Source organism: Moschus berezovskii, chromosome X, assembly GCF_049115385.1.
Source record: "Moschus berezovskii isolate FMDL1 chromosome X, NW_MosBer_1.0, whole genome shotgun sequence".
Taxonomy (NCBI): Eukaryota; Metazoa; Chordata; class Mammalia; order Artiodactyla; family Moschidae; genus Moschus; species Moschus berezovskii.
In genome coordinates, this window is record NC_142488.1 from 55,276,358 (window position 1) to 55,347,039 (window position 70,682).

General features: G+C 45.4%; 3 protein-coding genes across 9 annotated transcripts; 1 reads left to right on the forward strand and 2 right to left on the reverse strand.

Annotated features, from left to right (window-relative positions):
- Positions 1-236: 236 nt before the first annotated feature.
- Positions 237-10,283, reverse strand: FTSJ1 (FtsJ RNA 2'-O-methyltransferase 1). 5 transcript variants are annotated; one of them, XM_088833705.1, is made up of 13 exons: positions 10,013-10,283; positions 7,694-7,838; positions 7,349-7,418; positions 7,160-7,250; positions 6,754-6,832; positions 5,309-5,361; positions 5,170-5,223; positions 4,981-5,083; positions 4,795-4,878; positions 4,055-4,158; positions 3,768-3,899; positions 3,523-3,564; positions 237-1,894 (listed from the first exon to the last, which is right to left on the reverse strand). In XM_088833705.1, exons 2-12 carry the CDS (start codon positions 7,812-7,814, stop codon positions 3,532-3,534), a joined length of 924 nt encoding a protein of 307 aa, XP_088689831.1. In that variant the 5' UTR covers positions 7,815-7,838; positions 10,013-10,283; the 3' UTR covers positions 237-1,894; positions 3,523-3,531. The 5 variants fall into 5 exon arrangements, with proteins under 5 accessions (XP_088689831.1, XP_088689830.1, XP_088689829.1 ...); XM_088833704.1 differs by having other exon boundaries at positions 3,768-3,965; positions 4,055-4,152; positions 10,013-10,282; XM_088833703.1 differs by having other exon boundaries at positions 3,768-3,965; positions 7,694-7,852; positions 10,013-10,280.
- Positions 10,284-16,947: 6,664 nt separating this feature from the next.
- Positions 16,948-26,821, forward strand: SLC38A5 (solute carrier family 38 member 5). 3 transcript variants are annotated; one of them, XM_055438327.2, is made up of 16 exons: positions 16,948-17,044; positions 18,477-18,530; positions 18,618-18,687; positions 19,044-19,162; positions 19,255-19,328; positions 19,954-20,046; positions 20,173-20,251; positions 22,450-22,532; positions 22,826-22,884; positions 22,986-23,123; positions 23,332-23,411; positions 24,063-24,163; positions 24,404-24,519; positions 25,589-25,733; positions 25,827-25,930; positions 26,406-26,821. In XM_055438327.2, exons 2-16 carry the CDS (start codon positions 18,478-18,480, stop codon positions 26,505-26,507), a joined length of 1,416 nt encoding a protein of 471 aa, XP_055294302.1. In that variant the 5' UTR covers positions 16,948-17,044; position 18,477; the 3' UTR covers positions 26,508-26,821. The 3 variants fall into 3 exon arrangements, with proteins under 3 accessions (XP_055294302.1, XP_088690402.1, XP_055294303.1); XM_088834276.1 differs by having other exon boundaries at positions 19,047-19,162; XM_055438328.2 differs by lacking the exons at positions 24,404-24,519; positions 25,589-25,733.
- Positions 26,822-56,890: 30,069 nt separating this feature from the next.
- LOC129535214 (protein SSX1-like) lies at positions 56,891-62,464 on the reverse strand. Its single transcript, XM_055393865.2, has 6 exons — positions 62,399-62,464; positions 61,836-61,950; positions 61,388-61,483; positions 59,856-59,905; positions 57,858-57,978; positions 56,891-56,988 (listed from the first exon to the last, which is right to left on the reverse strand). Exons 1-6 carry the CDS (start codon positions 62,462-62,464, stop codon positions 56,891-56,893), a joined length of 546 nt encoding a protein of 181 aa, XP_055249840.2.
- Positions 62,465-70,682: the final 8,218 nt, after the last annotated feature.

Consider the following 70,682-nt stretch of genomic DNA (forward strand, 5'->3'; position numbering starts at 1 on the left):
ATCACTGGACCTCCAGGGAAGTCCAAGAGCAAATCTTAAAAGCTCATATCACAAGGAAAAAACTCTAACTATGTGTTGTGATAGATGTTAACTAAACTTGTGGTAGTCATTTTGTAATATATAAATATATTAAGTCATTATGTTATATACTTTCAAATTACACATATTATATCAATATATCAATTACAGTTCCAATAAAAGAAAAAGTATAGTATTAAAATGAAACAACACTGGGATGCTACAATAAATGAACTTTAATTAGTACATCAAATTATAAGATCTTATTCACTACAAACAAGGTGAAAAGACAACCCTTAGAATGGGAGAAAATAACAGCAAATGAAACAACTGACAAATAATTAATTTCCAAAATATACAAGCAGGTCATACAACTCAAAATCAGAAAAATAGCCCAATCAAAAAGTGGGAAAAAGACCTAAACAGACATTTCCCCAAAGAAGACATACAGATGGCTAACAAACACATGAAAAGATGCTCAACATCACTCATTATTAGAGAAATGCAAATCAAAACTATAATGAGATACCACCTCACACCAGTCAGAATGGCCATCATTAAAAAGTCTATAAACAATAAATGCTGGAGAGGATTTGGAGAAAAGGGAACCCTCTTGCATTGTTGGTGGGAACATAAACTGATATAGCCACTATGGAAGATGGTATGGAGATTCCTTAAAAAGCTAGGAATAAAACCACCATATGACCCAGCAATCCTACTCATAAGCATGTACCCTGAGGAAACCAAGACCGAAAAAGACACATGTACCCCCAATGTTCACTGCAGCACTATTTATAATAGCTAGAACATGGAAGCAACCTAGATGTCCACTGACAGACAAATGGATAAAGAAGTTGTGGTACATATATACAATGGAATACTACTCAGCCATAAAAAGGAGCACATTTGAGTCAGTTCTAATGAGGTGGACAAACCTAGAGCCAATTAGACACAATGAAGTAAGTCAGAAAGAGAAAATATAAATATTATGTACTGATGCATATATATGGAATCTAGAATGATGGTACTAATGAATTAATTTTCAGGGCAGTAATGGAGAAACACACAAAGAGAACAGACCTAAGGACATGGTTGGGGAGGAGGGAAGGGAGAGGGTGAGATGTATGGAAACTTACAATACCATATATAAAATAGACAGCCAATGGGAAATTGCTGTATGACTCAAACAGGGGCTCTGTGACAATCTAGAAGGGTGGGATGAGAAGGGAGTTGGGAGGGAGGGGACGTGGGTGTTCCTATGGTTGATTCTTGTTGATTTGTGACAGAAAACCACAAAATTCTGTAAAGAAACTATCCTTCAATTAAAAAAATAAATTAAAAAAGATCTTATTCAAAGTAGTGACCAATGTTTTAAGATGCCCATGACAACTGTAACATAACATAAACAAGTAATTGTGACATGTATTGGTGGGAAAGTTGCAGGCACTGCTTTTACTATTGTAAAAGTAATTTTACAATACTGATTTGCTGCCAGCATTCAGAGTCCTGAGTAAAGCTAAAATTTTAGTTAGTAAAACTGAACTGATTTCCCTCCATCAAGTTCACAAATACCCCTGACTTCTACCCAGGGTTAAGAAGCCCTGCTTTCAGGGTGAGTTCTGGACATATTCAGGGCACACAACTGGAAAGATTTAGAGAAAGGCAAGACCCTATTCAAGAATCCCCACTACAGTGCAGACGGACACGCCAGGATGTTTCTTTCCTTGTTGTGTTCGTGGTGGTTGCTGGAAGTTCCTACTCAGAGCCTGTATGTTTAGGATGGGTTGACGAGGTATTTGAAAACAAGTTCATCAACTCAAGTTCTGGTTTTCCTGACAGCAAACAGCTTCCGATTCCTTATCAGACTGCCAGCTAACTAAAAGGTCAAAGTAAAAGCAGTTTTAAACCAATATGTTTCCCACTGTCTTCTACTATAATCGTTGTTTTCTCAGCTACATTTTTGTGCAGTTTTTCCCTCTACTTTCACTGTGAACCATAACACACAGAAAATGCATAAAGCATACAATGTTCATTCTTTTTGATATGTAGTTCTCCACTGCGAATAAATCAGGATTTAACGATCCATCCTATAGCTAATGGGTGTTTGGGCTGTATTTAGTCTGGGGGTACTACAAACAGGCTGGTTAGGAACATTCAAGTACTCCTTTCTTAGTGGAACTAAACACACATGCAGCTTTACCAGATAATCCCTAACAATTATCTAGCAGTTACACCATTATATGCTGCCCTTGGTATATACAAGGGTTCCAATGCTGCATGTCCTTTCAGATATTTAGTGTTGTTAATCTTTTTAGTTTTAGCTTGCATTTTTCTGAAGAGCAGCTTTTCATGTACTTATTGGGCATTCTCATATTTTTCTTATTGATTTATAGCAGCTTTTTAAATATCATGGATACTATACATGTATGGATTATAAATATCTTTTCCCATTGTGATCTGCCATTTCATTTTTTTAAGGTATCTTTTTTACTTCTTATTTTAATGGTAGACTTGGTCTGAATAAACTGCAAAGCCATTGTCAGACGGGGATGTCCTCTAAAGTGGTGTCCTGAGGATGGGAAGCCCTCTAGCACTGACAGGTTTAGCCCAGACTGTTCCAGGCAAACTGGCTCCTCATTGCTCCCCAACCATTCCACCTCAGGGCCTCTGCATTTGCTATTTCCTCTCCCTAGAATGTTCTTACCCTAGGTTAATACATGGATTCCCTCCCTCATCTCCTTCAGGTCTCTGCTCAAACATCACCTCAGTGAGACCTTCCACGATAACCTTCTTAAAAACCACAAACTGCCAGACCCTAGAATTCTTGATCTCTTGTGTGCTATGTGCTAAGTCTCTTCATTTGTGTCTGACTTGTTATGATCCTATGGACTGTAGACCACTGGGCTCCTCTGTCCATGGGATTCTCCAGGCAAGAATAATGGAGTGGGTTGCCATGCCCTTCTCCAGGGGATCTTCCTGACCCAGGATCAAACCTGTGTCTCTTATGTCTTCTGAATCAGCAAGTGGGTTCTCTTTACCTCAAGTACCATTTGGGAAGCCCTTATCTCTTTACCTTGCTTTAAAATTTTTTATATCCCAGGTTGCTTTTACATATTATATACATATGGGTGGACACAGAGAGAGAAAGATAAATAGTACGTGTATGTGTGGGTGGAAAATCCTGCATTCAGATTGTGAATTATTACCTCTTACCTAAACCAGAAGCTCTGAGGGCCAGGGTATCTGCCTGTTTTGTTCCCTGCTCCATTCTCAAATCTACAGCAATGCCCAGCACACAGCATGTGTTCAAAAAATGTTTACTGAGAACCTCAATGTGTAAAATCATTAAGGCAGTTCCTGGCACATAACATCATGAGTTTTAGTAAAGGTCTGCTGACTGAAATCTTACCAACTGATGTAAAAATTTCAAAAAGTAGAATTTTACTCAGTTTTTTCTTAAAGGTGCTGTTTACTCAAATTCTTAGATTAAAAAGGCAAATTTACCTTAACATGTTAAGACGAGCAATTCATTCCACTGTCTTCCACCTACCCAAGAAAAAGAAGAGAGACTCAGATATTTGGTTAAGCTTTTCCGCTCACTATACTTGGTTTTACCAATTGATTTTTATAGTTATTGGGAGTTAGGAAACAGAAGTTTGTCCCAGATACCACATGATTTAGGGCAGAAAGAAGCCCACGAGGAGGGGGTCACTGTGGGCATTGAGGGCGCTGGGTCCATGTTTTCAGACCTCAGAGGTCTGCAGGGTGTAGCGCTGTGGAGTGGCCAGGGACTGGGGCAACATGTCCACTGTGCTCATGGGGCAGTCCTGGGGTGAGATCTCCTTGGCCAGCTGCCCCTTCTTCTTCAATGCGCAGGCCTCCTGGTAGGGTGGTGAGATGGGGGGCTGTGTGGGTGGAGTGTACTTGTATTCTGAGCCATCCTCTAGCTGCAGGGACACACGTAGGGAGGGATGGTGAGGACCTGGGAACAGAGGACAGCACCCCCCATCCAACCCACTGTTGGCAGGGCACTTACGTCCAGTGGGTAACTGCGGTCTGAATCATAGGCGCTCAGGTCCCCACAGGTCACAAATGGCACAATGATGCGGGTGGGGCCATCCAACTGGTTGAAATCTGGATCTGACAAGCAGGGAGAGATGAGACAAGACAGGGCCAGGGTGTCTGGGGTCAGCTGTGACTCAGGCTGCACCCAAGATGGGTACGGAGGCCTCCCTCACATATCCACCAGCTACTCTTTACACTCCTGCACCAGAAATCCTTCATTTGGTTCAGATCACCTCCTCAGGGAAGCCCTCCATGATCACCCATTCTAAAACAGCCCTCCCCAACCTGCTTTTCTCCCACTGCACTTATGGCCACCTGCCATACGCTGCCTGGACTTTGTCTTACTCAAGCATGCTTGACACAAGAGCAGCCCTGTGCGTTTTCCCTCCAGGGGCCAGGCTGAAGGCCCTCACAGGACAAAATTCCTACACAGAGGTGGGGTTTCTACCTGGGGGTATGACTGAGTCTTCCTAGGCTAGAAGCTCCTTAGGCAGGTGGAGTGTCCCTTGGGATAGAACTTTCACCAGGTCTCCTAGACCAAAATATCCCTACAGGGGTGGAATTTCCAGAGGGTGGGGCTGAGGATCCTTTTGGGACAGCATTCCCTTAAGGGGCAGGGTTTCAGCCCGGTGTGGGGCTAAGGGCCCTCCTGGGACATAAAATTTCACTGGCAGACAGACTCTCCCCAGGTGTGGGGCCCAGGGCTCTCACCATAAGAGTGGTCCAGCAGGGGTTTGGTCAGGTCCGGCAGGAAGCCATCAGGGGGGTCATAACCCTTACAGACAGCAAAGGCCTCTATGGGGAGAAGGTGGAGTGAGGGGCAACTGCTGCCTTCATTCCATGTGGCATGGGCCCCTGAGATTCGAAACCCCTGCCCAGCCCCTCCACCCCACTGACCAATGCTGGAGTTCCGGCTGCTTCTGGGCTTGGCACAGAGCACGCTGGAGAAGAAGACACGCAGCTGGCTATAGATCAATGTCACATCCCGGCCTCGGAAGATCTGCAGGGTGGGGAGGCAGAGATGGAGGCATGAGGATGACCTTTGGGGACTCCTCTCTACCCCCTACCAGGTTCCCTGAGACTTACCTTAGCCACAAAGCAGCCCCCTGGCTTCAAGACGTGTGTAGCAATGTTCAGAGCCTATGGGCAGGACAGATGGCTAAGGCTGAGGTAGAGACAGCCAGGAGGGGGCCAAACTGAGGTAGGGACAGCCAGGGTTACTCACAGCTAGGAGGAGCTGGGCCTGCATATACTCATCAACATCATGGAGGCCGGTTACTGTGGCAAGAGGAACAGCATTAGGGGGCCATACAGTCTAGCTATCTTCCTGTCCCAGAGAGGTTAGAGCGCTAAAAACATTTACCAAGCTCTCTTACTGCTAAGGTTCTGCATGCAAATGACTACATCTGCCAACTGGATGCATATTCTGAGCTCCTAACCCTAAGACACTCATTTTCAATCTCAAAACAATCTTAGGCATGAGTATTATTTCTTCTATTTCCAGTCCAGATTCAGATCAGAACGAACGTCTCAGATGCAACACATCCAAAAACAAACTCTTGACGTTCTTGCTGGAACGTGCTCCTCCCATCATTTTCCCCATCTCACCTGATCCTTCCAGTTATTCAAGCCAAAACCTTCAAGGTTTGATACACACACACCCCCTCCACTCTCTTCTCACACCCACATTTAAGCCATTAGCAAACTTTGTCAACACTACTTTCAAAAGATCTCCTCAACTCATCTCCACCACCATCACCACTCACCTGGATGACTACAGTGGCCTCCCCTCCCCAGGTCTCAGCCCTCACACTGCTCACAGCAGCCAGAGGGATCCTGTCATGACACACATCAGGCATGGCCTTCCTCTGCTCACAACCATCCCATGGCTTTCTCCATGCTCTTGTCTAAGTGAAGGAGTCAAAGTCACCACTGAGGCCCAGAAAGAGCCACCTGAGGATCTGATTCCCACTACCTCACTGACCTTACGTCCTACCACTCTCACGCTTGCTTACTCTGATCCAGCCACAGTGATCTCGCTCTTCACCCTCCTGCCTCAAGTCCTTTGTATGTGCCAATCACTTTACCTGGACTGCTCTTTCTTCAGATGTGCTCTAGCCCACTCCCTTGCCTGCTTTAGGTCTTTATGCTAAAGGCAGTGAGGCCTTCTCCACTTTACTTAAAATTCCTCCAGGTATTCCCTCCCTTTCTCTCATTTTCATTATTTCCCCATGGTGCCTATCACCTTCTGACATGCTATATAGTTCAATCATTTGTTTCTTTTCTGTCTGCTCCCTCTAGAACACCAGCTCTATGAGGTCAGAGAATAGTAGAATTTTATTCACGTTATCCTCCCAACATGTATAACAGTGCCGGACACACAACAGACGCTCAGTAAATGTACTGAATGGATGGATAGATGGCTGACTTAAAAAATAAAGAAGTGAACAGTAACGGAACAGTTGCAGAGAGATGACAAAAGGGTGGACAAAACCAAAACAGGAGAAGACAGAGGCAGAGAACAGGAAACAGAGGTAGGGAGAAGTTGCCAGATGCGGGAACAGCTGATGGTGCAGGGGAGAGGCAATAAAAGAAGCTAACAGAGGTGGGACATACAGAGAGGAACATGCAAAGGACCCCCCGCCTGGCCTCCCAAGCCCTGCTGTTTACCATCAGGAGCCCCGTCACACACCACCAGGTCTGCGGGGCAGCCGTCAAAGTGCTGGATGATCTCTGTGGCAGTGGACAGCTGTGCAAGAGAGGGATGAGTGAGTGGCCCCATAGCACCCCCACCACAGCCCTCTCAGTCCACCTGTCGTTGGCCCCGGCCCGCAGCATCAGGTCAGCCGAATCCTCAGGCTTTGCCTGAGACTGGGCTCCATCTCTGGGAATATTTTGTGCTGTCTCTGTGATGACAACTCGCTGGCTCTGTTCCTCTGCTGTTACCCTCTCTTGGTTTCTCTCAGTTACTCTACCTCTGTCTCTTTGTCTTCTTCTTTTTTCCACTTGCCGCAAATCCCAGATTGTGGGGGCCTTTGTCCAGGATACACCCCAACAGCCCCAGCCATGCTCTCACCTGGGTGATATCCCCCTGGATCTGTAACACACCTGGTAGTGGTGCCATAGCCTGAAGGTCCACAGCCACCACGTGGCCAGACCCTTGGCCCCTGTGGACAACACGGTCCATGTCAGCCCAGTTTTTACACCCGGTCCACCCTCTACCTAGTCTGCCCTCCCAGCCTCCCATTTGGGACTCCACACTCACCCAATCTTCTGGCTCAGTACCTGGCTCCAGCTGCCTGGGGCTGCACACAGGTCAACTGCCCGCGTCACACCTGAGCACACACAGGAAGGTGCACTGGTCAGTTGCACCCACCTCTCCAACCCGGGACCCCGCGAAGTTTACCCCTTGCCACCAGGAAGCACCCAAACACCCATTTCTACCTGCTGCCCAGATGCCCAGCTCCTTTTGAGTACCTGCCATCTTCCTGACTGCCCCACGGACCCTCCAAGTCAGCCCACCTACCACACGGAGCTCTGCAGACCTAGCCCACTTGTCTATTCCCTTCGCCCGCCCCATCCCCCAGTGAACTGCCCGCCAAATGGGGACCTTGGAAGAGCTGGAATTCCTCGTCAAGTTGTAGCAGCTTGAAGGCACTGCGGGCGCGCCAGCCATTCTCCTTGGCTAGGCGGTAGTAGACATCTCGCTTGTCTTTTGACGTCCGTCCCATCTCCCACACTGTTTGGCCAGGGACCTGCCAACAGTAAGCTGATGCTGCCCCATATCAGTAAGTGGATGACTGGGCCATTACCTATCTCGGCAGGGCTGTGAGAACCACATGAACTAAACCAGGCTCATCTGATCTATGTGACAGGTGGCGAGGCTGGAGCCCAGTCACTAACCCACTGAGCTCACCAAGCCTGAAGGATCCCATTACTGAGGTCTCAGTCTCTACTGCTCGCCCTACAGATTCCATCACTAAGACAACAGATCCCCCAAAGTCCCACAAACCCAACACTTATCACATAGATGATGTTACTGACCCTGTCCACCTCCCACTGCTGTCACTTACACTCCACATATTAAACCCTGCAAGTCTCACTATCAACCCTTCTCTGCCCACCTTATCCCCAATAACATCTCACCACCACCCCCAGCTCTCCTCGCTACCACTAGTCATAAAGCCCTGCTGCTGCTGCTAAGTAGCTTCAGTCGTGTCCGACTCTGTGCGACCCCATAGACGGCAGCCCACCAGGCTCCCCCGTCCCTGGGATTCTCCAGGCAAGAACACTGGAGTGGGTTGCCATTTCCTTCTCCAATGTGAAAGTGAAAAGTGAAAGTGAAGTCGCTCAGTCATCTGACTTGTAGCGACCCCATGGACTGCAGCCCACCAGGCTCCTCCGTCCATGGGATTTTCTAGGCAAGAGTACTGGAGTGGCTTGCCATTGCCTTCTCCGTAAAGCCCTACTAGGCCCCATTAATCCCCTGCTTTCACTCCATTACTCTCACACTACCTCACTGCATTCCCCACCTCCTTTATCTCTCTCTCCTGAAATGATTAGGCCCCCAATTATTCCTTTTGTTGTTGTTTAGTCGCTAAGTCGGGCCGACTCTTTTGTGACCGCATGGACTGTAGCCCGCCAGGCTCCTCTGTCCATGGGATTTTTCAGGCAAGAATACTGGAGTGGGTAACCAATTCCTTCTCTAGGGGATCTTCCTGACCCAGGGATCGAACCCACATCTCCTGCACTGCAGGCAGATTCCTTACTACTGAGCCACTTGGGAAGCCCGATAATTCTTTTATCATCCTCCACTAATACCTGGAGGATCATGGTCTATTAGTAAGTAAGTAAGTTAAGTCACTCAGTCGTGTCTGACTCATTGCGACCCCATGGACGGTAGCCTACCAGGCTCCTCTGTCCATGGGATGTTCCAGGCAAGAGTACTGGAGTGGGCTGCCATTGCCTTCTCCATGGTCTATTAGTTCCCCATTAAACTCTCAGTTACTATGATTTATCAGCCCCCATTAGCTCGGCCCTCCAACTGATCCTTCACAGATCACTAGACCCTGGAAACTCTTCTTACCACACTCACCTTAATCCCTGATAATCATACATCAGATCTCCGTTCTCCCCTCACTGCCCACGGGTCTCCCCACCCAACAATCACTTTATGATCACAGACAGCAGCTTACTATTACCCTATCTTTGCTCACTCTGTTCTCATTACTTCTTCAATGATCATGGCATTAAAATCCTTTGATCACAATACCCCTTGAGCTTCCCCATTCTCTCTTCTTTGATCACTACTCCATTAGTTCCTTGATCACGACCCCTCACTTCTATTATTCCTTCCACAGCCTCACCATTATCCTTTGAATCCCTATGCTCCATCACTATTTATTAACCCCTTGAATGTCATAACTCCATCCGTCCCCCTGGGATCACACTGCTACTTGCCTCCCATTATCTTCCAGTTGCCCATTCTATCATCCCATTTATTAACGAACACATCCCCACTGGCCCCCACATCGACTAAGGCACACCTATTAGCCAGACCTCTATTATAACCACGCAGCCCACCAAACCTCCACACCTACCCATTAACAGCCCTCTGGCTACACCACCGGTCCCTCCTCATCATTACCTCAAAGCCCAAGTCCCCACTGGGACCACGAGACCTCCTTCAAGGCAGCTCCGCCGGTATCTGGACCCCTGCGCCCCCGTCCCCCACCCCTAGCCCATCCTGCAGGAGCGGTCCTATTCTCCAAACCAACCTTGGGTCTGGAGCGTACACAATGCCAGCTGCCCGAACTACACAGTTGCAGCACCAAGGGCGAACTTCCCTCCTTCCCTCACTGGCGGGACAGTGCAGGCATGCCTTAACTGTCTCAGTAGGGACCCAAGTCCTCCGCGCCCCAGGGCCTACCTCCAACTTTTGGAGTGGGGAGAAATGGAACGAAGGAGGCCGGTCCGTGAGCAGCACAAGCCTCGGCGAGAGCGCAAACCGGTGAGAAGTCGTAGGTTTTCAGTTTGGGTTCTTCGTTACTCCGAAAGTCTGTCGCGCATGCCTAACGGCGACCAGAGTGTGCCACGCCTGTCATCGTGGAATGCGGTGGCTCGCGCGAAGCCGGGACCGGACCTGAACTCACCACGTGAGTTCCGGCAACCCGTGCCGACGTAGCGGGTCTGGCGAATTGCCATTCCCAGCATGCAACGGGCGCTAGTATAGCCGCCGAAGTCTCGCACGGCGAGGCCGAAATGTCGCGAGGCTTAAGAACTGACTGTGCTCTTTTGTTATTAGGCTAAAAAATCGCCTTTTTCTCCGCCCCTCCCTTCTTGGACAACTGTATATCTTGAGCCTGTGAACTACATTTCCCAAGATACTACGCACACGCCGGCACTTACTTATTTTTCGCGTACCGTGAAGTGCAGTTACCTTTGGGGTGGTGAACTCGAGAGGAAGGAGAGTGCGTTAGTTAAGTGCGCGGGCGCGCGAAAGTTACTGGTCTGCGATTTCAAATCTCACTTCCGCTAATTGATAGCTCATTCTGATTGTTACCTTCTCAGAACTTCGGTTTCTCTATCTGTAGAAAGAAGATAATAAATAGTACAGACTCCACCTAGAGTTACTGGAAAGATTAAATAGGTGCAGTTCAGCACACTAATTCTTTGTAATGCTGTGTTCTTCAAACACTTTTAGCTCGGACCTAGAAAAAAAAGACTGCGTCTGGACTCAGTGCACAAGCAAATATAGTAATGGAAACATTATAGCATTTACCATGTGCCAGGCACTCTTCTGAGTGCTCTCAGTGATGTGCTGGTAAATGGTTAACAAGCATTTATTTAGGTGGAGAGGGAAGGGAAGCCCTGATTTCTAACATTTGCCAGTTTCCATGGTTTACACACTGTTATCTTGTCAGATTTCAGCTTACCAAGGTGTAGTCAGGGAACACAGTCGAAGAGATGCAGTAGTGCACCTTGTGTACTATCTTCATTGTACAAATAAAATAAGGATAAATGATCTCTCAGGAGCATAGAAATAATGAAATGTAGTAAAACAATAAGTGATGAATTTTGAGTATCGCCTTTCAGAATTTAAATTAGTTGTAAGTTCATATAATTTCATGTTTAGTAATAGCTGTGTTTCCCCCGTTTACAGATGAGGAAAAGGAAGATATGTATATATGCATATAATATTAGATATGTAAACACATGCCATTTACTATGTATATGGTGACATAGAATTATATGGTGATGTCTAATTTTTACTGGTATATAAATTATATATTAGTAAACAATACAATAAATATACGTATGCCATTATATGGAAATATAGAATATATTTTTGCATTTTGTATAGTATATGTACAATATATATCATCTTATATAAATTTATATGCTGATATATATATATATATATAAATCTGCTATATATATATCTACTTACTAAAGTAACTGCACTAAATATAAATAAATAATGTTATGTCAGGTGGTGATAAAAGCTATAAAGAATAATAAAGGATGAAAGGAATGGAGAGTAACAGGGATTGAATTGCTATTTTAGTGTGGTCATCTAAGGCTTTCAGAGGAGGTGACATTTGAGCTGAGCCGGAAGGGGAACACAACGCTACGAATATTTGGAGGAAGAGCATTTTAGGCAGAGGGAACACCAAGTGCAAAGGCCCTGAGGTGGGAATGAGCTTGGCGAGTATCCAAAGAACTGAACAACCAATTCATCATTCCTTAGAAATGTGAGCATTGCTAGGCAGGGGTTTCTTTTGTTTTGTTTACTGTTGCCTCCCTGGCGCCTAGAATAGGGCTCGGCACACAGTTGGTATTCAGTAGATGTTTGCTGAATTCACCCTTTTATTGCTTTGTTCCTTCACTCTTTCCCTAGTGGTGTGCTCTGCATTTATGTGGGGCCCTGGCGGAGGTGTAGACAGCCAGACACAGACCCTGGAGAGCCAGGGAGGAAGCCAGAGCTTGTCACTGGAGTTCAGGGGCATTGTGGGGGGCAGTGGGAACATGGCCCCCCCTTTAGAGGTTAGCATGTGTGAGAAAGCAAGAGTTCAGGCCACCAGGCGCTGCTCCGCAGAGAGGAGGAGGTGCCCGGCATTGGGGGCCCAGGTTCACCCAGTGGGACGCTTCCCACGTCCTGTTTTCTTGCCTCTCACAAAGAGGATGTTTAACTTTTTGCAAAGAAACTTGCTTCCTCCAGCAGGGCTGGGGGGATTGGGGAACAGGAGCCAAGCTCTGAACTCTCCAGGCTCTTCCCGAAGTGAAGTGTCCGCCTGCAACTCCCACCCAGCACCCCACTGAGTGTAAAGTTGTCCTCCCCTCAGCTTCCAGAAAAGGTCAAAGAGAGGGGAGCTGCCAGGCCGGCCCTGTGCTGGAGGGCATCTTACCACCTGAGGGAAACGCGGGGGCGGGGGGGGGGGGTGTCCAGGCGGGGAGGGGCGGGGTGGGTGTCCAGGCACAGGGGACCAGACACTGCCTCAAGAAGTCTTGCCGTCCAGAGGCTGCTTTGAGGGACAGAAAAGTTGTCCATGGGGATCCTGCCTGAAAGGAGAGATTAGAATCCTAAATCCAGCTCAGTGGGGGACTGCTTTCACTGGAGGAGAAGAGTTCATTGATTCCTTTCACAAAGATGTTATTGAGCAATTACTGTATGTCAAGCATTGTTCTTAGCGCTTTACCTATACTAATTCCTTCAGTCTTCCCCATGGCCCTGAGTTCAGTTCAGTTCAGTTCAGTCGCTCAGTCGTGTCCGACTCTCTGTGACCCCATGAATCACAGCACGCCAGGCCTCCCTGTCCATCACCAACTCCCGGGTTCACTCAAACTCATGTCCACAGAGTCGGTGATGCCATCCAGCCATATCACTCTCTGTCGTCCCCTTCTCCTCCCGCCCCCAACCTTTCCCAGAATCAGAGTCTTTTCCAGTGAGTCGTCAGTAGTTAATCCCGTGGAAAGCTTGACAGTGAGATTTTGAGACTTGCTCCTGGCCACTCAGCTCCTAAGTGGCAGAGCTGGGAAAACTCGAGCTTTGCTCCATGGTTCCCTCCCCTGAAGGCTGCTGTGCAGTGATTTAATGAAAAGCAGGGGTCTGCTTAGAAGAACTGACAAGAACTTAAACCAACTCTTAATAGATTGCTAGCAATCCCAAATGTCACATGAGGGTTTGCTTTACTGAACCAACAAAAGCCTTAAATGACCCCTAGAAACGGCCCTACTTTGATGAACGAATACCACGTTCTTATCCCTGGCACAGCCTCAAGGCCTCAGTCAAGCTTAAAGACATCTGTTCCTTCTAAAGCAGGCTGCCTCTGCAGCCAGATTTCACTTTCCCTTTGTTTTTCCTCCTACCAACATGTGTGGAACACCCGCTATTTGCAGTGCCCTGAAACTGGCTGAGCGATGGGGCGTGGAGCCGGATGAAGGCTTGCTCCCCCCTAGAAGAGTTCACTGGGCAGAAATGAAAATAATAGTGGTGATAGTATGACCCTTTATAAGCAGCATTTATTGGCCTTCTGCCATGTGCCAGGTGGCCCTGTGCTGGGCAATGTTTAAAGGCTGGGGTGGCCCTGGAAGGGGAGGATGATGATCAGAGTAGGAAGCTGCTGCTGGGTGATAATGGGTGAGGGCATCTGTGTTTTTGTTCGAGTTTCACCAGTTCTTTGGATGGGATACTTCAGACTTTTCTTGAAATCTAGACACCGGCCTAGCCAGTCCCCATCCCCCCGCCCCCTAGTCATTTGGGCCAAGGTCTCGGCTGACAGGTGTCTCTTTCCCTGGCTGACCTGGGGCACAGGTGTGTAATGGCTCTTGGGGAGAAGAGGAGAGAGACTAGAGACACAGTAGGCCCGGGTAGCAGGGGAGTAGTGTGTGTGTGCACGTGCACGCATGCATGCATGTGAATACCCTGAGGGTGTCTCAGCTGCCTATACCTGGTCCCAGCTACAAACACATGTATGTGAGCTCCACATGTGTCTTAGTATGTTACTTGCCTGGTTGTGTCTTGTGTCCACGGTTGCCTATCCAACTTGTGTTTCCTTTTTGGCAACTGTCTGTTGGTCCCGTCTGCTCGTGCAGTTCATCTCTGTGGGGCTATGTGTGTGTTCTCAGAGTGCTTCTGTGTCTCCTTTGTAATGCTCATGGGTAAGAAGTCTGTCTCTTCTCTGTGTGTCTCTCTCTGATGTCTGTGTGTCTTTCTTCTCTATCACCATGCTTGTGTCTCTACTCGTGAGTGGCTGTAGGTGTGTGTGTCCTATGTGTGCTGTCAGTCAGCCGTGTCCAACTCTTTGCAACCCCATGGACTGTAGCTCTTCAGGCTCCTCTGTCCATGAGGATTCTCCAGGCCAGAATACTGGAGTGTGTGTCCTAAGGGTATTTCCTTTGGTGCAAGCAAATGCTCCTTTGTTTCTTCTTCAAACAGTTTTAGGTATATTTTCTGGATTTCCTCTTTGTAATTGAGAGTCCCTTGGACTGCAATGAGATCCAACCAGTCCATTCTAAAGGAGATCAGTCCTAGGTGTTCATTGGAAGGACTGATGCTAAAGCTGAAACTCCAATACTTTGGCCACCTCATGCGACGAGTTGACTCACTGGAAAAGACTCTGATGCTGGGAGGGATTGGGGGCAGGAGGAGAAGGGGACGACAGAGAATGAGATGGCTGGATGGCATCACCGACTCGATGGACATGAGTTTGAGTGAACTCCGGGAGTTGGTGATGGACAGGGAGGCCTGGCGTGCTGTGATTCATGGGGTTGCAAAGAGTCGGATACGACTAAGCGACTGAACTGAACTGAATGATAGTAAGTGTACTTTCTGCACCCCTGTTTCTCCCGTTTGTGCACTATATGTGTGTTCTCTGTGCACATCTTCCCTGACTTAATTTTGTGAATAGTTGTGTATACACAGCTGTGTGCACCTGTTTTCCTGAGTGCAGTTGTGCATGTACCTGTGACTGTGGCTTCTCTGTCTCTACAGTCATGTCTGGCTGTGGGTGCCTCTCTCTGTGACCAGAGCTGTATGTGGTCACAAGTTTATACACAAGTTCACATGCACAGAGGTATCACTATAGAGGCTGAACCTGAATGTTGGCCTCCGGGTCGTCTGAACTTGGAATCATGTGTGTGGGAGATGCTGGGACTGTGTATAATGTAGTTGGTTATGTGGAATTGTATCTGTCTGCGTGCTCTGGTTCTGTGGGTAGCTGTGAGTCTGTGTGTGATTGGCCCATTGGTTCTCTTTCAAGTGGCTGTGAGTCTGTGGGTGACGATGACGTCTGTGAGTCTGCAGTAGCACTAAAGCCGTGTGAGCCTATTCCTGTATCCGTCTGTTATCTCCGTGTGCAGCACTGAGGCTGTGGATGGCGATACTTAGAAGACTAAGCCCCTCTGCGTGGCTGTCCCATTGCCTCGGCTCTCCATGTGCAGTCTGTGTGTGTTTGAATCAGTCAGCCTGTATTCTCCGTATGTGGCTGTGAGTCTGCACGGGAGTTAGTGTACCTCTGTGGGTGGTGGTGAGTCTGCCTCCATCTCTAAGCCCCTGGATGGGGCTGTGATCCCTGAGTGTTCGAGAGCCCCTCTCTTGCTAAGGGGAAGGAAACTGCCCCATCCTTCACCCTCCTCCCGCTGCCAGTGGGGTGGAAGCCTCCAGGCTAGCTTTGAAGCCCTGGCCAGCCTTTGGCCTTTCCGGGAATTCTATACTCCCTGTGGGGGGCGGGCAGGTGGGTGGAGGGGCCAGGACAGAGGCTTCTTGTCCACCTGGGCCTCAAGCAGCCCAGTCAAGTGGGGCCCGGACCCCATGTACACCCGCCTGACTTCCTGCAGGAGACACATGCTTCGCCTGAAACAGACATGCCTGTCACATGCCCGAATGGAGTCAACACACAGACCCTTATTTAAGAGAGACAGACAGACAGTGGGACTCCTCACTTAGGGCGTGGACAGGCTCCACCCAACGCCTAGGCTGGGGTCCAGGAATTCAGGGCGTGCCTAATTTACAGACAGCATGTATCCACTCTCCACCCAACTACAAATTCCCTCCCTGCCTCCCTCTGGGGACCCCCAAGATCTAGGGTCCTTTCTCCATTGGGCTATCTGTCTGAGGTCAGCCTGTGGTGGCCTGGCTGTGTCTCTCCCTGCAACCTGTCCCACTGCTGTCCTCCGATCTGTCTGCTGTTCTGCCTGAATCTGACTTTCTCTGTCTGTTGCCACCTGCCCCCCTATGTGTCTCTCAGCCTCAGCCACTTGCTCTGTCCCTGTGGGCCAGTGTGTCTGTTCCTAATCTCTGTTTGTGGATGTGTCTGGCTGTGTCCACCTGTCCATCTGCATTTGTCCAGGAGCTTGCATGAGCCTCTCCCTGCCCACCGTTTCTGAGTCTTTCTCCCCTTGCTGCCCAGCTGCCTGTCTATCGCTCCCTCACACTCCCCGTGTCTTCCTGTCCCTTCTTGTTTTCTGTGCTCGTGCTGTTTCTTCTGCCTGCTCGTCTCTATTTGAGATCATTTCTCTTTCTATCTCTGTCTCTCCTCCTGCCATCCATTCCATTCTGCCATGTGTCTGACCTGAGTCAGTTCCCTCCGTCTTTTCCTCTCTCTAGATGTGGGTCTGTTCCCTTGATCTTTCAGTCCCTCTCCACCGCCTGCCCAGGAAACCTCTGTTTCCTTCAACGTGGGTTCAGATGAAGGGAGGCAACCCCTCTCTTTCCCCCACCCAGAACCAGAAGAGGGAAACTGAATTAAAGTTAAAACTCTACAGGGGAAAAAAAAAAAAAAACCGCGGGGCAGATGGAGCACCGGCAGTGCTGATTAGCCACCGACAAAACCCGAGGTGTTGATTGGTCAGAGGGCAGGCGAAGGCAGGGTCTGGCTGAGTGGGAGCCCTGCCGCCCGGTGGCGGGGTCCCAGAGCCCCAGTTCTGAGTTGCCGCTTCAAGAGCTGAGAGGAGCAGGGAGGTGAGGAGGGGGTGCTGGCCATCGAGGGGGCTCCTGAGATGCCAAGGCACGAACAGGGGTCCTGGGAGGGGTCTCAGGGGTTCCCTGGAGATTATTTTAGTCCTAGTGAGGAATTCAACGGGAAGGGGGAGTCCTTTTGGTACCCAGATCCCAGGAAATGAATCCAGGAGTGGGTGGGAGTCTTGAAAGGGTGCTCACGCTTAACGATGGGGCTCCTTGAGAGCCTTCCCTGACCCACGGAGGGGATTCAGGGCTTGGTTAGGGGGTTTCCTGGAGGCAGTTTTAGTGATGATGGGGACCTTGAATGGGGTTTTCTGAGATACGGCATTCCCAGGAAGTGAGTTCAGGGCTGGGGGTTTCTTTAGAGACACTCCATCCAGAAGAGGGGGACTCCAGGCTTGCATGGGGATTGCAGAGATACCCCACCCCAGGAAACACATCAGGCACTGGGAGTGGGCTTTTGATGACTGTCTGAGGGACCGCTTCTCCTCACGAGGGGAAATTAGGGCTCAGGCGAGGTTCCTGAGACACCCCAAGTCCAGAAACAATCTCAAGCCTGGAAGTGTCTCTAAAGTGGCTTCTACTAAAATAGGGGTCTATAAGACTTGACAAAGGTCCTGGAGAATACCTCTCTAGTCCCTAGGAGGGGAATTAAATGGGAGTCCCCGGGTCACTTCTATCCCTGAAAGGGGGTTCAGTTTGGAGAATTGCCTTTGGCCTCTAGCGAGGATATTCAGAGTTGTGGCAGAGAGCAGATTGCTGTGTCCTGTCCCCAGCAGGGTTGGGGTCGCCGAGCCTGCCCCCTACCCCATCCCCAGCCCCTTCAACAGGTTGCATCAGCTCTTGCTCAGGCTGGCAGCCCAGGCGGGGAGGAGGGGGGTAGGGGGCGTTAGGAGGGGTGGGGCAGTCGGGTCGACACGTGTCCCTGTAAGGAGTGAGAGGCCTAACCACACGGTGAGGGTGGAGGGAAGGGGGAGGTGCTCGGGGGACCGGGGAAGGAGAGAAACCGAGAGCAAGAGAGAGTGAGTCTGGGGTCTGAGAGGAGAGGCTGTCCCCACTCCAGATGGCCATCTCGTCTGCTGGGGGGTCGGTATCTCTCATTCTGTCTCTGTCCCTACCCCTTTATCTCTGGTTGCCTTGTTTTTTCTCCGTGTCTCAATGAGTAAACTGTTGGCGTCTCTCCCTCTCTGATTCCCTTCTGTCTCTCTCCCATCTCTTTCTCCCTGGGCCTCTCCCTCTTGTCTCCAATCCTCTCCACTTTCCTTCCTGTCTCTCTCATCCCTCTGTCCCCATTCCCCTCGCCTCATCTGTGTTTCTGTTTCTGTATCTGTCCATCGCCATCAGAGCACCAGTCCCCTTCATCTAGGTCGCCCCACTTTGTAAGCCACCCTGCTCCATAACTGACCACCCCATCCCATTTCTCTGCCCACAGGATGGAACTGCAGGATCCAAAGATGAATGGAGCCCTCCCTGGAAGTGCTGTGGAGTGAGTCGGGGGCCCAAGGGGTCAAGGTCAGGGGTCTGAATTACCTTCTCATCACCTCCTCAATTTCTCTGCCTATCCTACCTGCAGGCAGGAGCATGAGGGCTTCCTGCCCAGCCATAGTCCTTCTCCTGGGAGGAAACCGGCCCAGTTCATGGATGTGAGTGACCCCACAGGACCCATCCCAGTTGTATCTTGCCCAGCTCAGACCCTCCCCTACTGCTCCCTCTTCCCCAGCTCTTCCCTTCAGCTGTTTTGCCTCTGGTCTCTTCCCCACCCTCCCCTTTTCCTCTCTACTTCCAGCTGCTCCCCTCTAGAATCACCCTTCCCTGCTCTCCCTTTCCCAGCTTCTTCCCATCTTCAAATTCTTTTCCTTCTTCTGATGGCCCTTCCTGGGTTTCTCCCTGCCCCCGTCACTTCTTCCCTAGCCTTTCCCAAAGCCCCAGCACTGGCCTCGTCCCTAGTCTCCTTACCTGGTCCCCCTCCCCATGTTCCCTGGGCCTTGCCCCTTACCAGCAGTTCGAGGGGAAGACATCGTTTGGAATGTCAGTGTTCAACCTCAGCAACGCCATCATGGGCAGCGGCATCCTGGGGCTGGCCTATGCCATGGCCCACACGGGGATCCTCCTCTTCCTGTGAGTCCTAGGCAGTCTGGGGTGGGGGCTGGGTGTTGTGGGGCCAGCCGGGAGGCCTGGAGGCCAAATCCGAGCAGTGCCATCTGCCATAGGGCTTTGTTGCTGTGCATCGCTCTTCTGTCTTCGTACTCCATCCATCTCCTGCTGACCTGTGCTGGTGTTGTAGGTGAGACCCAGAGCTCACCTAGACCTTGGCCTCCAGACCCAAGACCGGCCCCTCAGAACTTGGATCCAGAACCCCAGACACCACACTCAACTCTCTGGGCTCCAGACCCCAGACTCTACCCTGGGTCTCATACCTTATCTGGGCTCCCAGATTCGCAAGCCCCAATCCTCAGCCCTCAGTCTGACCATCAAAGCCTGTTGCTCAGACCCTCCCTACTCCAGACCACTCCACTCTACCCTCGGTCTCCAGCTTACTTAGCAAGGAAGGCAGCCCCACAACCCAAGATCCGCCCCCCACCCCTGCTCCCAAGCTGCCACAGCCCCGGATCTCAGACTTCATTCCTACCATGGCTTCAATGGAGTGAAGCCATGGTAGGACCCCCAAGACCCCCACTACCCACATCTGGCCCCCAACCTTCTCCCTGGCCACAGATCCTACCTCCCAGACTCCAGTCCCAAGACCAATCCTAACTGCCTAACCCTCACCTCCAGCTCTGAGCAATGAGACCCAGTCAGCCCAAGCCCCAGCTCCCTAGCTCCCAGGATCTGGCCCTGGGAGGCTGTCCCACCCCTGGCCTGGCCTCCTGGACCCACAACCTGTCCCTTTCTGGTCCCCTCCCCTCCAGGAATCCGAGCCTATGAACAGCTGGGACAGAGGGCGCTGGGGCCTGCGGGGAAAATAGTGGTGGCGGCAGTCATCTGTCTGCACAATGTTGGGGGTGAGGACTCTGAGAGGTGGGGGTCAGCTTGGGGGAAGAGGGTGGGCTGAGGTGGGCTTTCCCAGGCTGGAGTGGGAGGGAGAGGAGGGGAATGCTTCTGCTTACACCTGCCCCCACCTGCACCAGCCATGTCCAGTTACCTGTTCATCATCAAATCCGAACTTCCCCTGGTTATCGCCACTTTCCTGGACATGGACCCTGAGGGGTGAGTGTGCAACACCCCTTGGCTCTGACCCACAGGCCACTGATTCTGCCTGTGGGGTCCGGCTGCTAGCTTCAACTCTCTGTCCAGCTGACTCCCAGGTCTTCTATTTTGAGGCTGTGGGCAGGCCGGTCTGGGCAGACTGCGATTCCTGGGCACTGTGATGCTAGCAGCATGTGTGACTGTCACTCTGGCTAGTGGAGTCGAGTAACACCACACGTTGATTTTTGTGACTGTTCCGGCTGACTCCATGTGTCCAGTGTACTCTCATGTTGCCCCTGTGGCTACACCTTTCCAGTAGACCTAAATTCTGTCCACGGGTTTGATTCTGTGACTCTTGTACTGGCAGATTCTCTGGCCATGTGTATGCTAGCTGACTACAGCTGTGTCCTATATACTGTGACTCCAGCCATGTGTGTTTGACATTTGCTTACTCTGACTTTCTCTGGCCGGTGGATTCTGTTTGATTCTGGGTCCATTAGGCTTGGCTGAATCTGTCTAGGTATAAGTGTATGGTCACTGACTCCAGCAGAGTGTGTGCACGTGTTTGTGCAGTGTACCGTGGCGCCAGCTATGTATACATGTGCGTGCTTGCTCAGTCACTCAGTCTTGTTGGACTCTTTGTGACCTCGTGGACTGTAGCCTATTAGGGTTCCTCTGTTCGTGGAATTTTCCAGGCGAGAATACTGGAGTGGGTTGCTATTTCCTAATCTAATGTATAAATGATTTGTGTTTAACTTGGTTACCATTGTTCTGGCTAATTCTTTCCAGCTGTTTGTGTGTGAGCCTCAACTGTGACTGTATATGTTTTCTGTATTATGGTTCCAACCATGTATGTTTGCCTGTTCCAAGTATACATCCAGCCAATTGTGTGTTTGATTCTGTATCTGTCTGTTGGCTGAATCTTTTCAGTTGTTTGTATATGATAGCTGATTTTGCATATCCTCTTAGATCTTTGGTTTGACCCTGAAGCCATTCAGGTAGCTAACTGTCTATGTGACTGCTGCTGCTGCTAAGTCGCTCCAGTCGTGTCCGACTCTGTGCGACCCCATAGATGGCAGCCGACCAGGCTCTGCCATCCCTGGGATTCTCCAGGCAAGAACACTGGAGTGGGTTGCCATTTCCTTCTCCAATGCGTGAAAGTGAAAAGTGAAAGTGAAGTCTCTCAGTCGTGTCCGACTAGTAGCGACCCCATGGACTACAGCCCACCAGGCTCCTCTGTCCATGCGATTTTCTAGGCAAGAGTACTGGAGTGGCTTGCCATTGCCTTCTCCGGTCTATGTGACTAGATGTGTCTAATTGTTATAATTATCTCCCACTAGAAATGGCAACCCACTCCAGCATTCTTGCCTGGAGAATCCCAGGGATGGGGGAGCCTGGTGGGCTGCCGTCTATGGGGTTGCACAGAGTTGGACACGACTGAAACGACTTAGCGGCAGTGGCAGCATATATGACCAGTGGTGCTTTGTTGGTTTGTAACTGTGTGTCTAGTAGGAAGAGAATATATGAATGCCTGGAACATATTAAGCACTATTTAATAAAATTCTTTGAAGAAATGAACAATTGTTCAGCCAATTCTGTATTAACACACTATCCTGCCTAGACACCTCCCTCCAATATCTGTACAGATCCCTCTCTTTCTTTGAGCTTGGTTCCAACAGCATGGCCAGCTGGCTAATTCTGTCTCAATTTCCATCTTTGACTCTGTGGCCAAATCGGCTCAACTACTTTCAAGTGCTCAACAAACCTTGAGTTGTTCAAACAATCATATGTGTTTCTGACTTTTTGTCGACTCTGCAGATCATCAAGAGATCATCAGACTGTTGTTCTACCTGTTAGACATACCAGGGTCATGGCTCACTCTGTGTCTGGTACCTTGTGTTGGACAATGCGAATCTCACTGTTATGGGCTGTTGTTTGCCCATCTGACTGTATGTCCACTTGAGGTCTGATGACACAGTTTGTCCAGCTATGTGTGTGTTCCCAGCTATATCCCTCGGACAGTGTGTGGCTGATAGTCTGATAATCTGTTTGGCTGTTTCTGTCATTCCTGTTGTGCTGTTTGTCCCTGTAACCACCTGGAGGGGTCAGCTCATCTCTCCTGACTGTGTGCAGAAACCTGTCTGGCTATCTTCTATGAGTGTCTGCTTGACAGTTTTCTTTGGTAGGCAGTTAGTCACTATGTTTGCCTGTTTCCTTAGGGACTGGTTCTTGAAGGGAAACCTCCTTATCATCATTGTCAGTGTTTTAATCATCCTGCCACTGGCCCTCATGAGACACTTAGGTAAGAAGCTTCCTGCCTTGGTCATTTGGATGATGGAATTAGGGAAGGGGAGCCAGATTCAAAGAATCTCAATTTTCAAGGGCTGTGGAATACCAGGGGAGAGCTTGTTTCGTGTGGGTTTTAATAGAATAGGAGTTTGTCAAGTGTTGGGGGGCTGGCCCAGGTAGAAGTTTGTGCAAAGTGTGACAAAATTGGGGTGAGGGGGCCTTGAATTGAAGGTCAGACTAGGGGGTTGATATTTGCTTGGGTGGGGTTCCCTTGATTTCTGAGACTCTGTATATTGCCCCTTGCAGGCTACCTGGGGTATACCAGTGGTCTCTCTCTGACCTGTATGCTGTTTTTCCTCATTTCGGTGAGTCTGAGGGAGAAGGACGTGCAAAAGTAGAGAAAGGGTTTGGGGCATTGGGACATAGCCTTCCCCATGACCTCATTTCCCCACCCTTCCTCCTCTAGGTCATCTATAAGAAGTTCCAGCTTGGCTGCACTGTAGGCCACAATGAAACAGCAGTGGAGAGCAAGAGCTCCCCAAGCCTTCCCATCCAGGGGCTCAACACCAGCTGTGAGGCCCAGATGTTCACAGCTGACTCACAGGTTGGTGTGCTGGCATATGTCAGTGCCTTGCACTGCGCGCAGGTCCTCTGGTTTTGTCACATTGCACTCTGCTCAGAGTGGAGCCAGGTATTGGACATCGGGGGCTTCCATGTGTCTGATGTGGAAGGCATTGGTGGGGCTGGTGGGGTGGGGAGGAGAAGATGGAGCCCTTAGTTGCTAATCTCTTGTACTTGGACCACTCCCCTAGATGTTCTACACAGTGCCCATTATGGCTTTTGCCTTTGTCTGCCACCCTGAAGTGCTGCCCATCTACACAGAGCTCTGCCGGTGAGTGGGAAGGCAAGGGGTATGGGTGATAGGGCAGCAAGTGGGGTGATAGTCATAATGTCTGTCACAGCTGGCACTGCACAGCTCGACTGTGGCCAGAGTGTGCCAAGGGAGGGGTTTGAGGTGGCCAGGAGGCCTTGGGATATGCAACGCAGTTACTCTTTACTAATTGGGGCTTAATGATTCTATCCTTTTAACATCCAATATCAGTGTGAATGGACAAATGGAGAGGCTGAGATCAGATGAAGGGGTGGCATATGTGGGTGGAATGGGGATATAGGGAAGGTCAGATGGAGAGGGATATGGATGTGCCAAGGAAGGGCAGGGATGATATGATGATGGGAGGAATGCATGAATGATCATTCAGGGGGACAATGTGGATAATCGGAATGGAGGGAGAGGCTGTGTCAGTCAAATGAAAAAGAAGGACAGAGATGGGCAAAGAGATAGGCAGAGTTGGTCACATGGGGTGAGAGGGATGGATAGAGAAGGGAGGCGTGGCCGATACAGGGAAGGCAGAGTTGGGCATCCCAGTGTGTACTAGCTGAACATCAGCTCTGGGAAGACTCTAGAGGGTGGGGGCTGGTTTGGAGGGGCCTGGACCAAGTCCACAGGTCTGGACATGACAGTTCTATGACCTCTATACCTCAGGCCCTCCAAGCGCAGAATGCAGGCTGTGGCCAACGTGTCCATTGGGGCCATGTTCTGCATGTATGGGCTCACGGCGACCTTTGGATACCTCACCTTCTACAGTGAGTGGGCCTGGGGCCAGGGTCGGGTCGAGAGCTAGGGTGGGGACTGCGTAGATTACTAGGCAGGAGCCTCAGCACTTTCCCCACATGCTTTCAGACCCGTCGGTTTCCAAAGGGACCATACACACCCTGCATTGAGATTCTGTCACTGTCTGTGTGTGTGTGTGCACTCATATATGTTTCTGGGACACTGGTCCTGGTGCTCCAATCACATCCCCTCGCCTGTGTCCCGTGTCCCAGGCAGCGTGGAGGCGGAGATGCTGCACATGTACAGCCAGCATGACCTGCTCATCCTCTGTGTCCGTCTAGCGGTGCTGCTCGCTGTGACTCTCACGGTGCCAGTCGTGCTGTTCCCTGTATGTCGGGGGCGAGGGTGGGCCTACAGGGTGGAGGGGCATGGATGGATGGGTAGAGGGTGTAGGCAGGAATGTTTGGATGGAGGGTGGAGGTAGGAGTGGATGGATGGACGGATAGAGGAGCCTGGGATGGACAGATAGGGAAGATAGAGTTGTCAGATGGACAGAGAGGGCTAAAACAGACGGTCAGACACAAGGGGGACATTGATGGCAGAATATGAATAATCAGAACAGGGTTGGTCATTTCGAGGGGGGAGGCACAGATGTCTGACTAGACAGAAGAGGGAGGCAGGAATAGACAGAGGGTAGAGGCATAGGCAATGGCAAGCCACTCCAGTACTCTTGCCTAGAAAATCCCATGGATGGAGGAGCCTGGTGGGCTGCAGTCCATGGGGTCGCTATGAGCCAGACACGACTGAGCGACTTCACTTTCACTTTTCACTTTCACGCATTGGAGAAGGAAATGGCAACCCACTCCAGTGTTCTTGCCTGGAGAATCCCAGGGATGGGGGAGCCTGGTGGGCTTCCGTCTATGGGGTCACACAGAGTCGGACACGACTGAAGTGACTTAGCAGCAGCATCAGCAGAGGCATAGGTAGATGGATATTCAAGATGAAGAAATAGGGATGGACAGATAAAGGATGGAGACAGAAGTAGCGAGGTGTAGGAGGGACACCTGATGGAGAGGTTGGCTGAGCAGACAGAGGAGGGAGATGGAAGTCATCAGATGAGGGGAGAGGGGCAGGGACCCCAGGGTGGAAGGACATGTGGGTCGTCAGGACAGAGGAGGTAGACATAGTTGGATAGAGGAGAACAAGATTTCAGACACTGAGTGGAAGCATAGATGGATGATCACCCAGAAGGGTCATGGACTGTCAAGCAGAAGGGATGCGGTATGCTCATTTAGAAGGTGGAGGCGCAGATGGATGGTCAGACAGAGTGGAGGTAGAGTCATATGGAGGAGAAATCAGGGGTCTCAGACTATGGGTGGTGTTAGAGACAGATAAATACATAGAAGGGGAGGCAGTACTTGAGCCCTGACCCTCATCCTACCGTACTCTGGTCACAGATCCGCCGGGCTCTGCAGCAGCTACTTTTTCCAAGCAAGGCCTTCAGCTGGCCACGCCATGTGGCCATAGCACTGATCCTGCTTGTCTTGGTCAATGTCCTCGTCATCTGTGTGCCAACCATCCGGGATATCTTTGGGGTTATTGGTCTGTATCCCCATCCCTAGTCCCAAACCCCACCTAATATTGGCCTTGTACCCTAATCTTACATTGCTTCTTTCCTTCCTGCTTGTCCTTCAGGGTCTACTTCAGCCCCCAGCCTCATTTTCATCCTTCCCAGCATCTTCTACCTCCGCATTGTGCCCTCTGAGGTGGAGCCCCTCTACTCCTGGCCCAAGATCCAGGTGAGCATTCCAGGGGAGGGCTGGGGAAAGAGGGAGCATTCTGAGGAGGGAGCATTCAAGGATGGCTAAAGTTTGAAGGAACATTTTCAAGAGGGGGCTTGGAGGAGAGAGGGCAGATGGTCTAGAAGAATGAAGGAGATTGTCATAGGAAGAGGCTGAGCAGATAGAGCACAAGAAGGGTTTGAGAAGACAGCAAGCACTCAAGAAGGGGTTGGTGTGGAGGAAGCATGCTTCAGACAGATGGAAGGAGCACTATTAGGAGAAGGTTGGAACAGTTTCAAGGAAGATGGGGGAGAGTACTCCCTGAAGAATTCTAGGAAGATGGAAGGAGGAGTCACAGGAAGGGGTTGGTTTTAAAGAAGGAGAGAGAGCAGAAAAGGAGGATCAGGAATGAATGCAGCACTCTCTGGAGGGGATGGAGGAGCTTGGGTGTAGGTACACATCCAGCCCCATCTTTTCTCCCTCTCACGCACAGGCTCTGTGTTTTGGTGTCTTGGGGGTCCTCTTCATGGCGATCAGCCTAGGTTTCATGTTTGCCAACTGGGCCACAGGCCAGAGCCATGTATCTGGACACTGACCAAGCCCTGCTTCACCTGGGTCCCGGTATGCATCCACCCGTGCACGTGGAAGGAGATGGACTGCTCTCCCAGTTCCCATAAACATGGCCACAGGCTGAAGAGTGGTCCACTCCCTTCTTCCTCAGGGGATGCCAAGCTCAGATCATGACTCTAACCCCAACCTCAACCCTACAGGAGGAGGAGGAGGAGGAGGCTAGGTCCTTGAAGAACCCTTGCCCAGTCCAATCTTTTCTGCCTCCTCCTTCTAGAAGCTGTTTGTCAGGATCACCGTTGAGCTAAAGAGGAAAAATAAAGATGCTAAATTGCAACTCTAGCATCAGTATTTCGTTTCTTTCTGGGACTTCTTAGGGGAGCCTTCCCAGGTTCACATGCGTAAATGGACAGGAGGACTCTACTGACTCTTATCTGTTCACCCACTTCTCTGCCCTTCAGTAGCTGTCTACAAAACTCACATAGATCCCTTCACTGGCTCACTCAGGAAACATCTCCCAGAGATACTGGCAACTAGGTGCTGGGGATATAGCAGCAGATCAAGCAGACAATAATCCCTGAAGTTGAACAAGAAATCCCTGAAGTTGCACAAGAAAGGGCAAAATATGACCTGCCAGCCAAACTTAGTCCACTGCCTTTTTGTTCGTCCCCCAAGCTAAGAATGGCTTACACATTTCTAAGTGATTGGAAAAAAATCAAAAGAAGAATTTGTAACAGTTGAAAATTAGCATGAAATTCAAACCTCAGCGTCTGCAAATAAAGCTTCATTGAAACTGTCATGCTCCCTGTACAGGCCACCAAAACAAACAAACAAACAAAACAGTCACGCTTGTTCATTTACACATTGATGATGGCTCTTTAGTGTTACAACAGCAGAATTGAGGAGTTGTAAGGGAGACCGTAGGGCTCACAAAGCCTAAGCTATTTATTATCTGGCCCTTTTCAGGAAAAAATTGCTAATCATCTAGCTGAAGAGAGGAAAACAGATAAAGATGAGCATTATGAGGAAAATGAATGTAATGCTGGGGTTGGTTGTGGGGGAGGTGAGCAATCAGGGAGACCTCACTGAGGAAAGGAAAAGGAGCTGGGTCCTTGATTGACTAGAAGGAGCAAGTCAAGTTTCAGGTAGAGGAAGCAGCCAGTACAGAAGCCCTGAGGTAGGAACAATAGGAACAAGCATGGCAGGTCCAAGGAGGAACCAGGGTGGCCATTTTGCTCTCTCATCAGCCAATGACACCACAGTCTTGCCAGCAGACTGTTAGGAAGTATGAACATTTGCCTGACTAATAAGTGAAAAGGTATTGCTCTTGAAATTCATGTGTTTCTTTCAGTTTAGTTCAGTCTCTCAATCATGTCCGACTCTTTGTGACCCCATGGACTGCAGCATACCAAGCTTCCCTGTCCATCACCAACTCGCAGAGCTTGGTCAAACTCATGTGCATCAAGTTGGTGATGCCATACAACTATCTTGTCCTCTGTTGGCCCTTCTCCTCCAGCCTTCAATCTTTCCCAGCATCAGGGTCCTTTCTAATGAGTCAACTCTTTGCATCAGGAGGCCAAAGTGTTGGAATTTCAGCTTCAGCATCAGTCCTTCCAATGAATATTCAGGACTGATTTCCTTTAGGATTGACTGATTGGATCTCCTTGCAGTCCAAGCGACACTCAAGAGTCTTTTCCAACACCACAGTTCAAAAGCATCAATTCTTAGGCGCTCAGCTTTCTTTATGGTCCAACTTTCACATCCATACATGACTACTGGAAAAACCATAGCTTTGACTAGACAGACCTTTGTCAGCAAAGTAATGTCTCTGCTTTTTAATATGCTGTCTAGGTTGGTCATAGCTTTCCTTTCAAGGAGTAAGCCTCTTTTAATTTCATGGCTGCAGTCACCATATGCAGTGATTTCGGAGCCCAAATAAATAAAGTCTGTCACTGTTTCGATTGTTTCCCCATCTATTTGCCATGAAGTGATGGGACCAGATGTCATGATCTTAGTTTTCTGAATGTTGAGTTTTAAGCCAACTTTTTCACTCCTCTTTCACTTTCATCAAGAGGCTCTTTAGTTCCTGTTCACTTTCTGCCATAAAGGTGGTGTCATTTGCATATCTAAGGTTATTGATATTTCTCCCAGCAATCTTGATTCCAGCTTGTGCTTCATCCAGCCCGGCATTTTGCATTCTGTACTCTGCATATAAGTTCAGTAAGCAAGGTGACAATATACAGCCTTGACGTACTTTCCCGATTTGGAACCAGTCTGTTGTTCCATGTCTGGTTCTAACTGTTGCTTCCTGACCTGCATACAAATTTCTCAAGAGGAAGGTCAGGTGGTCTGGTATTCTTATCTGTTAAGAATTATCCACAGTGTTGTGATCCACACAGTCAAAGGCTTTGGCATAGTCAATAAAGCAGAAATAGATGTTTTTCTGGAACTCTCTTGCTTTTTTGATGATCCGACGGATGTTGGCAATTTGTCTCTGGTTCCTCTGCCTTTTCTAAAACCAGCTTGAACATCTGGAAGTTCATGGTTCATGTAATGTTGAAGCCTGGCTTGGAAAATTTTGAGAATTACTTTGCTAGCGTGTGAGATGAGTGCGATTGTGCAGTAGGTTGAGCATTCTTTGGCATTGCCTTTCTCTGGGATTGGATTGAAAACTGACCTTTTCCAGTCCTGTGGCCACTGATGAGTTTTCCAAATTTGCTGGCATATTGAGTGCAGCACTTTCACAGCATCATCTTTTAGGATTTGAAATAGCTCAACTGGAATTCCATCACCTCCACTAGCTTTGTTCGTAGCGGTGCTTCCTAAGGCCCACTTGACTTAGCATTCCAGGGAGTCTGGCTCTAGGTGAGTGATCACACCATCATGGTTATGTGTGTCATGAATATCTTTTTTGTATAGTTCTTCTGTGTATTCTTGCCACCTCTTCTTAATATCTTCTGCTTCTGTTAGGTCCATACCATTTCTTTTATTGTGCCCATCTTTGCATGAAATGTTCCCTTGGTATCTCTAATTTTCTTGAAGAGATCTCTAGTCTTTCCCATTCTATTGTTTTCCTTATTTCTTTGCATTGATCACTGAGGAAGGCTTTCTTATCCCTCCTTGCTATTCTTTGGAACTCTGCATTCAAATGAGTATATCTTTCCTTTTCTCCTATGCCTTTTGCTTTATGGAATATTTCACTTTATGCGTTTATTTCTTTTTTTTTAAATTTTTTTATGGACTAATGAATATTTATTTTATTCTTTGGTTGTACTCCAATATTACATTATTATCTTGTTGCTTAGATTGTTCCAACTTTGGTTATTGAGAGCTCTTTTAGTTGGCTCTTGTGTCTCTTTTAACATGTTTTGAGCACTTCTTTTTTTAAAAATTTATTTATTTTAATTGGAGGCTAATTACATTTTTGTATTGGTTTTGCCATACATTGACATGAATCCGCCCTGGGTGTACATGTGTTCCCCATCCTGAACCCCCCTCCCACCTCCCTCCCCATCCCATCCCTCTGGTTCATCCCAGTGCACCAGCCCTGAGCATCCTGTCTCATGCATCGAACCTGGACTGGCGATCCATTTCACATATGATAATATACATGTTTCAATGCCATTCTCCCAAACCATCCCATCCTCGCCCTCTCCCACAGAGTCCAAAAGACTGTTCTACACATCTGTGTCTCTTTTGCTGTCTCATATACAGGGTTATCATTATCATCTTTCTAAATTCCATATATATGTGTTAGTATACTGTATTGGTATTTTTCTTTCTGGCTTACTTCATTCTGGATAATAGGCTCCAATTTCATCCACCTCATTAGAACTGATTCAAATGCATTCTTTTTAATGGCTGAGTAATACTCCATTGTGTATATGTACCAAAGCTTTCTTATCCATTCGTCTGCAGATGGACATCTAGATTGTTTCCATGTCCTGGCTATTATAAACAGTGCTGCTATGAACATTGGAGTACATGTGTCTCTTTCAATTCTGGTTTCCTCGGTGTGTATGCCCAGGAGTGCGATTGCTGGATTGTATGTGTTTATTTATGAAAGAAGTTTTCAGATGTTTAAGAGACATTCATTTGTCTTCTCAGATAATTTTTATATATGTATAAGCCACTACAATTTTATAATCTCTTCTCTCCTCTCCACATTTGGAAATGGGTCAGTGGACTAGAATTGATTACTTCTATATAGTCCTTGTTTCACTGTTCCTTCCTTCCTGCCACTAAAGTTAAGCTCAACAAGCTTTCTTTTTAATAATAAACTAAATCCCAGTGCCTGGCCCTAAGAATGTTAATCTTCATATTGAACCCTATGATTATCCTCTCAGCAAGTGCTCTTGCAGAATGAAACTTAAAAATTTTGATGAAGTCTAATTTATCTATTTTTTAGTGGTTTGCGTTTTCAGTGTCATGTTTATGAACTCTTCAGCATGCCCAGTTTTAAATTTTTTTGTTTTACATTTAAATCTATGATCCATTTGAATTACCTTTTGGTTAGGTATCAGATTTAGGGGGCTTCCCAGGTAGGGCTAGTGGTAAAGAACCCACCTGACAGTGCAGGAGACATAAGAGACATGTGTTCAATCCCTGGGTCGGGAAGATCCCCTGGAGGAAGGCATGGCAACCCACTCCAGTATTCTTGCCTGGAGAATCCCACGGACAGAGGAGCCTGGCAGGCTACAGTCCATGGGGTCACACAAAGTCGGACACAACCGAAGCAACTTAGCATGCACATGTTCTTTTGGGGGAGCCTATGGATATCCAGTTGCTTCAGCAAAATTTCATAAGAATCCTTCTTCTACTGAATTACTTCTGTAATTTTGTAAAAAAAAAAAGTGTGCGACTATTTCTGGGTTTTCTATTTTGTTCTGTTGATCTGCGTGTTTATTTTCTACCCAACATCACATTTTTGATTCCTTGAAATTTGGTAGAGTGATTCCTCCCATGTCATTCATTTTCAAAGTTGTTTTTAGCTATTCTAGTTCTTTTGCCTTTCCATATAAATTTTAGAATAATCTTGTCTATATCTATAATATTGCTGGAATTTTTTAAAGAATTGTATCAATCTGTACATCAAAGTGTGGATATACTTTTGTATATACTTTTGTGGATATCAAGTGTTTGATATCTGTATATCAAACCTTTACTATGTTGAGTCTTCTCTGGTTCTTTTCCTCAATGTTTTGTAGTGCTCAGTATATAAGTACTATACATGTATTATTAAATTTATACATAATTGTTTCATTTTCTTTGCAGCAATTGTAAATGGTATTATGTTTTTGGGGCTTCCCTTGTGGCACAGTGGTAAAGAATTCACCTATAACACAGGAGACTCGGGTTCAATCCCTGGCTTGGGAAGATCCCCTGGAGAAGGGCATGGCTACCCACTCCAGTATTTTTGCTGAGAAACACCATGGACAGAGGAGCCTGGTGGGCTACAGTTCATGGGGTCACAAGGTGTTGGACACAACTTAGTGACTAAAGAACAAATTATATTTTAAATTTAAGTCTTCGTTTGTTCATTGCCACCATTCCCACTATTAATATCAATATTAGTCAATATTGAACTAGACATCATGCCCATTGCAATAAGAGGGATAAGTATTTTTAAATGATGGTAATCATGTTATTTTTTCAGATGATGAGATTATCTACTTAGGAGAACCGAGAAAATCAACGAAATATTAGAATTAGAAAAAGAATTCAGTAAGTTGTCATGGACACAAAATAAATATCCAAAAATCAATTTGTATTCCTACCTCTCAGAAATAATCAGATAGAAATTAAAATGGGGGAAAATAGTCCGCTTACAACAACAACAACAAAATGGTTAAAAAAAATGATAAAACTCACTAAGAATAAACTGAATCAGAAATATTCAAGACTGTAGTAACAGCACTATAAAACTGAACTCAAGGATAGAAAAGAACATGGGAATAAATTTACAAAAATATTCTATTTCTGAATGAGAAGATTCTATATTGTACAGATGTCATTTCTGATATCTATTTTATACACTTTCTATGTGCTGCAAGTTTCTACTTAATGCAATTTATAAACAAAATCCATGCGAGATTTTCTTTGGATTATGACTTTCTTTTTGGATTATGTCATACTGATTCTAAAGTTTACCGGTGGAAAACCAGGTGGCAGCAGAATAAATTTATGAGAATAGCCAAGAATTATTTTTAGTTTTTATGAATTATTTGAAATTTAGACAAGTTTGAAACATTTTTGTTCATTTTTTTTTGGGAAAATACTCAAATGTACAGGCCTGAATTCTTTTTTAAATTGGAATGTAATTGACATACAGCATTATATTAGTTTCTGGTGTACAACTAATGATTTAATGTTTTTATTTATTGTGAAATAATTACCACAATATGTCAACATTTATCACTACACTTAGTTACAATTTTTTTTCTTGTGATGAGAACTTTTAATATCAAATCTCTTCAGTTCAGTTCAGTTCAGTTCAGTCACTCAGTCGTGTCCGACTCTCCACGACCCCATGAATCACAGCACGCCAGGCCTCCCTGTCCATCACCAACTCCCGGAGTTCACTCAAACTCATGTCCACAGAGTCGGTGATGCCATCCAGACATCTCATTCTCTGTCGTCCCCTTCTCCTCCCACCCCCAACCTTTCCCAGCATCAGAGTCTTTTCCAGTGAGTCAACTTGTCGCATGAGGTGGCCAAAGTACTGCAGTTTCAGCTTTAGCATCAGTCCTTCCAATGAACACCCAGGATTGATCTCCTTTAGAATGGACTGGTTGGATCTCCTTGCAGTCCAAGGGACTCTCAAGAGTCTTCTCCAACACCACAGTTCAAAATCATCAATTCTTTGGCCATCAGCTTTCTTCACAGTCCAACTCTCACATCCATACATGACCACGGGGAAAACCATAGCCTTGACTAGACGGACCTTGGTTGGCAAAGTAATGTCTCTGCTTTTTAATATATTATCAAGGTTGGTCATAACTTTCCTTCCAAGGAGTAAGCGTCTTTTAATTTCATGGCTGCAATCAGCATCTGCAGTGATTTTGGAGCCCCCCAAAATAAAATCTGACACTGTTTCCACTGTTTTTCCATCTATTTCCCATGAAGTGATGGGACCAGATGCCATGATCTTTGTTTTCTGAATGTTGAGCTTCAAACCAACCTTTTCACTCTCCTCTTTCACGTTCATCAAGAGGCTTTTTAGTTCCTCTTCACTTTCTGCCATAAGGGTAGTGTCATCTGCATATCTGAGGTTACTGATATTTCTCCCAGCAATCTTGATTCCAGCTTGTGCTTCTTCCAGCCCAGCGTTCCTCATGATGTACTCTGCATAGAAGTTAAATAAGCAAGGTGACAATATACAGCCTTGACGTACTCCTTTTCCTATTTGGAACCAGTCTGTTGTTCCATGACCAATTCTGACTGTTGCTTCCTGACCTGCATACAGGTTTCTCAAGAGGCAGGTCAGGTGTTCTGGTATTCCCATCTCTTTCAGAATGTTCGACAGTTGATTGTGATCCACACAGTCAAAGGCTTTGGCATAGTCAATGAAGCAGAAACAGATGTTTTTCTGGAACTCTCTTGCTTTCTCCATGATCCAGCGGATGTTGGCAATTTGATCTCTGGTTCCTCTGCCTTTTCTACAACCTGCTTGAACATCTGGAAGTTCACGGTTCACATATTGCTGAAGCCTGGCTTGGAGAATTTTGAGCATGACTTTACTAGCATGTGAGATGAGTGCAATTGTGCGGTAGTTTGAGCATTCTTTGGCATTGCCTTTCTTTGGGATTGGAATGAAGACTGACCTTTTCCAGTCAGCAACTTTCAAATATACAATATGTATTATTAACTATAGTCACCATGCTGTATCATCATCAGGATTTATTTATTTTATAACTAAGATTTAAAAAAAAAAAACTAAAAAATAGTTGAGTGTTCTTGCCTTAACAAATGTTGGGATGTACTTTAAAATCTGTAAGGGGCTTGGAACAGTGTGGTAGGCAGAATAAATGCCCCACCTGCAAGGATGTCCATATCCTTACCCCCAGAACCTGGGAGTTAAAATTGCAGGTGGAATTAAGGTTGCTAAACTTTAAAATAGATTATCCTAGATCATCTGGGTGGATCCAAGGTAATCACAAGGGCCTTTACAAGTGGAAGGTGGAACCAGGAGTCAGAGAAAGAGATATGGTGACAGAACCAGGGTCAGAGAGATATTATGTGTTGGCTTTGTGGATGATGGAAAGGGGACCATGAGCCAACGAATGAGGGCAACCTCTAGAAGCTGGAAAGGACAAGAGAATGGTTTTTCTTCTGGAGCCCCAAGAAAGGAACACAGCCCTGGGAACACCTTGATTTTAGCCCAGTGAGACTCATTTTGGATTTCTGATGGATAGAGGTATAAGAGAATAAATCTGTGTTGTTTTAAGCCACTAAGTATGTGGTAATTTGTTTTAACAGCAAGAGAAAACTAATATCCAGAGACACAATTAGTGAAACAAGATAGATGATAAAACAAGCTGATCTATATACAAAACTTTTGCACGCATTTCCAAACGTGGGCAAAAGATAGATTGTATATGTTTTAAAAAATTAGAGGTTTAAATGTGAAAATTTCAAGTTGTAAAAAACTAGAAGAAAATTTAGGAAAATATTATGATAAATCTTCAGGTGACATGGCATTTCGTGTCATTACACCAATGCTAAGAGGAATAAATCTGACATATTTAAGATGTAAAATTAAAGTACTACCTAAATCAAAAGACAACAATTTGAAAAGCAAATTTGAGGGGAAATGTTGAAACATATTTTGGGTAGTGGATAGTGATTTAGTGGTTAAGTCGCGTTCAACTCCTGCGACCCCATGGACTGTAGCCCGCCAGGCTCCTCTGTCCATGAGATTTCCCAGGCAAGAATACTAGAGTGGGTTGCCATTTCCTTCTCCAGGGGGTCTTCCCAAACCAGGGATCGAACCTGAGTCTCCTGCACTGCAGGTGTTCTGCAACTGCAGGCATTCTCCTGCATTGCAGGCGGATTCTTTACCAACTGAGCCACCAGGGAAGCCTGAAACATGTTGTAGGAGAGGGAAAAAAATCTTTTCCTTCTCCCATTCTATGTTCTTGGCTGGGGCTCTGTAACAAGACAGATTAATAAGAGAAAAACAAGTGCAATTTTATTAATATGTGTAAATCATATACAGATGGGAGAAACTCAGGGATGAGTAACTCAAAGGGATGGTTAGAGCTTGGATTCACATGGGAACTTGACCTAAAACAAAGGAAGAAGAGTTTGGGGCTACTGGGTGAGAGGAAAGGTATTGGAAAGTGACAAGGGCAAGTACGGTAAACAAGGATAAGGTTTGTTATGCAGATTTAAGTCAGTGCTTTCTCTGCGTATAAGAATTTCTAATGATTTAGTCATCTTTCTCTTCTTAGCTCAGAGAGACGGTGACACCCTTACAAATGGAGATTTCCTTTATAAATGTAAATTTCCCATACAAAAGAACAACTTCTACTCTCTCTAGAACTTCCCTAGCGTCTGTTGTTTCTCAAAGTGATCAGCTTAAACTAATCTATGCCAAAGAGGCATATTTTGGGGTGGCATATTCTATTCTCCTACAATATGCAACAAATTAAAAGTAACTATCCTTAATAGATAACAAAGCTTTAGCAAATCAATAAGAGAAACTGGAGCAAACCAATAGAAAAAATGTGTTTGGGCAACTACATTACTTCACAGTATAGCACAAAGGGATTAAGAAGTAGAAAGTATGAAAGGAAAAAAGATAAAGCTAATGGAGAATAGATGCTGAAAGTTTCAACATTCATCTAATAGGAGTTCCAGACATAAAGAAGAGAAAGGCTGGAAAGAAGGCAGGCAATACATGAAGAAATAATGTTCCAAAATTCTCTGAGCTGAGGAGCGATATGAAACTTCAAACTGAAAAGAAACATTAAGTTCTGAGCATGATTCAAACACACACACATGCACATGCGTGCACACACACATATATGAAATACAAATTTTAAGCTAAAAATAAAGTCCCAAAAGATAAGGGGAAAATTCTGAAAGTTTCCAGAGAGAAAATAGAATACAATGTAGTTTTTCAAAGAGCTGATGAGAAATACTTTGAACTTAGTTTTCTAGATCCAGCCAAAATAATCCAGATGAGAGCAAAAACATTTCAGAAAGTTCATCAGACACCCTTTCTGAAAGGATGATTTGGGTATGTGATTCAGCAAGAAGGGAAACAAAATGAATTTAAGAGGAAGAAGGGTATTCCAATAAAGCAATGGTGGGGGAGCGGAAACAGTAAAATTTATTGAAAAAATCTAAAATAAGTTTGGTTGTAAATTAAAAAAATTACAGTCTTGAAATACAGTTCAGCTAATATCAACATGTAAGATGAGGGGAGGGACAGGAAAGAAAATAGAAGTTCTTGTGTTGTTTAAAGGGATGGCTATGAAATAATTTACCTCAGATTGGGACTTGAACCCATGTGGCTGGGACTCAAACCCAGTCAAAACCCTGTTTGGGACTCGAACCCAGCCAAAATCCATGGTACCTGGTTTGAGGACCTAATGTAGCTCAGGTTCTTGATGCCTCATTGCAGAAAGAATTCAGTGAGAGACAAAGTGATAGGTAAGAAGTGGATTTATTCAGATACAGAGAGAAGCACACTCCACAGGCAGAGTGTAGGCCATCACAGAGGGCGAGTATGGCCCCGAAATTTGGAGAAGTTAGTTTTTATAGGATGGGTAATTTCATATGTAAAAGAATAGGAGGATTATTCCAACTATTTTTGGGAGGGGGCAGAGATTTCCAGGATTTGGGCCACAGCCCATTCCCTGATCTTTTAACAGTGCCTTGGAACTGTCGACATTCTAGAAATCAGCGAACTAAAATGGACTGGAATGGATGAATTTAACTCAGATGACCATTATATCTACTACTGTGGGCAGGAATCCCTTAGAAGAAATGGAGTAGCCATCATAGTCAAGAAGAATCCAAAATGCAGGACATGGATGTAATCTCAAAACGACAGAATGATCTCTGTTCGTTTCCAAGGCAAACCATTCAATATCACGGTGATACAAGTTTATGCCCCGACCAGTAATGCTGAAGAAGCTGAAGTTGAATGATTCTATGAAGACCTACAATACCTTCTAGAACTAAAACCAAAAAAAAGATGTCCTTTTCATTATAGAGGACTGGAATGCAAAAATAGGAAGTCAAGAAACACCTGGAGTAACAGGCAAATTTGGCCTTGGAGTACGGAATGAAGCAGGGCAAAGTCTAATAGAGTTTTGCCAAGAGAATGCACTGGTCATATCAAACACCCTCTTCCAACAGCACAAGAGGCAACACTACACATGGACATCACCAGATGGCCAACACTGAGATCAGATTGATTATATTCTTTGCAGTCAAAGATGGAGAAGCTGTATACAGTTAGCAAAAACAAGACCAGGAGCTGACTGTGGTTCAGATCAAGAACTCCTTATTGCCAAATTCAGACTTAAATTGAAGAAAGTAGGGAAAACCACTAGACCATTCAGGTGTGACCTAAATCAAGTCCGTAACGATTATACAGTGGAAGTGAGAAACAGATTCGAGGGACTAGATCTGATAGACAGAATGCCTGATGAACTATGGATGGAGGTTTGTGACATTGTACAGGAGACAGGGAGCAACATCATCCCCAAGAAAAAGAAATGCAAAAAAGCAAAATGGCTGTCTGAGGAGGCCTTACAAATAGCTGTGAAAAGAAGGGAAGCAAAAAGCAAAAGAGAAAAGGAAAGATATACCCATTTGAATGCAGAGTTCCAAAGAATAGGAAGGACAGATAAGAAAGGTTTCCTCACTGATCGGTGCAAAGAAATAGAGGAAAACAATAGAATGGGAAAGACTAGAGATCTCTTCAAGAAAATTAGAGATACCAAGGGAACATTTCATGCAAAGATGGGCTTGATAAAGGACAAAAATGGTATGGACCTAACAGAAGCAGAAGATATTAAGAAGAGGCGGCAAGAATACACAGAAGAACTATACAAAAAAGATCGTCATGACCCAGATAATCATGATGGTGTGATCACTCACCTAGAGCCAGACTCCCTGGAATGTGAAGTCAAGTGGGCCTTAGGATGCATCACTACAAACAAAGCTAGTGGAGGGGATGGAATTTCAGTTGAGCTATTTCAAATCCTAAAAGATGATGCTGTGAAAGTGCTGCACTCAATATGCCAGCAAATTTGGAAAACTCATCAGTGGCCACAGGACTGGAAAAGGTCAGTTTTCAATCCAATCCCAAAGAAAGGCAATGCCAAGGAATGCTCAACCTACTGCACAATTACACTCATTATCACATGCTAGTAAAGTAATGCTCAAAATTCTCCAAGCCAGGCTTCAGCAATACGTGAACCATGAAATTCCAGATGTTCAAGCTGGTTTTAGAAAATGCAGAGGAACCAGAGATCAAATTGCCAACATCTGCTGGATCATCGAAAAAGCAAGAGAGTTCCAGAAAAACATCTACTTCTGCTGTTTTACTATGCCAAAGCCTTTGACTGTGCGGATCACAATAAATTGTGGAAAATTCTTAACAGATGGGAATACCAGACCACCTGACCTTCCTCTTGAGAAACCTGTATGCAGGTCAGGAAGCAAAAGTTAGAACTGGACATGGAAAAACAGACTGGTTCCAACTCGGGAAAGGAGTACGTCAAGGCTGTATATTGTCACCCTGCTTATTTAACTTATATGCAGAGTACATCATGAGAAACACTGGGCTGGAGGAAGCACAAGCTGGAATCAAGATTGCCAGGTGAGATAACAATAACCTCAGATATGCAGATGACACCACCCTTATGGCAGAAAGTGAAGAAGAACTAAAGAGCCTCTTGATGAAAGTGAAAGAGCAGAGTGAAAAAGTTGGCTTAAAGCTCAACACTCAGAAAACTAAGATCATAGCATCTGGTCCCATCACTTCATGGCAGATAGATGAGGAAACAGTGGAAACAGTGGCTGACTTTATTTTTTTGGGCTCCAAAATCACTGCATATGTTGACTGTAGCCATGAAATTAAAAGACGCTTACTCCTTGGAAGGAAAGTTATGACCAACCTAGACAGCATGTTAGAAAGCAGAGACATTACTTTGCCAACAAAGCTCCATCTAGTCAAGGCTATGGTTTTTCCGGTAGTCATGTATGGATGTGAGAGTAGGACTATAAAGAAAGCTGAGTGCCGAAGAATTAATTCTTTTGAACTGTGGTGTTGGAGAAGACTCTTGAGCATCCCTTGGACAGCAAGGAGATCAAACCAGTCCATCCTAAAGGGAATCAGTTCTGGGTGTTCACTGGAAGAAATGATGTTGAAGCTGAAACTCCAATACTTTGGCCACCTGATGCGAAGAGCTGACTCATTTGAAAAGACCCTGATGCTGGGAAAGATTGCGGGCAGGAGAAGAAGGGGATGACAGAGGATGAGATGGTTGGATGGCATCACCAACTCAATGGATGTGAGTTTGGGTAAACTTTGGGAGTTCGTGATGGACAGGGAGGCCTAGCATGCTGCAATTCATGGAATTGCAAAGAGTAGGACACAACTGAGTGACTGAACTAAACTGAACTGAACTGGAACTGTCATGGCACCTTTAGGTGTGTCATTTCACTTGCTGATTGAGGATCAAGGTCTAGTCTTGTCTGCCATCTTGGTCCCATTTGATTCTAATCAGTTTGTGTTGTGTCCTTGAGCTATGTCATTTTTTGCAAAGTTGTGCCCTGCCCCTTTCCCTCCTGTTAAAGATAGAGATGCTAATTAATGTTAGAATTTTATAATAATTAAGAGCACTAGCCTCTTAAGAGTGCAAACTGATGGCTTTAAATTCTGGCTTCTCAACTTCCATCTATGTGACCTTGTGTAAGTCATAAAATCTTTCCACAGAGGAGGTGACAAGGTGGCTGGATTTCAGAACAGTTTCCAGCTACAAAACTTTTGATAGTTTGTGGGAAAAGGCCAGAGGTTTTGCACAGATGGAGGATAAACTGAGATGGAGCTTTCTAATTGCATCCCTTTATCTCCTCATATTTTCTAAAAGACTCATTACCTGTCCGGTAAACATCACATAGCAGAAATGTGACTGGGCTGGTCCAGGGCTGGTCTGAAGTGGCATGGTCACATGAAGGCATAGTGGGGTTGGAAAGGTCATAGAGAAAGTGCACTCAGGGTGATTGGTAACTAGCCAGTCCTTCCCTAGCCCTCCCTCCACCCGCTGGGCAGGTGTAACAAGTAACTCCCTATCTCTATCAATTCCGCTCAGTTGCTCAGTCGTGTCTGACTCTGTGACCCCACGGACTGCAGCACACCAGGCTTCCCTGTCCATCACCAATTCCTGGAGCTTGCTCAGACTTACGTCCATTGAGTCAGTGATGCCATTCAACCATCTTGTCCTCTGTTGCCCCCTTCTCCTCCTGCCTTCAATCTTCCCCAGCATCAGGGTCTTTTCCAATGAGTCAGTTCTTCACATCAGGTCACCAAAGTGTTGGAGTTTCAGCTTCAGCATCAGTCCTTACAGTGAACTCTCAGGACTGATCTTTAGGATGGACTGGTTGGATCTCCTTGCAGTCCAAGGGACTCTCAAGAGTCTTCTCCAACACCACAGTTCAAAAGCATCAATTCTTTGGCCCTCCCCCTTCTTTATGGTCCAGCTCTCACATCCGTACATGACTACTGGAAAAACCACAGCTTTGACTAGATGGACCTTTGTTGGCAAAGTAATGTCTCTGCTTTTTAATATGCTGTCTATGTTGGTCATAGCTTTTCTTCCAAGGAGCAAATGTCTTTTTCATGACTTCAGTCACCATCTGCAGTGATTTTGGAGCCCAAGAAAATAAAGTCTGTCTCTATGGGTGCCTATAAATCCCTATGGGTGTCTGTATGTTAAGTCACTTCAGTCATATCCAACTCTTTGTGATCCTATGGACTATACCCACCAGGCTCCCTTCTCCATGGGAGAGTCCTGACAAAAATACTAGAGTGAGTTGCTGTGCCCTGCTCCAGGGGATCTTCCTCACCCAGGGATCAAACCTGTGTCTCTTAAATCTCTTGCATTGGCAAGCAGGTTCTTTACCACTAGTGCCACCTGTGTTAAGGTGCTTAGTTGCTCAGTCATGTCCAACTCTTTGCGACCCCATGGACTCTAGCCCACCAGGCTCCTCTGTCCATGGAATTCTCCAGGCAAGAATACTGGAGCAGGTGGTCATTTCATTCTCCAGGGGATCTACCTGACCCAGGGATCAAACTCGGGTCTCCTGCATTGCAGGCAGATTCTTTACAGTCTGAGCCACCTGGGAAGCCCCTATATATCCTTAGACACAGTGAAATATAAGATTATGAAAAATAAGCAAAAATTGTTTTTAAAGCTTGCAGAGAAAAATAGTAGCTTACTCACAAAGGAAGAATAATTAAACTGACTTCAGATCTGTCAAACACCACCGTGGAGGCAAGGAGACTGTGGTATAATAATTTCAGAGTGTTGAAGGAAAGGAACTTTTAGATAGTACAGACTAAAAACAGTCTCAGGCACGCAGGGTCTTGGATGGTTTAAGATAGAGAAAGCACAAACATTAAAGACAGCACAGCAGTACAATGAACGTATGACGAAGGAGAATTTTTGTGCATTTGCTCAGTAAAGAATCTTCTTCAACCATTCATTATTGCTATGACATATTAAGACTTTCTTTTCTCCCAAAATGTTTAGTTGCCCAGTCATATCCAACTCTTTCCAACCCCATAAACTGTAGCCTGCGAGGCTCCTCTGTCCATGGGGATTCTCCAGGGGAGAATACTGCAGTGGGTTGCCATGCCCTCCTCCAGGGGATCTTCCCAACCCAGGGATTGAACCCAGTTGTCCTGCACTGCAGGCAGATTCTTTACCATCTGAGCTACCAGGGAAGTCTTTTTTTTCCTCCAAAGGTGAGTATTATATTAAAATTTAAAGTTCATTCTATTGTATTTCTTTCTTTTTGTAAAAAAAAAAAAGTTATTTATTTATCTTTGGATGCATTGGGTCTTCATTGGTGTACGAAGGCTTTGTCTAGTTGTGGCAAGTGGCGGCTATTCACTGCTGTGGTGCACCAGCTTCTTATCACGGTGGTGTCTCTTGTTGTGGAGCCCCGGCTCAGTAGTTGTGGTGCATAGGGCTTCCCAGATGTGCTAGCGGTAAAGAACTCATCTGCCAATACAGGAGACTTAAGAGATTCAGGTTCAGGAGATCCCTGGGTCAGGAAGATCCCTTGGAGAAGGGCATGGCAACCTAGTCCAGTATTCTTGCCTTGAGAATCTGTTGGACAGAGGAGCCTGGTGGGCTACAAGTCCATAGGGTAGCAAAGAGTTGGACATGACTGAAGCAACTTAGCACACACACATAGTGTGCCTGTACACACACACACACACACACACACACACACAGGCTTAGTTGCTCTATGGCATGTGAAATCTTCCTGGACCAGGGATCAAACCTGTGTCCCCTGTCTTAACCACTAGACCACCAAGGAAGCCCCATTTTATTGTATTTCTGATGATTGTTTTACTTTGCATCTTACTATGGACTTATTCGATATTTAGGCAGCTACAAACTCCCAGAGAAAGGCAGAAATGGCAATGGAGACAATTAAAGAGACAATATAATTACTATTAAGAATGGTAATGTAAAAGAATAACCAAAGGGGGAAATTGCTAGGATATATAAACACAAAATTGAATTTTCCCTGTTGTCAAAAGGGAAAGACATCCCCTCCATTTTATTTCAAGTATTTCCTTGAGAAATCTAGCATTTGTGAATCCTTCCTCTGCCTCTTTGGTATGTATGCACATATTTTTAAAAGCTAAACAAGCCTCTTGCCAGCCCATAAGCCAGTAATGTTTTTCCTGAGTCTTGGAGCCATCTCTTTGAAATGTGGATGTCAAGCAAGATAAGCACCCTGGCTCCATGTCACAGGAGAGTTAACCTAGGTCCCTGGCTCCAGACTGTAAGCATCTGCTGGTCATAGAGATAGGAGTTGAATTTTTCCTCCGGATCCAGGCAATTAGCTAGCACAGATGGCTGCTACAGCTACCAGGTGAATTTAGGACTTGCCTGGGACTATTTGGGGCTTCCCTGGTGGCTCAGGGGTAAAGAATCTGCCTGCAATGCAGGAGACGCAGGTTTGATACCTGGGTTGCCAAGGTCCCCTGGAGAAAGAAACGGCAACCCACTCTGGTATTCTTGCCTGGGAAATCCCACGGACTGAAGAGCTTAGCCGGCTATAGTCCAAGTTGCAAACATTTTTGCGACTTGTTTTGGTCGCAAACAGTCTGACATGACTGAACCACTAAACAACAACTTGGAGTATTTAGCTCTCACTCTTAAATGCAAACTGTGAAGCCAGCAAATGAGCTGCATACCAGGACTTTCTGGCTCTTCCCATCACTTTTGGCTTGTGTGAAACACTACATCTCAAAGTGTGAGATCTGGCTTCCCAAACAGCTTGCTCAATGGCCAGATGATGCAAATATGGGGGAGTTAATGCCTATAGGGTACATTTTGATTTGTAAGAAAATAAACTGGGAGTGAGCCAGACAAACTCTCCTTCCTTCCTTTCTCTCATGCACTGTTTCAAGCAGGGTTTCTCTGTATAGTCTGTCTGGAGATGTACTACATGGTCCAAAGGCTGTTTCCTTGGGAACCTGTGCTAAAAACGAGAACATTCAAACACTTTAAGGCAGGGTTAAGTGTTGATTGTGGAGGACCCAGGTCTGGAGAGAGTAAAATTTTCCCAATAAGAAAATGGAAAATTTGAGGATTAGGGATAGAGGAAAGCAATAGAAGAACCAGTAGTAGAATTATTAAGGGTGATATTTTGGACAAAAAAGGCAGTTCAGGTGGCTTTTGCAGCAAACTGCTTTGCTCTGTAAAATATACACTTCTTTCGGTTCTCTCAGTCTCCCTTATGAAATCTTCAATAAATTATCCTTCTGTAACCATTGTCTTATGAAATGAATTTTCTTTGGAGAATAAAACAGATTGAGTCCTGCATCAAAATTGGTGAAGGGAGCCTTCAGAGTAGAGCCTGGGGAAATATCAGGTCTCAGAGGATCTAATCCTGCTACATGAGGAAGCCTAGGCTGGCCTATTGCAGGATAAGACCGTAGGAAGCAAGGACTTATCCTAGCTGAGGCATCAATCCACCTGCCAACTAACTGTCGTTATATCAATGATCCCAGGCAAAACCAGCAGAAAAACCGCCTGGCTCAGCCCAAATAGCTGACCAACAAAATCCTGAGCAAATCAATATTTCTTGCTATAAGAAATAATAATAATAGTAATAACCATTTAGAAAATAAAATGGACAAAAATTATATTTGTATACTGTCAAAAATGCACAATGTATCTAAAAAGAGACAATAAGAACAAAGTGGCAGATACAGCCCATATGCCCACCTCACATCCCACCCAAAATCCCATTGATTTGGGAGGAAAAATGTTTTTAAGGATAAATTCTCAACAGTTCAGTTCAGTCACTCAGTTGTGTCTGACTGTGACCCCGTGGACTGCAGCACGCCAGGACTCCCTGTCCATCACCAACTCCCAGAGTTTACTCAAACTCATGTCCATTGAGTCGGTGATGCCATCCAACCATTTCATCCTCTGTTGTCCCCTTCTTCTCCTGCCTTCAGTCTTTCCCAGCATCAGGGTCTTTTCAAATGAGTCAATTCTTTGCATCAGGTGGCTAAAGTATTGGAGTTTCAGCTTCAGCATCAGTCCTTCCAATGGATATTCAGGACTGATCACCTTTAGGATGGACTGGTTGAATCTCCTTGCTGTCCAAGGGACTCTCAAGAGTCTTCTCCAACACCACAGTTCAAAAGCATCAATTCCTCAGTGCTCAGCTTTCTTTACAGTCCAGCTCTCACATCCACACATGACTACTGGAAAAACCATAGCTTTGACTAGATGGACCTTTGTTGGCAAAGTAGTCTCTACTTTTTAATATGCTGTCTAGGTTGGTCATAACTTTCCTTTCAAGAAGCAAGTGTCTTAATTTCATGGCTTCAGTCACCATCTGCAGTGATTTTGGAACCCCCCAAAATAAAGTCTGTCACTGTTTCCATGTTTGCCCATGTATTTGCCATGAAGTGATGGGACCAAATGCCATGATCTTAGTTTTCTGAATGTTGAACTTTAAGCTAACTTTTTCACTCTCCTCTTTCACTTTCATTAAGAGGCTCTTTAGTTCTTCTTCATTTTCTGCCATAAGGGTAGTGTCGTTTGCATATCTGAGGTTATTGATATTTTTCCTGGTAACCTTGATTCCAGCTTGTGCTTCATCCAGCTCCGTGTTTCTCATGATGTACTCTGCATATAATTTAAATAAGCATGGTGACAATATACAACCTTGACGTATTCTTTTTCCTATTTGGAACCAGTTCCTATGCAATACTGCTCGTTATAGCATCAGACTTTACTTCCATCACCAGTCACATCCACTACTGGGTGTTGTTTTTGCTCTTTCTCTGTCTCTTCATTCTTTCTGGAGTTATTTCTCCACTGATCTCCAGTAGCATATTGGGCACCTACTGACCTGGTGAGTTCATCTTTCAATGTCCTATCTTTTTGCCTTTTCATACTGTTCATGGGGTTCTCAAGGCAAGAATACTGAAGTGGTTTGCCATTCCCTTCTCCAGGGGACCACATTTTGTCAGAACTCTCCACCGTGACCTGTCCATCTTGGGTGGCCCTACATGGCATGGCTCATAGTTTCATTGAGTTAGAGAAGGCTGTGGTCCATGTGATCAGATTGGTTAGTTTTCTGTGATTGTGGTTTTCAGTCTGTCTGCCCTCTGATGGAGAAGGTTTATGGAAGCTTCCTGGTGGGAGAGACTGACTGAGCAGGAAACTGGGTCTTGTTCTGATGGCCCATGCTCAGTAAATCTTTAATCCAATTTTCTGTTGATGAGTGGGGCTATGTTCCCTCCCTGCTATTTACCTGGGGCCAAACTATGGTGGAGGTAATGAAGATAATTTCAACTTCCTTCAAAAGGTCCCATGCATGCACTACTACACTCATTGCCCCTAACCCTGCAGCAGGTCATCGCCGGCCATCACTGATCCACGCCTCCGCTGGAGACTCCTGGACACTTCCAGGCAAGTATAGGCCAGTCTCTTGTGGGGTCACTGCTCCTTTAACCTGGGTCCTGGTGCACACAAGGTTCTGTTTGGCCCTCCAAGAGTTTATTTCCCAGTCCTGTGTAATTTCTGGCAGCTCTATGGTGGGGTTAATGGTGACCTCCTCCAAGAGGGCTTATGCCATACCCAAGTCTGCTGCACTCAGAGTCCCTGCTCCTACGGCAGTCCACTGCTGACCCATATCTCCACAGGAGATGCCCAAACACAGTTCTGTTTCAGTCTCTGTGGGGTCCCTGGGTCCGGTGCACACAAGGTTTGTTTGAGCCCTCTGATCATCTCTGGCGGGTATGGGTTTTGATTCTAAATGTGAATTCGCCCCTTCTACCATCTTGCTGGGACTTCTCCTTTGCCCTTGGATGTGGGATATCTCCTCACAGCTGCTCCAGCTGCTGCATAGCTGCCGCTCCGGTGCCTACTGTCTTTCTGGGGCTTCTCTGACCTTGGACGTGGAGTATCTCCTCACTGCTATTTACCTGCTCCTTGGAAGGAAAGTTATGACCAACCTAGAGCATATTAAAAAGCAGAGACATTACTTTGCCAACCAAGGTCCGTCTAGTCAAGGCTATGGTTTTTTCCATGGTCATGTATGGATGTGAGAGTTGGACTGTGAAGAAAGCTGATCGCCGAAGAACTGATGCTTTTGAACTGTGGTGCTGGAGAAGACTCTTGAGAGTCCCTTGGACTGCAAGGAGATCCAACCAGCCCATTCTAAAGGAGATAAATCCTGGGTGTTCATTGGAAGGACTGATGCTGAAGCTGAAACTCCAATACTTTGGCCACCTCATGCGGCGAGTTGACTCACTGGAAAAGACTCTGATGCTGGGAAAGGTTGGGGGCGGGAGGAGAAGGGGACGACCGAGAATGAGATGGCTGGATGGCATCACCGGCTCTGTGGACATGAGTTTGAGTGAACTCCGGGAGTTGGTGATGGACAGGGAGGCCTGGCTGCTGTGATTCATGGGGTCGCGGAGAGTCGGACACGACTGAGTGACTGAACTGAACCGAGCTGAACTGAAACTATGGTGGAGGTAATGAAGATAATGGTGACCTCCTTCCAAAGGTCCCATGCACTCACTGCCACACTCAGTGCCTCCAACCCTGCAGCAGGCCACCACAGACCCACACCTCTGCTGGAGACTCCTGTACATTCATGGGCAAGTCTGGGTTAGTCTCTTGTGGGGTCTCTGCTCCTTTCTCAAGTCCAGGAAAATAAGAAACAGTGCTGGTTGGCACTAGAAATACTGAGGCACTCCTGGGAGATAGAAAAAGGTGGGATCAGACTTACAGAGACAGCCAAGGAGATGAGATCACAACTCTGATTACCAGAGGCAAGAGCCATTCTTTGTAATGAAGCCTTTGAAAAACTCCAAACTTAGAATCAAAAGGGAGAAACAGCAGAAATCTGCCTTAGAATAATCAGGTTAAGTTAACTTAAAGGTTCATTTGTACACAGTTTTTGAACTGTGGTGTTGGAGAAGACTCTTGAGAGTCCCTTGGACTGCAAGGAGATCCAACCTAAAGGAAATCAGTCCTGAATGTTCATTGGAAGGACTGATGCTGAAGCTGAAACTCCACTACTTTGGCCACCTGATGCGAAGAACTGACTCCTTGGAAAAGACCCTGATGCTGGGAAAGATTGAAGGCAGGAAGAGAAGAGGATGCCAGAGGATGAGATGGTTGGATAGCATCACTGACTCGATGGACATGAGTTTGAGCAAGTTCTGGGAGTTGGTAATGGACAGGGAGGCCTGGTATGCTGCAGTCCATGGGATCACAAAGAATCAGACATGACTGAGTGACTGAACTGAACTGTACACTGTACTCCAACACCTCACAGATTGACTGGTATCAATCACTTTTGCTGCTAAGGTGAAACTCTAAGAATTGCTTATTAAAGAAAGTGAAAAATCTGCCCAGCGTTCTTATAATGCCCATGCATCCATGCATGCTATGTCGCTTCAGTCGTGTCCGACTCTTTGTGACCCTATGGACTGTAGCCCACCAGGCTCCTCTGTCCATGGAATTCTCCAGGCAAGAATACTGGAGTGGGTTGCGATGCCCTCCTCCAGGGGATCTTCCCGACTCAGGGATCGAACCCGAGTCTCTTATGTCTCCTGCATTGGCAGGCAGGTTCTTTACCACTAGTGCCACTTGGGAAGCCCGTAATGCTCATAACAGGCCACAGATACAATCTTGATACATTCTACCACCATTGCCATCACCCCTGGCAAAATGTAGAGTCCAAGGGACATTCTCTGAATACAATATAATAAAATGAAAACAACTTTTTCTCTAGGAACTTTAAAAAACACCCTTAAAGACTGTCTGAAGATGGCTGTTTGAACAAACTTGTCTACCTCCCTAGTGCACCACTGAAATGATGGAAAGGTTTCATTAATTCCTGGAAAAGAAGAAAGGGTGCCATCCAGGAACCAGGAATTGTGAAGGATTTCTAAAGAAAGCAGTGCAGATAAGGTTCACAAGGGTGAAGAGAACCAGAAGCCCAAAGGAGCAGGTGGAAGCAACTAAGAAAGTAAGAGTATATCCAGAGAAACCCCAGGTGGAGGGTAAATACATAGAAAGAGCAAGAATTACTCCCAGAACTACAGTGCTAGTTGGGTCATCAACACCCTTACATGGGTGGACAGCACTCTCCTGACTTCTAATTATGGTGAACTCCCTACTTGCTACCTTGGAAGGGCCTGAGATTAGGTGTGGGGAATTCTGAGAAGGAAGCAAATTAGAGCCTGAGGCACCTTCAGCCTCCACAGTAATAATGAAAGAGAGAAACACATTTGTAGAGAGAGGATCACTTCCAGTCTGTGTGCTCCATGGCCAATCACCCCAAAGCGAACAGGATCCTCAGGTTGTCCTACCCACTTATGGAGAGTCTGAATGGGTGATACCTCAATCCATGCATTTTGTGAATACCACAAGCAGATTAAACTGTAAAACACATAAAACATTGTTCAAAGCAACATGTCCTATGCCAAGGGTTCAAAAACTGTTCCTACAAGAACATGTGTCTCCCTAAAGGAGAATAAATCAATTTACTAAACCAAGAGAATAAAGTGAACTGGACTCAATCCAAAGCAATATTATGAAGACAGTATAGTTTTCTCATTGTCTCCCAGTCTCCTTTCTCCCTTTGTCCCCCATCCAGTACCTTCCTTATTTCTAAAGTCTAGTGTTTCATCAAAAGTAGAAATATGTTTACCATGGTTCCCATATAATTTCTTCTACAGTGTAGTTGGTTGGCTGATTTTCAATGTAAATGGTGTCTGCCTCTAGCAGTGCACTCCAAGCCCTCTGTTTCTAATGGAAGAGTAAATCTGTCCCCTTTATCAGTTCCTTCAGATGTGAACTGGACAGCAGGGTCTGGCCACTCCCCTGAGTCTCAGGCCCCCTACCAACCACGTAGGCTCTTTTAAGAGAGACTATAGTAGAAAATAAAGCTAACAAAAATGGACAAAATGTGGATACAATAAATTATAAAACTTTATAGAAGACTTAAGAAAGGCCTTAAAAATGGAGACAAAGCCCAGGTTCTCAGATAGGAAGACTCAACTGCATAAAGATGTCATTAACCCCCAAATTGATCTATGAATTAACTGAAATTCCAGTCAGAATCCCAACAGGGACCCTTTTTTTCAATCATGGAACTTGACCAGTAGATTCTAAGATGTACCCAGGAGTTCAAAGGACCTAAAGAAGTACAAAGAGGAAGGACTTGCCTTCTGAACAGTCAATCCTATTGTGGAGCTATGGTCCCTAATATGGGATGGTGCTGGTACAGGGATTAGCAGATTTATCCTGGGACAGAAAAGAAAGCTGAGAAACAGAACCACATACCCTTGACATTAAGCTGAGGTGGCCCTCAGAGCAGTGGGAACAAGAGGACTCATTCATCATCAACTTTCTCCCTTAAGAGGATGACAGGAACCCATCCATCTCTCACCTTGTCAGCCTTTCTTATAGAGTTTTGTACACAGTCAAGGCTTAATAGGTGCCTGATGATAAACTGAGTGAGAAAAATTGTACTATTTGCCTACCCTCGCTGAGAGATTGCCTCTGTCTACTGCCTGAAATCTCTCCATTTAAACAACATTCCTTTAGCTAGGGGTTTCAATCTTGGCACCACTGACATTTGAGGGGGGTTGGATTATTTTTCTTGGGGGGGGGCACTGTTCTCTGAATGGTAAGTTGTTTAGCAGCATCCTTGATCTCTATCCACTAGATGCCAGTAGCCTATCCCCCTATCAAGTCATGACAGCCAAAAATGTTTCCAGACATTTTTGAGTGTCCCCTAGGGGGACAAGACCCACACCTGCCCTCTCCCATTGAGAACCACTGGGTTAGGCAGTTCTCCTGCACCATACTCTCTTTTATGATGTCATACCCTCCTTGTAGTTGACATTAGAATGTTCACAAATATCCTCTGCTTCCATAGGACTGCACACTTTCACCCCTTTGAGGGTCAGAGCTGGTCATTTTATGAGCCCGTTCATGCTTAGCCACTCTTTTCTCTCTGATGGGCCACCCATAGGGCTACTCTGTGTCCCTGAGATCTAGGATGAGGGTGTTGATAATGTGCAGAAGAGCCCCAGGCTACCTGCAGTGGGCATGCAGCATCAGTGAGAAATAAACTCTGATTGTCTGTCATTTGTTTATAACCCAATCTACCCTGAGCTGGCATCTCTCTCCACCTGTTGTGAAATAGAAAAAGCTTATATTGGCCTCTGCCCTTGGTTCCTGGAACAGAACTCCAAAACCAGTGTAATTTCCTACATGATAAGAGCACTAACAGAATCTTTTGTTCTAATGAGGCAACTCTGAGTAGGGTCCTTGTCACCAGAAAGACCAAGCTATGATTGTTGCTGCTGCTAAGTCACTTCAGTCGTATCCGACTCTGTGTGACCCCATAGACGGAAGCCCACCAGGCTCCCCCATCTGGATTACAAGCTTGGAATTTTCAGCCCCAACCCCCATCCTCCAGAGAAGGGAGAGGGCTGGAAATGGAGTTAATATTTGATCATGCCTACATGAGGAAGACTCCATAAAATCCCAGTAGTGTGGAATTCTGGGAGCTTCCATGTGGGTGAACACATCCATGCCTAGAGAGTGGGCACTCCAATGCCACAGAGACACAAGCTGTTGTCCCCCGAATCCTTCCAGAACTTACCCCAGGTTTCTCTACATCTGGCTGTTCATCTGTATCCTTTATCATGTCCTTTATTATATAATAAACCAGTAAATGTAGGTAAGTGCTTCCCTGAGTTTTGGGACCTATTATAGCAAATGACTGAATTTGAGAAGGGGGTCATGGGAACCTCTGATTTATAGCTGGTTGGTCAGAAGTACAGGTGACAACCTGGGACTATGAACTGGCATCTGAGGTGGAAGGGACAGTCTTGTGTGACTGAGCTCTTGTCTGCACAAACTCCCGTTAGTGTCAAGATTGAATGGAATTGTAGGACACCCAGCTGATGACATCGAGAATTTCTTTGGTGTGAGGAAAAAACCCACACATCCCAGAAGTGTTGTGAGTGTGGTAGTAGCGTGAGAGTGAAAAAGAGACATGAGTGTTTTCCCCAGACATCTGGGATGGCCCACCCCTACCCAGGTCAAGCCTGGGCCAAGCCTGGGAACAGGAAGCCTCTAGGTTATACCTTCCAGGGGACCCTGGCTCAGAGGGGTATCATGAGGTTTCCTTGAACCTTCCCTGCAGGACTCAAAGCAGCAAGTCACCTGTTGGACACACACTGGGACCCTGGAGGACTTTCCAAACTGCAGGTTGTGATTATTTTGAGGATTCTGAAAAGAATTGTGCATTTTAAATGAATTAGAATGAAATAACATAGCACATCACAAACAGAACAGAAAATATTGGTGAATATCACATATATAAGGGTCAGCATTCTGTGAGGCATTTGCTTTAGAGTCACTTGTAAAATGTGTTCTTTACTGTGGGTCTTGGTGAATAAAGCTCAAAACTGTTTTCTTGTGATGGATGTACTGTTTTCTTTCACACATCCTTGCGTTTTCCCAATTCTTTACTAGGAATAGGATTCACTGATTTTGACCACTCTGTGACTTGTGGGATCTTAGTTCTCTGACCAGGGATTGGACGCAGGACCTTGGCAGTGAAAGCACAGAGTCCTAACCACTGGACTGCCAAGGAACTCCCAGAATTTTGCTTTATAACGAATCTTAAAAATTATTGAAAGAGAAACAAGAAAGACCAGAAGTAAAAAAAAAAAAAATAAGGAAGTCATTTTGGACACTCATCAGAAGAGCACATGCATCCACATTGGACCCCAGGCTTGATTCAGGGTGCACTTGGGGCCACATACAGGCTGACTACTGGCATCAGGCAAAGCCATTGTCTCCCTGCATCTCAAAAATTGGATCTGTCAAATGGAAGAGGAAGAGGGAGGAGGAAGAGAAGGAGGAAAAGGAGGGAGGGAAGGAGCTGTATCTACCCAGGGAACCTAAGGGAAAATGCTCATCATGACTCCAGAGTGCTTTCAAGCCACCCTTCCCTGCACCTGTCTCCTCTGCTGGGAAATTCAGCTGGTTCATCCAATCTTCTTCAGGAGAAAGGAAAATCAAACCTTTCTTTATCTCTTTTGTATGTCCTCTTCTGTATTTGCATGGACAATAAGGTACATGATGTTCATTAGCAGATTATTAAATTTGAGTAATGAAGAATGAAACTGGGGTAAAATAGAATTTATTTCTTCTTACAGCAAAGGCCAAGGTATCCAACCACCTGCAGGATCCTGCTCCAGGACTGGGGGCTGGGGTACAGCATTTGTCAAAATAAAAGCTAGCAAGTTTACCCGAGGCACAGGTAGAGTGACCTCACTGACCTGGGCAGCACCCATGTCTCCCTGCAGCATCAAGAAGGGTGTGCTGACAGTTCTAGGGGACCTCTACCCCTAACCACCTGACCCCTCAAGGCTGTGATAACCCACACTTGGCCCTGGGTCTCCCTTGCCTCTCTGCCAGACCCTCTTCCACCCATCCTGTGTATCTCTGTCCTTCCCTGCCCCCACTAGCACCAGATCTGCCTCTCCCTCTGGGCATGCTCTGTCTCTAGGGTTCCTTGTCTTGGAAAAATGACTCCACATCCTCTACTCTAGATTTGAGGCAGAACTCAGAGCTCATTCAAGTCTCTTCACCCCCCAAATATGTACCTATCTTCCTTAGTGTCTCTTAAGTCACAGTGAGTTCCAAGCTCAGCTCTCCCTACATGTGCCAGCTGGAGGAACTCTGGCTTGAAGCTGGAGGTCTGTTGGTGTCTCTGTCTCTCATTACCTCTCTCTCAAGCTATATGTAACATCTACAGTATCATAATGATGATAGTGTCTGTGCACAGAGGTTGATTGTGGAGATAAGTGGGAAAATCCATACAAGATGCTTAGTATCATCCCAGGCACTTTGCAAGCATACGATGAATGTTAATTGTACTTCCTATGGTTATTATGGAAGGTGGGCAGAGGGGGAGACCCCAAGGGACCACACTTCTTTCCTTCTTGCAGACATTGTTCCTGGCCTGGGATGCTAACTCCTGGACTTATTATTCTTGGAGAAGTAGGTGGGGACTCAGGTAAACTGGGAGGCCCTCGCCATGCAGCCACTGCTGGGAGGGTCATCCCTGTGAGGAAGAGTGTGTCTCACAACATGCTGGTCAGAGAGGGTTTATGTGGGTGTCCACATCTGTCCATACCCCCAGCCATGCTTCCTTTCACACCTGTGTGTCATGGTCTACGCCACCTCTCAGGTCTAGAGCTCCTCAGTCTCCTAGGACAAGCTCATTTTAAGCAGGGTCCCCCACCCCCAAGGTCTTTAGGAGACCAAACTCGGGCATAGCCCCAGGGCTGCTGTGTGGACAGCAATCTTGTGACCCTGCAGCTGTCATAGAGTGTTTGTAGGAGAGGGTAGGCCCAATTCTGGCCCAGCAACCATGACTCCAACCTGGAGTTACAGGGAGCAGTCAGAATCCAGGAGCCCATCCTCTGCTGATTTATGGTTTCTCCCATCTTTGATCCAAATCTGTTGGGGTGAGGGGGACGAGTCCAGAGGTGGGATGAAGGCACGGGTAGGGGAGATGGCAGCTTCAACAAGAGAGTAGAGACCTTCCAAGGCTGGATGAGAGCCAGGAGGCCAAGGTGATGGGCAGTGGATAGTCAAAATGGTGCAACACTGCCGCCATCTGGGGCTGGTGTTTGATGTCCCATGCAAGTCACCTTGGATTTCTGTTGGTAGCTTTAATGTCCCCCAACACACACAATGATTTTTTCTAAAAGATTCTTCTCTTCCCTTCCCCAGAACTGACTGTTCCAGCTCTGTGGCCTACAATGGTCCATCTGGGAGAGGACTGTCCCATTCTTAACACTTGACCCCCATCCCAGCTCCCAAGCCCTTGGACCTGAGATGGGCAATTTCCTGCCTCTGTCCAGTGGACTTTTCCATCTTTTGCTCCCTTGAATCATGACTAAGTGAACTCTTTCCATTCCTGTTCACCATGGGCCCTACACTGGACCTCTTCTTCCCTATTCCTCCATGTTCCCCAATTGACAGTTCCATCTTTGTCTCCCACACACTTTCAAATGGACTGTCCCAGCCCCATGACCCTGAAGATCTTGGAGAAAGCAACAGCCAAGGTGTCCAACCACTTGCAGAATCCCGCTCCAGTACACGGCAGGTACAGCATCCATCAAAATAAAAACCAGCAACAACTCCCACTAGACTGGCACCTCCACGTGGGGAGGGACTGTTGTTTATCTTGTTCCCTGATGTCTCTCCAGGACCTAGATGGCACTCAGTACACAGTACAGACCCATTAGGTGTTGGGTGAATGAACACTTTGACACAACAATTCCATTTCTAGGAACATATGCTAAAGAAACACAGATACAGGTGCACAGGGCTGTGTGCACAAGAGTGGGAAGAGCAAACAACTGGGAAAAACTTGTAAATGTTTATTGTCAGTGACCAATGCTGAGTGAATGAATAATGGAGGTTTGGAGCACCTGTTGAACAGGAAACAGAGTGAGACAGATTTGTTCAGGACATGATGCTAATGGGGAAAAGCAGGTGAGAGATGCTCATATTGGTACCCTGTGTATGTGTGTAAATACAGAGAAAAACGTTTGCAATAAAACACACAGAACTGCCCTCAGTAGTTACATCTGGAGAGGGGGAAGTTAATGCTGTTCTGTACAAAGAATATCTGACAATATTTATTTTTAAGTCAGAGGCAAGGACGTGTGTGCATGCTAAGTCACTTCAGTCGTGTCCAACTTTGTGTGATCCTATGAACTGTTGCCTGCCAGATTCCTCTGTCCGTAAGATTCTCTAGGCAAGAATACTGGAGTGGGTTGCCAATTCCCTCCTCCAGGGGATTGTCCTGACCCAGGGATCAAACCTGTGTCTCATACCACTTGCATTGGCAGGCATGTTCTTTACCATTAGCACCACCTGGGAAGCCCTAGAGGCATGGATACATAGACAGAAACACAAGTCAGGCATATGTCATGCTCATTAACACAACTTTAATAATGCTTGGCACAAAGCAAGAACAATCATGTTTAACTGTTGTGAACTCTTTCTTTCACGTGCTAGGAATGCATAGCTGTGCCCATGTTCACGAATAGCCACCAAGTTCTGCTTCTTATCATGGGCACTTGTCACATCTTCGAGGCTGAGGCAAGGAAAGAGAAGGAAAATAAGTGACAATGAGCTCCCACTGACTGATAAATTACTATTCAGCTCCTCATTTTGAGCATGACCCCTGTGCACTCCGATCCCATCCTGCCTTGTGGTCTATGTGCACTTCTCACTGCTCCTTAAGACCAACCTTCTGTTCAGGCTGCAGCAACTCTGTCAACTGTCCTGTGAGTTTTTTGGCTAGCGGAAGGTGTGGCCTATATGCTAGACGCTGACCTGGGGTTTGGGAGCCCACAGCATCCTGGGGAGGAAAGATCTCTGATATACAGAGCAGGAAGTAGAAAAAGCATGGGAATCCTTCTCATTTAGCCTCAGAGCTGCACCCCCAAGGGACTGGGAGAAAGGAACAAGTGACAAGATGGGATAGAACTACCATAAGAGAACAGTGCCTTTTGCAGGGATGTGGGGATGGAGAGAAAGGTCACTTACAGAGTTAGTCCTCTTCCTCGGGATCACTGATCTCCTCATAGGCCACCGGCTTTCTTTTTCGCAGTCTGTGGGCCCAAATACTAACCTTCTTTTTCTTGGATCCTGGAGAAGAGATGGTAAATGGGGGTTGGGTGGGTTAGGGAGCGCCAGGTCCTGTTTTGTCAGATAAGGAGATGCCTTCTCCCTCCCAAGTGGCCACAGGACTTCTACACAGTCTGTTTTGCACACTTTCTGTCTCAAAGAGGCTGAGAGGTTAAACCCACACCAATACACACCAAATACACACCAAACGGCAATTAAGTGTTTTAGGTTCTGGCTCCTTTCATCGTCAGGTTTAGATTCCCAGTAAGTAAGTTTAGATTACTTACCGCATTTATTCCAACCTTCTTTCACTCAGCAGATATGTTAAGGGCATATTGTGTGTCAGGCATTGAGCTGAGGATGGGGATAAATCTCTGAGTAAGGTGTGTTGCCAAGTTATCACAGATGGAATGACCTGAGTTCCCCCCACCAGGGATTGAACCCATGCTCCCTGAAGAGTATGCGCAGTCTTAACCACTGGACTGCCAGGGAAGTCCCTTGAATTGAACACCTTTGAACAGTCTGTGAACTTGGATTCTTTATTTCCATTTTGTGGACTAGGAATCTGGAGCTCAGAGAATTTGAAAGCCTTGTCCCCAGTTACATGGCTTTCACATCGATGACAACACAGATCTGTGATTCTGACACTTGGCCATGCCAAGTGGTTTGTGGGATCTTAGTTCCTTGATCAGGGATCAAACCCAGGCCCCAGCAGTGAGGACCCTGGAAGTCAGCTCAAATGTTTCAGCTGGAGCTAGGCAAGCTCTCAGCCCAGCCTGGCCCTAGGCCTGTCCAGGATCCATCTCCCATGACTAACCCATTCACTTGAACATGGCCATAGAAGACAGATTAGTTGTTCCCAAACAAGTAAGATAAGTTGTTTCTCTTACCTGATGTTTTCTTACTTGCTTTTGCCTGGGGGCATGGCTGTTTCTGAGCCTCCTCCAGGCCTGATGTTCCTGGTACTAACTTCGAATGTTTTTTCCCCTTTACAGGCTCCTTGGACACCACCTTTTTGACGTGAAAGTCACATACAATCAGTATCCATTTGTCAAGTGCTTTAGAGCTTACAAAGTGTTTTCTTGTGCAGTACCTTAATTAACGTTCTCAACAAGTCTGGGGGATCATTATATTCAGTTCAGTTCAGTTCAGTCGCTCAGTCGTGTCCGACTCTTTGCGACCCCATGAATCACAGCACGCCAGGCCTCCCTGTCCATCACCAACTCCTGGAGTTCACTCAAACTCATGTCTATAGAGTTGGTGATGCCATCCAGCCATCTCATTCTCTGTCGTCCCCTTCTCCTCCCGCCCCCAATCCTCCCTGTACTTAAATTACGAAGAATCCAGAAAGTTATAAGGAAATGGAATGGTCTAAATGAAGGGTGTTTCCAGGATTAGAACGCTTGCTTTCATGCTTTTTCCAGACTGACACTCTCACCAAGAGAAATCTCCATGTGAGCAGGAGTGTGGTATATGGAAGAACTGGGAAAGTAGAGCATTCTAACAATCCATGAGGTCTGTGAAACTGAGGAGGGCTTCTATAAAATCTAAGGGATTGAATATAAGCTAGTTGACAGCTGTGGGGAGAGCAAATGGAACAATGTACAGAGGGGACAAAACACTGCTGGCAAATGGTGTGGGAGAGATAAATATAGGGAAAGGAGAAGAGAGAATGGGTCACATAAATTCACGCAGACAGCCAAGAAAGTGGTGCCAGATGTGACATCCTGTCCTACCTCGACAAGAACATTTCACGTGGAATTAGGTGAGGTGGTTCCTGTACCAATTTTACTTGTGTCAGGGTGTGTCACTGACCAACGATCTTAAAGCTAACCTTCATTCAGCTCTTGTTTATAAAGCTGTGAATGATAACTATATAATCAGCTCCCTTATTTATGCATCAGTGAACAATAACTGTAAAACAAGCTAAGTGAAAGAACTTTCTAAGGTTATAAATGCTGTTTAAATGTGATAATAATAAAAACAAACACTTTTATGATCCCTCTTTGAATTCTCTCTTCAACCGTGTCCACACTGGTACTGGTAACCCAACCACCAGATCCCTTTACCCTCTAAACTATAGTTTAATCTGCAATTGCAGAAGAACTTATTCAATAAACCTCTAAGTGTCTTCCAGGGCTGGAACTGGGGCTTCAGAGATGCCTCAGGGGCAGACAAGGTCCCTAAGGAGCTCACAGAAGAGAGAGGCTGACAGTTCAAGTGATTCCCAAGCAACACCAAAGGGGCCCTATTGTGAGAGTGGGTGTCTAAACAGAAGTGTCAGCAGCATCTGACAAGTTTAGGGGAAACGCCTGAGCTTCAGAAACATGTGAAAAAGCTTATGAATTTGAAAATGGTTTAGGGCTTTAGATTAGACTACTACCACTGTCACTGTTGGGCTTCCCTGGTGGCTCAGATGGTAAAGAATCTGCCTGCAATGGAGAAGACCCAGGTTTGATCCTTGGGTCAGTAAGATCTCCTCTGGAGAAGGGAACAGCCACTGTGGTCTCAAGCATATTATTTAACATCTCTGTACCACAGTATCTGCATTATTATGAGTAGCAGTATTTAATAATACTAATAATAACCTCATTATTATTTGGGGATAATAATAGCAGTAACATCATAGCGGTTTTAAGGGCTAAATACACTAATCCATGTGAATTGCCTAAAATAGTATCTGTCATCACTATGAAATCAAAAGAAGTAACAACTATCACAATTGTTGTTAGTTATTATTTAGCTCTTGGTACCACATTAAGAATTGTGATAAAGAGATCAGGAAAGGGAGGCAGTGAGGGCCAGGTTATTTTCCCACTTTTATCCCAATATTCACATCTAGAGAGAGATAAACAGTCTCTGATCCTTTGGATTTAGGAGGCACTCACCTTCTGGCGTTTTCTCCCTTGCATGTTGGAAGCTCCTTGAGGAGGTTCATGTAAAAGGAGGTGACAAGTCAGCAATTTGTTTTTGTTGTTGGTAAATATTCTTAAACTGCAGAGACTCCTGTAGTATCAGGGATTTCTGCAGCAGAGGGTGACGAGCCCACTCATTATCAAAGAGTTACTCTGAGACCAGCCTCTGAATAACAGTGGTTCCGGTATTTATTTGCAGCATCAATTCAGAATTTTTCTTCTGATGGTTTATAAAATGCAAACTAGACCCCATCACAGCCTTATCCTATCCTATCATGTATTTCTTACTTTTTTCCCCAAAGAAGTAAATTGATTGATCTTTAGCCAAAAATCACTCTATACTTAAAATGGTGAATTTCATAGTACGTCAACTGAACCTTAATGAAACTGTTAAGTGTGAAATGAACCATGGATGATTTAGTCCAGTGGTTATGAAATGTTTGCAGTATAAAGATACCTCTTTAATATCAAAAACTTTGCAGATACTCAAACACTGGCTTATTAGCCCTCTTACAGTAATTTTGGGAGCCTGTGGAATCTGGCCTGTTAAACTAGAGAGTCAAACAAAGGGCTACTGGAGACATTTTGAACATTCTCACCCTGTCTTCTCACAACTGTGCTGTCAGAGCAAAAGAGCAAATGAACACATCCCATCCCCTTTTTAAGTGAGGACGTACACTGCTCAGATGCACAAAGATTTCTAGAATCTGTCACTGTTTAAACCTTACATTGCCTCTGCTCATTGACCAGTAGGAAAGGTCAATGTGTGGAAGATTACTCTCTTAAACTCTCTTCCAAACTCAACACATAGAACCAGGTTCGATTAGGAGTCAGACAACTATTTGGTTTTGATAAAACACAAGCAAACAGCCATATGTCATTATGTAACACGTTAATCACTTTCTTAAGATAGTTATCCAATACCTATACACTATTATTTTGGAAGTTTTGGGTGGATTTACACTTTAAATTTTTCTTAATCATCTTGTGATTCATTAATGGTGCTGAGCAAGAACTAACTCCTTTAAAAAAGAAATGTTTCAAACATGCATAAAATTATGGACAATAATATTTGAAACGTGCATCTACCATTGGGTCTAGCTGGATTTCAATATTATCTCACAACTACTTCAGATCACGCTGAGCTCTTTATTCAAAATATAACAAAACACTATGAACAAGTCACAGCTGAAGCCATCTGTGTGGCCCTCACTGATCCCTACCCTCCTTCCTTTTCCATTTCTTCACTCCAGAGTTTGATGGGTTTTATTCTCATTCATGTTTTTATATATTTACCAAATACTTTCTATCCATAAAAATATATATATTCTTGTTTTGCGTGTTTTAGGATTATATATGAATGGCCTTTAACTGTGCTTAACCTTCTGCATTCAATTTTTTTTCACTCAACCATGATGCTTTTGAGGGAACAAAGTCCTGAGAATCTTTCCCCATCTGGAACCCAGCATAAATGGGCTTCAGGAGATTCATTTCCTGTCACTTACCCTTTGTCACGGGGTTCTTAATTTTAGAATCACAATGCTTGGATTTTTTGGCTCCATTTTTAGGACACATGAAAGCTGGTGGGGTACTCTTGAGACCTAGAATGATGCAAAATATTTGTTTCTTAACAGACAACCTGAGAGGAGGGGGAAATTCTGGGACACAGCACCAACAGTAAAGCTCATCAGCTGGGCAGGGGGAATCTGAACCACGGCCAGTGAGAGAGAAATGCATGGAATCCAGGTCTGAGCATCTCTGTGGCCACTCTCAGCCCACAGCCCTGCACAAGATTTAAAAGAGCAGAAGGCTTGAAAACTGCCCTGGGATTTCGTTCCACAGAAAAGGACAAATGTGGGACACTTGGCATAGCCTAAGAAGAATAAACCATGGCTTGTAAAGAGGAATCGTCATTTATTCCCAGCCTTGTCTAGACCCAGAACTTCCTATTACCTAGACTAGTCATGGTTTCATAGTTTCTCTTCATATACACATAGGTGATTTTCTCCGAGTATCCCAGACGTGCCCACTCTTTCTTAGAGAAGTATTTGGAAATAGTCTTGAAAGTCTAAAAAAGAAAGAAAAATAAATCCCAGCAATGACACAGCTAAACATGTCTGACTTTCAGCCAGGAACTCTTTCTTTGCTGCAGGGCCTCCATGTTAGATCTATAAAGTGGAGATAATAATCCCTCTCTAGTCATGGCTAATATAGAAAATGGGTAACATTGCTTAGGTTCTTGTCTGGCATGTAGTAGGTGCTTAATGCTGGTGGTAAGCTCTTTTCTCACCTTCCAGAATAGACTGAGAGCCATCCAATCCAGCGCAAGATCACAGATCTTGTAGTCAAGGATACCAGACAAGCACAGAACGAGGGTCAGAAGCTCTGGATCTCCCCCTGACATGCTGCTCCTTGTTCCCAGTGCCTCTGACCCTCTCCAACCCCCAATGCCCAGAAATCTAGTCACCATACATTGTCCCCTGGGCCACTCCTCTGTTCTCTCCAGATCAACTCACCTTGGATTTCTTCTCTAATTTCTGCCTATCTTCCCTGGGGCTTTTGGAGGAGCTGCCTCTGTTCATGGCACTTATCTAGAAGGAACACAGACTGAGTCTTTCCAGCCACAAGGCCAAAGGCTCTGCTGGGGGAGAAAGTGTTGAAGGAAGTCCACACTCAGTTAGTTACCTGTAATTAAGGTTCTACTTTTCTCCATCCTTGGCTTATCCTGAGCAAGGATACGAGGGTAGGGAAATCAGATGAGAACAGGAAGTTAGAATTCTCTGAGAGAAGTAGTGATTAGGGATGACATGTTTTCTGTCATGATCAAAGTAGCATTGAATCTTTGAGGGAAGTTGGTTACTGTTGTTAGTTGGTTTGGCTTATTTTGAAGGAAAGATATAAGACACTTGTTGGGGAAGTAGTGAAGTGAATGTATACTATTATTGAGGGGGGCTGTTTTGAGACAAAGGAGGGGAGGGGAGGTAAGTCCTAGAGATCATATGGTGTCTCTGATTGAAAGGTTTCAATTTTCAGGCAGAGGGATGTGGGATTTTGCTCTGTTGAAAAGAAATGAAGATCACTAATATGAGTGAATTTAAAGTGTATTCTGTTCTGTTCTGTTCAGTCGCTCAGTCGTGTCCGACTCTTTGCAATCCCATGGACTGTAGCCTACCAGGCTTCTCCATCCATGGGATTCTCCAGGCAAGAATACTGGAGTGGGTTACCATTTCCTTCTCCAGGGGATCTTCCCGACCCAGGGATCGAACCCGGGTCTCCTGCATTGGAGGCAGACGCGTTAACCTCTGAGCCACCAGGGAAGCCCTTAAAGTGTATTATTAGGCCCAAATCAATTAAATCAGAAATGAAGAAGGAGAAGTTACAACCAACACCACACAAATACAAAGGATCATAAGAGATTACCTAGAGATAGCATTTTTCACAGAACTAGAATAATTTTAAATTTTGTGTGGAAACCCAAAAGACCCCAAATAGCCGAAAAAACCTTGAGAAACAAGAACAGAGCTGGAGGTATCACACTCACAAACTAGTAGCTGAAGGTATCTTCAGACTATACTACAAAGCTACAGTAATCAAAACAATATAGTACTGGCACAAAACCAGACACATAGATAGATGGAACAGATTATAAAGTCCAGAAACAAACCCATGCACATATGGTCAATTAATCTGTGACAAAGGAGGCAAAAATATACAAGGGAGAAAAGACAATTCTCTTCAATAAGTGGTGCTAGGAATATCGGACAGCTTCATGTAAACAATGAAATTAGAACATTTTCTTACACCATATAAAAAATAAACTCAAAATGGATTAAAGACCTAAATTAAGACCATAAAACTCCTAGAAGAAAACACAGACAGAACACTCTTTGACACATATTGTAGCAATATTTTTTGGACCTGACTCTTATAGCAAACTAAACAAAAACAAAAAAGGGTACCTAATTAAACTTAAAAGATTTTGCACAGCAAAGGAAACCACTGACAAAACAAAAAGACAACCTACTGAGAGAAATATTTGCAAATGATATGACTGATAAAGGGTTAATTTCTAAATTATATAAATAGCTTATAAAAATATTAAAAAACCAAACCCTATTTAAAAATGGGAAGAATAACTGGATAGGCATTTTTCTGAAGAAGACATGCAAATGGCCAAGTCAATGAAAAGATGCCCAATATTGCTAATCATCATAGAAATGCCAATCAAAACCACAATGAGAGGGACTTCCCTGGTGGTCCAGCAGCTAAGACTCCATGCGCCCAATGCAGGGGGCCTGGGTTCAGTCCCTAGTCAGGGAACTAGATCCCACATGCTGAAACTAAGTGTTCACATGCCTCAATTAAGAGTTCACATGCCACAACTAAGAGTACACACACGGCAACAAAAAAGATTTTGCACGCCTTAACTAAAGATTCTGCATGCAGCAATGAAGACTGAAGATCCCATGTACCACAACTAAGGCCCAGTGCAGCCAAATAAATAAATATTAAAAAAAAAACCCAACACTATGAGATATTGCCTCACACCTCCCAGAATGGCTATCATCAAAAAGACCACAAACCACAAACATTGGGGGAGGATGTGGAAAAAAGGGTACTTCTGTATATTGTTGGTGGGAATGTAAATTGGTATAGTCACTGTGGAAAACGGTGTGAAGGTACATCAAAAAACTAAAAATAGAACTACAACAGACCCAGAAATTCCATTCCTGGGTATATATCCAAAAAAAAACACATTAATTTGAAAAGATACACACAGCCAAATATGCACAGCAGCATTATTTATACTAGCCAAGATACAGAAAGCAACTTAAGTGTCTATTAACAGATAATGGATGAAGCTGTGGTGTATATATATGTGTGTGTGCGTGTGTGTGTGTGTGTGAGTGACACACAAGGGAATACTACTCAGTCATAAAAAGAATAAAATTTTGTCATTTGCAACATGAATGGACTTGGAGTGTATTATGCTAGTGAAATAAATCAGACAGAAGAAGACAAATACCATATGTTATCACTTATATGCAGAATCTTAAAGAAACCAACAAAGAAATGAGCATAACAAAAAAGAAACAGATTCACAGATAAACAGAACAAACTAGTGCTTATCAGTGAGGAGAGAGAAGAAAGTTAGGGGTAGGAGATTAAGAGATATAAACTCCTATGTATAAAATAAATAAGCAATAAGGACATATTGTACAATACAAAAATCATAAGTTATTATTTTGTAATAACATTAAAGGAAGTATAATCTATAAATACATTGAATCAATTTATGTGTGAAATTAATGTATTGTAAATCAACTATATCTAGATTTTTAAAAGGTTATTACTACCTTTTTGAAAATTATTAAAGTGAAGAGAGCTGGCATCTCTAACACTACAGGATCATCCATCACTCAGGCTGAGAATATGGGAAGTTTCAATGAAGCAATCTGGTATCCTCCAAACCGATAGCATTGGGAGTTTCTCTCAGGAGGGGGAGAGCTTTGGGAGTTTCTCTCGGGGAACGGAGAGTCTGAGGCCAAGAACATTGATTCTTTATACCAGAGGAGGCAATAAAATAGTCCCTTAGGCAACCTCTCTCAGAGAAGGCAATGGCACCCCACTCCAGTACTCTTGCCTGGAAAATCCACTGGGCGGAGGAGCCTGGTAGCTAAGAGTCGGACACGACTGAGCGACTTCACTTTCACTTTTCACTTTCATGCACTGGAGAAGGAATTGGCAACCCACTCCAGCGTTCTTGCCTGGAGAATCCCTGGGACGGGGGGGCCTGGTGGGCTGCCGTCTATGGGGTCGCACAGAGTCGGACACGACTGAAGCAACTTAGCAGCAGTAGGAAACCTCTCTGGTTGAGGAAATATAGGGGCTTCTGGCTCATTTGCGGGTTTCTCAGACTGAGGGGAGTTTTGCTTCCCTCAGGGAGAGCAATTAGGGAGTCTCACAGATCGAAGATAATTTTGGTTTTATATCTACCTGACGGGGATCACCCCAAAAGGCTTTAAGTCGTCTCTCAGTCGTAACGATTTTAAGGATGTTAGGAGGTACAGAAAATACTCAGTTGCTTGAATTATCAACAGTAGCTCCCAGTTTTTTTACTTGCTCCCCTTAACCTGTCTAGAGAGACCCTCAGAGAGAGCTTACCTCAGAGGTGAAGCGGTTGCGACGTGCTGCTCGATGTCGGGACGAAATCCCACGCGACGTCGGGACGAAATCCCACGTGATGTAGGGACGAAATCCCACGAGACGTCGGGACGAAATCCCACAGTTCAACCGACCAAGGACAATCAACTAATCAGAACAGTTGGCAAACTTGATCTGGCCAATTGGAGATCAGGAGAGTAGGCAGGAGTGCCTTTTCAAAGTGGGTGGAAACTTGAAGTTTCCTGCTTGAAGCAGGATGGCCTCCCGCCAAAACTGGCCACTATCGGTTACGTAGGTCCACTAGCACGCATGCTCAGATGTTGGCCACTGCAGCTTCCGTAGGTCCATTAGCACGCATGCTCAGATGTTACCTTTCCATTCAGCTTACCTCTTTCTACCCTCTGCTGTGTGTTTGTTGTTTGGTTTTAATAAGTGGTACATCTAGCTTCTCTGGTCAAAGAAGGCAATGGCAACCAACTCCAGTACTCTTGCCTGGCAAATCGCATGGACAGAGGAGCCTGGAGGCTGCAGTCCATGAGGTTGCTAAGAGTCGCACACGACTGAGCGACTTCACTTTCACTTTTCACCTTCATGCATTGGAGAAGGAAATGGCAACCCACTCCAGTGTTCTTGCCTGGAGAATACCAGGGACGGGGGAGCCTGGTAGGAGGCCGTCTATGGGGTCGCAGAGTCGACACGACTGAAGTGACTTAGCAGCAGCAGCAGCAGCAGCTTCTCTGGTAGGTCATATGGTAAAGAATCTGCCTGCAATTCAGGAGACCTGGGTTTGATCCCTGGGTCGGGAAGCTCCCCTGGAGAAGGGAATGGCAACCCACTCCAGTATTCTTGCCTGGAGAATCCCATGGACCGACCATGGGGTCGCAAAGAGTCAGACACGACTGAGCGACTAACACTTTTATTTTCAAATGGTATATCCGAGGCAGGCTGCCATCTCAAATCCTTCCCATCAGTCTCCAACTTCCTCAGATATGGGGTCTTTCTTAGGGCCTCATATGGCCTTTCTAATAACTCAAGAATTTTAAACAAAAAAACCTTTTAAATATGTGCTTTTTCTGGAAGATCCAATAACCAGAAACATGCTTTACCAAATACTAATATTTGCAACAGTAGTATTAAAAAGATTTGCCATGTAATTAGGGCTTGCTGTGTCCCTCAGGAGGCTCAGAAGTCACTTCTTCTAGAAAGCCTTTCCTACACACCCCTCCCTCACAAATAGGTCACCAATACACCTTGGGTTTTCTGTCACATCTCTGATTTAAGTTCCTCCTCCTTCTTAGGGCAAGGAGAACAGGGCAGTAACCCATGTGCTAAACACAAAGCCATTTATGTGCATCATCCCATTTAATTTTCATCCCCTTGAGTTAAGTACTGTTCTCATTCCCTTTGTGCAGATGCTAAGACCGAGGTGCAGAGAGTTAAGCAACTTGGTTACATAATCAGTAGGTAGCAGGGCTGGAGATCACCCCAAGTTGAATTGAGTCCAAAGCCTGTGATTTTACTTACTGTTCTGTTGTTCTGTCCCTCAGTCAACAGTGTCCGACTCTTTGTGACCCCATGGACTGCAGCAAGCCAGGTTTCCCTGTCCCTCACCATCTCCCTGAGTGTACTCAAACTAATGTCCATTGAGCCTGTGGTGCCATCCAACCATCTCATCCTCTGTCATCCCCTTCTCCTCCTGTCTTCAATCTTTCCCAGCATCAGGACCTTTTCCAGAGAGTCAACTCTTTACATCAGGTGGCCAAAGTATTCTTTCTAGTGAATGTTCAGAATTGATTTCCTTTAGGATTGACTGGTTTGATCTCCTTACTGTCCAAGGGACTCTGAGTCTTCTCCAGCACCACAGTTTAAAAGCATCAATTCTTTGGCATTTAGCTTTCTTTATGGTCCAAATTTCACATCCATATATGACTACTGGGAAAACAATAGCTTTGACTAGATGGACCGTTGTTGGCAAAGTGATGTCTCTGCTTCTTAAAATGCTATCTAGGTTTGTCATAGCTTTTCTTCCAAGGAGTAAGCGTCTTTTAATTTCATGGCTACAGTCACGGTCCACAGTGATTTTGGACCCCAAGAAAATATAGTCTGTCACTGTTTCCATTCCCCCCCCCCCCCAATCTGTTTGCTGTGAAGTGATGGGACTGGATGCCATGATCTTAGTTTTTTGAATGTTGAGTTTTAAGCCAGTTTTTTCACTCCTCTTTCACCCTCATCAAGAGGCTCTTTAGTTCCTCTTCACTTTCTGCCTTGAGGGTGGTGTCAGATGCATATCTGAGGTTATTGATATTTCTCCCAGCAATCTTGACTCCAGCTTGAGCTTCATCCAGCCCAACGTTTCGCATGATGTACTCTGCATATACACTAAATAAGCAAGGTGACAATATGCAACCTTGACATACTCCTTTCCCAATTTTGAAGTAGTCTGTTGTTTCATGTCTGGTTCTAACTGTTGCTTCTTGATCTGCAACTAGGTTTCTCAGGAAGTAGTTAAGGTGGCTTGGTATTCCAAAAATTTAAGAATTTTCCACAGTTTGTTGTGATCCACACAGCCAAAGGCTTTAGTGTAGTCAATGAACTATTTCAAGTTTTTCTGGAATCCCTTGTTTTTTCTATGATCCAACGGATGTTGATAATTTGATATCTAGTTCCTTTCTATCTCTTGTCTAAAAGCATCTGGAGCCCATGTCTAAACCCTAATACAATCACAAACAGGGCCAGTGACATTGCCTTTAAGCACCTGTTGTTGTCATGTCTTGGGACCCCAACATGACCCAGACACCGTGCTAAGGTCACAAGTGTATCATTTACTTCCAGCCTTGAATGAAAAAAGTCACTGCATACCACCCCCAGAGATGTGACATCAACCACCTGGGAGGCAGCAAGGGATGAGGAACTCTCAGTATCTTCTCAGCCCTCCACACTCCTCATGCTGCAGGGTTTTGCAATGAAGATTTTTTCTTTCTTGATAACAGTAACTTTTCTGCTTTTGCAAAACAAAAAATTTTAAGTTCCTCTTGTATAATTAACTAGATTTTATTTAGAGGATAATTGTAATTCGTGTTTCTTAGTTAGAAAAAAATTTTCTGTAGCCTTTTATTTCCTACTGTTTTAGCAAGTATGTTTATGGGGTCGCACAGAGTTGGACACGACTGAAGTGACTTAGCAGCAGCAGCAGCAGCTAGAGATAATAACTAAATATTGGCCACACTAGCATCCAGGACAAATTTTACCTTCTATTAAACTGAAATTAAATAAAATAATGAAACTCCTCAATCCTTAGACTGAATAAGCTCACAACCAAGAGCTCAGGTGAACCCTCCCATCCTTCAACACATCCAGGGAATCCAGTAGTCAGGGATATTTGCAATCAAGACTTTTGAGACATTTACTGCAGAAGGGAACTGGAGCATAGAATCAGAGAGAACCCCTCTCCTGGGACCAGCACTTTCACTCTGAGCTTGCACATGAGATAATGAATGAGATTTGTAATCCAAAGGGGGTGGGGGTGGGAACTAAGAATGAGCAGGAAGCAATATTTCTTTGAGTATAGCTTTTTGTGGAGTTTTGACTCTTAGAACTATACTCATGTTTCACAAACTCTAGGGTGAAAATAAGGAAAGTAAGAAAGTGGTTGCAAACTAAATACATTGAAATAAACTAGGGGACTTCACTGACAGTCTGGTGGTTAAGACTCCATGTTCCCAATGTAGGAGGTGTGGGTTCGATCCCTGGTCAGGGAATTAAGATCCTACACGCTGCGGGGCAAAAAGAAAAACAAAAAACAAACTCCTAGGATGACAGGGGAACCCCAAATGGGATATAAACAGAAATAATGGAACCTAACTGTATTTTGCTGTGTTAAGTTGCTTCAATCGAGTCCAGCTCTGTGTGACCCTATGGACTGTAGCCCACCAAGCTCCTCTGTCTATGGGGATTCTCCAGGCAAGAATACTGGAGCGGGTTGTCATGCCCTCCTCCAGGGGATCATACGACCCAGTGATCGAACTGCATCTATTGTGTCTTCTGCATTGGCAAGTGGGTTCTTTACCACTAGTGCTACCTACAAACGAATAATACCACACTGAAGGGCATGGGAAGAAAATAGCTAACCTAAGTAGATTTGAGAAACAATATTTATTTTGACCAGATACTATAAGGCTCAAAGCAAAAAGAAATGTACACAAATGTAGTTTAGTTAGTAAATTTGTTTTTACATAGCAGTATCTTAGGAATTCTGAACATACTTTACGTAAAGATTTGAGCAAACAAATAAATCGTAGATAACGAGTCATGTTTCTCATTGTCAGAGAAAGGCGTTTCAAATGTGGGAAAGAGATAAAGCTACAATAAACACTGTGGTCTTGGATTGGACTCAGAGATATCAGTATGAATCCAAGGGACAGTCTACAAAACAACCTGCCCAAGTTTGACAAAAATGTCAGTGTCATGAAAGATGAAGAAAGGCTAGTTTTAAAAAAGACTGAAAGATGTAACAGGTTAAATGCAACACATGATCCTGGACTACATCTGGGAACAGAAAAAAAAATTTTTTTTTTTGCTAATGAGGGCATTCACATTTTGAAAAAGATTTACAGATTAGATAATATTTCCGAATTG

Coding starts and splice junctions, on each gene's coding strand:
- FTSJ1 (XM_088833703.1), bottom strand. CDS start 7,814: ATGGGACGGACGTCAAAAGACAAGCGAGATGTCTACTACCGCCTAGCC. Junction 6,833..7,159: donor TCCAGGGGGATATCACCCAG/GTGAGAGCATGG, acceptor TCTCTTGCACAG/CTGTCCACTGCCACAGAGAT. Junction 3,565..3,767: donor ACACCCTGCAGACCTCTGAG/GTCTGAAAACAT, acceptor TTTCTTGGGTAG/GTGGAAGACAGTGGAATGAA.
- SLC38A5 (XM_055438327.2), top strand. CDS start 18,478: ATGGAACTGCAGGATCCAAAGATGAATGGAGCCCTCCCTGGAAGTGCT. Junction 20,252..22,449: donor CTGGACATGGACCCTGAGGG/GTGAGTGTGCAA, acceptor CTGTTTCCTTAG/GGACTGGTTCTTGAAGGGAA. Junction 23,412..24,062: donor ATCTACACAGAGCTCTGCCG/GTGAGTGGGAAG, acceptor TCTATACCTCAG/GCCCTCCAAGCGCAGAATGC.
- LOC129535214 (XM_055393865.2), bottom strand. CDS start 62,464: ATGAACAGAGGCAGCTCCTCCAAAAGCCCCAGGGAAGATAGGCAGAAA. Junction 61,484..61,835: donor TGAAACCATGACTAGTCTAG/GTAATAGGAAGT, acceptor GCATCATTCTAG/GTCTCAAGAGTACCCCACCA. Junction 59,906..61,387: donor TAAGAACCCCGTGACAAAGG/GTAAGTGACAGG, acceptor ACCTCCTTTTAC/ATGAACCTCCTCAAGGAGCT.